Raw genomic sequence first — 72089 nt, 5'->3', positions numbered from 1 at the left:
TTGTTTGTTGCTTGTAATGATTATGTTTGACAAAGGCTCATAGTAGCCGAAACGCGTCACTTACCACTTGTATGTGACCATTAAAATTACTTGAAAATCATAACTAAAGCGAGTGCCAGTCCTCTCTATACAAGTATCTGCGGACCTTCCCTCGACACGCGCACCGCATCGCTGACAGCGGAGTGCCGCCTGTATCTTCTTTGGAGCAAACGGTTGTATTATCTGAACGGATCCATCTGTGCAGATCCATGACGGATCACACGAGCATTGTTTGAATCTGGCGTTCAATTCCAACACCGGAACTGCCCACTGAATCCGGAAAAACGTGTGAAGACATTTGAATCCTGATCAGGATTTTGATCACAATGAAAAAATGCATTGGAAAAAACGGATCCGCCGTTTATGGACTTTAACTTTTTTTTCACATTTTTTTCACATTTTTCGGGTTTAACATGCAAAAGCCGGATCCGGTTTGACTGAACACACGGCGCTGGATCCGGCGTTAATGCAAGTCAATGGGAAAAAGACCAGATCCGGCGTTCAGTCAAAGTGTTCAGGATTTTTAGCCGGAGGTGCTACGGTTTTCTGAAAAGCCTGATCAGTCAAAAAGACTGAACTGAAGACATCCTGATGCATCCTGAACAGATTGCTCTCCATTCAGAATGCATTAGGATAAAACTGATCAGTTCTTTTCCGGATTTGAGCCCCTAGGACGGAACTCAGCACCGGAAAAGAAAAACGCTAGTGTGAAAATGACGTTTTTACTGCCAGCCTCTCCATTTTTTGAAAGGGGTGGGCTTGGACATCAGCCCCAGAAGATTTACTTGATGTATGCCAGTTTTCTGCTCTAAATGATCGAAGTGCATCAGAGGATGCACTTAATTTTTAATCAGGCATGACCTTCATGATAAATCCCTCCTGCTCTTGATAAATCTCCCCTGAGATGTTTGGTGAGTGGAAAACAACTCCAAACATGTTCTGACAGTTGCAGGCTATTATGGGATGATGGGAGTTGTATTACTACAGCAGCACTTGCTGAGCCAGAGGTTGGAGACCATTGTTCTAGAAGTTGAAATAATTTCTTGCATCAATCGTTTTGGTTTTGGTTTATTTCTATTTTATATCAAGTTTTATAGTTCTCCTCTATTGCCTCCACAATTGCCTGAAAATGATTTATATGTTGTATTCTTCCTTGCAGGTGTGCACATGTCCATTTTGTAGGAAGGATGACATCACAGCTACAGAGTTGACCGTCTGATAGCCCAGCTCGACTGCCCACCTCTCCTGAAGACCCCTCAGCTTTTTGAGAGTTGGGTGGAGGACATCATCTCTGAAAGAGGGTTCCACAGATGCACCCTAGCAGTTTGAGCACCACTCTTACAAGAAGAGTCAATGCCCTAAAAGCGTGATTTCACCGGGGATTACTCCGGGGTGGTCCTTGTGTTGGGATGCACCTCTGGCTGGCTGTCGTCATCCTTTTAGGTAGATAATGATGTGTGTGTTGTCAACAACTCCATAAAGATGTGTGAATGTTCAGATGAAATGGCTACTATGAGGTGGTCAGGAAGGGATATCTAACATCCCATGATGTATACAGCTTACCTAAATACTTCATGCAGTACATCCAGCTTAAGGGCCTTTTCTAGACAGCTAGGACAGACAGTTAGCTAACAAATCAATGAGAAATGCATATAAGAGTTATAATGTAATGATCAAAAGAGAAAATGTGAAAGGAAAGATTTAACTCTGATTTCTTGTATCAATCATTATCAGGGTTTTTGGTTCATGTCTGGTTTCTTTGCACTTTCCTTCTTCTCCTCTATTGATATAACATTCAATTATTGCCTGGAAATGATTAATATGTTATATTCCTAGTTGAGGGCGTGGATATGTCCATTTTGTAGGAAGGATGACATCACAGCTACAGAGTTGACCGTCTGATAGCCCAGCTCGACTGCCCACCTCTCCTGAAGACCCCTCAGCTTTTTGAGAGTTGAGTGGAGGACATCATCTCTGAAAGAGGGTCCCACAGATGCACCCTAGCAGTTTGAGCACCACTCTTACAAGAAGAGTCAATGCCCTAAAAGCGTGATTTCACCGGGGATTACTCCGGGGTGGTCCTTGTGTTGGGATGCACCTCTGGCTGGCTGTCGTCATCCTTTTAGGTAGATAATGATGTGTGTGTGTGTGTGTGTGTGTGTGTGTTGTCAACAACTCCATAAAGATATGTGAATGTTCAGATGAAATGGCTACTATGAGGCGGCCAGGAATGGATGTCTAACATCCCATGATCTATACAGCTTATCTGTATACTTCATGCAGTACAGGCAGTCTAAGGGGCCTTTTCTAGATAGGTAGGATAGATAGTTAGCTAATAAATCAATGAGAAATACATATGTGTGATAATGTAATGATCAAAATGGTGAAAAACGTTAAAGAAATAAATTATTTCTGATACCCTGCCTGCCTGTAATCTAATTTTATTCATATTAATAATATATTCTGTTGTGCTTGAGAAAATTATACATATATACGCATAAAACCTTTTTTAACAAGAAGACCTCATATCTTGAGGACCCGTCGAGCCTACCATCAACACCCCCACATTCCAAGAAGACAGAAGACAAGGACACATATCTCTGGAATATGACTGCTCGCATTCTAATTAGTTGTTTACCATGTTCAATACTACATGCTCTTTGCATGCTGTATGTGACTATATTGTAATCTTACAATATATTGTCATATAACTTTATTGTAATCCCCTGCGGGGACCCTTAAAATGAGTGGAGAGGCAATTCTACTTGAACTAGATGATCGCGTTAATTATCTTATGAAGAATGCCTTCATTAAAGTGGGCAATGTTAACCAGTTGTTGACTGCCCATTTATATACATCTGGGGGGGTGTTGCATTTAACTCCACAAGGACATTTCTGAGTGTCCTTGCAGAGTTAGGATACTTTCACATCTGCGCTTTCACTTTAAGCTATTGATATCCGTCATAGGATCTCAAAAGTGGGGAAAACGCTTCAGTTTTGTCCCCATTTTTTTTGTCAACGGGGACAAAACTGAACTGAAGGGAACAGAGTGCACCAAAATGCATTCCGTTCCATTTCATTGTGTTCCAATGACGCACACAAAAACGCTGCAAGCAGAGCTTTTGAGTGCGTCCTGGGATGCAGAGCAAAACGGATCCGTCATGACTCGCTTTCTCTGACACAAAAAAAAATATTCTGTCATGGCTAGTTTAGAGATAATACAATAGGATCCGTTCGTAATGGATGCAGAAGGTTGTATTATCATGACGGAAGCGTTTTTTCCTGATCCATGACGGATCCAGCAAAAATGCAGATGTGAAAGTAGCCTTAGCAGTTGCAAGGACATCATGCAGCTGCAGAAGCAGTATTCCCCCTTAGCTGGGGCTAATAGGTTGGCCTCTGTTACAGGAGAAATCAGCAATTAAAATAAATGTTAAAAAATAAATGTAAAAATGTATAAGAATTATAAAACACCACCAATCAGGGCCATTGCAGGGGTCCCAAAAGATCCAGGGCCCAAGCCCCAATTCATATGGCTCCAGTCGACCCCCTACCGCTCGCACTTTTAGGCTACTTTCACACTTGCGGTAGCAGGGTCCAGCAGGCATTATAGTGATTGGGGCTGGAGCAGACTTCCGGTGGCATGGTGGGCTAGCGTTAGCACGGATCCAGCAGGCTGTTCCCCCGCTGGAACAGCCTGCTGGACCCTGCTACCGCAAATGTGAAAGTAGCCTTAATTGCTTTACTTGCTGCATAGACACTATCAAACATACAGGACTATACAGCAGCACATACTTCTCATATCCAGAGCCTCCCAGGTGACGTCTTCTCTGATGTAGATGTTTTCTTTCATCTTCTCCTAGACAACTTATTTCAGCCATGCGTCATCTCTGCAGAGATTAACACAGACATCTTAGGTTCCTCACTTTTCTATCATTCTCCCCATCCTCAAGTCCCACAAGTATTATACTGCTGCTCTCTGTGCTCCCCAATACCCCCAAATACTATCCAGAAAAAATAATAGTGCCAAAGAGATAGTTCCCCCCATAGTAATTGTGCTCCTCAAAGCCCCACCAATAACAATTCCCTTCATTAGTAATAGAGCCCCCTACAGTGCCCCTGTTATAGGACACATCAATTATTAATATTTGGAATTTAATATTAATAATTAATATTAATAAATAGGCAATTACTACTGACTCCGCCTACTTCCTATCTCTATGTCTCTGTTCCTTTACCTTTCTGAACTGCGTGTCTGTACTAAACTATAGTGGTATTTTGATTACCGTATTTTTCGCCCTATAAGACGCACCTAGGTTTTTGAGGGGGAAAATAAGAAAAAAAATGTTTTAACCAAAAGGTGTGCTTTTGGTGGGTTTTGAACTAATGGTGGTCTGTGCATGACACTACTATGGGGGATCTGTGGATGGCACTGTTATGAGGGGATCTGTGGGTGGCACTGTTATGGCGGTATCTGTGGATGGCACTGTTATGGGGGATCTGAGGGGGGCACTGTTATGGGGGGATCTGTGGATGGCACTGTTATGGGGGGGTGATCTGTGGATGGCACTGTTATGGGGGTGATCTGTGGATGGCACTGTTATGGGGGGTGATCTGTGGATGGCACTGTTATGGGGGGGGGATCTGTGGATGGCACTGTTATGAGGGGGGTGATCTGTGGATGGCACTGTTATGTGGGGGTGATCTGTGGATGGCACTGTTATGGAGGGGATCTGTGGATGGCACTGTTATGGGGGGTGGATCTGTAAATGGCACTGCTATATATGTGTCACCCACAGATCCCCCACCCCATAACAGTGCCATCCACATATCCCCCACCCCATAATAGTGGCATCCACAGATGCCCTAATATACCGGAGCTAAACCTGTGGGAGGGGCCGGTTGAATGCAAATGCGGCGGGACCGGTGCGGTCACTGTACTCCGGCCCCACCGCTCACTCACTGCTTTATTGCCTAAACCTTTTATAATAATAACTTGAATTGAAGTTCCGATTCCCAGCCCCATCTGTACTACTTACTAAATGTCATGTAGCAGGCAGAGCAGGGCGGATGGCCGGCCGTAACTCACTGATGTCACGTGCCTGCGCCGCCTACTTTATGAATGAAGTAGGCGGTGTAGGCACGTGACATCAGTGAGTTACGGCCACCCGCCCTGCTCTGCCTGCTAGAGGACATTTAGTAAGTAGTACAGATGGGGCTGGGGATCGGAACTTCAATTAAAGTTATTATAAAAGGTTTAGGCAATAAAGCAGTGAGTGAGCGGCGGGGCCAGAGTACAGTGACCGCATCGGCCCCACCGCATTTGCGTGACACCGGCCCCTCCTCCCTCCCCCTCCAGCTGATACATCGCAGTCTGCGATGCTGCAGCATCGCAGACTGCGATGTAAAATGGCAGCATTCTCCCCATAAGACGCAGGGGCATTTCCCCCGGGAAAAAGTGTGTCTTATGGGGCGAAAAATATGGTAAATACATTTATTAAAACAATACAAAGTTTACAGTCCATTATTTTCTACTACGTATATATTTATATACATGAACTATAAATATACAGTATATATTTATACATATATATATACGGGGGGCGTGGCCTAGACTGGGAGCGCAATGGCTCACCAAAAACTTGGCAACCATCAACCCCTGTAAGACCCCACTCCACAAAAGATGCCTAAGAGGGGTAAGAAAGAAACTCCTAAACTTCTTACAGCTTTTTTTCCGACGGCGAACAATGGTGCTCGCGATCCCGCCACCGCGAGAGAGTCCGCTCCCGATGGAGACGAGCCGCAACAAGAGAGGACGGAGAAAACACAGCTCAGTCCCACAGAACAATGCGGTACCTCTTCTCCCATAAGGTCAGATCATAGTTAAGGGGAACAAAGCCCGGGATCCTCTCCTTGCTCTTCATCCGTGAGGGCCCCTGCTACGGGGCATAAAAGGAGCAGCAGACGTGCCAACAGTCCGCCATATTCTCAGCTAGAGTCACAGGAGTCCAGATTTGCTGTATTGCAAGACTCGCCTACCCCTGCCTCGGCCACCGCCAGCCCTATCAAACAGAAAGCACGATGGGAGACTACATTATCCTTCTCTGCTGTGACAGATAATCAGGAGGGGGCCTCTGTTGAAACGCAGGAGGATGAACTCACCTTCACTACTACTAATCAGGCTGCCACCGAGGCCTTCCCGATAAACGCCATGAGAGCGTTAAGGCAATCTATCAAAAAAGACATTACACAAGCACTCACCAACATCTCAGCCACTGTAGATGGCTTGGGAGAACGTATTGACCATATACTGTAGAAACAAAATTGGGGGAATTCTCCTCGGCACACAAACTAGTTGATGCTCACAATACCCTATCAGGGGAAATGGAGGTCATGAAATCCAAAATGGCGGACCTAAACGACCGCAACAGCTGCAACAATGTAAAATTCTGCAGCATTCCAAAATCCGTATCAGCAGACAACTTGGCAAAATTCCTCCAGAAACTGATCATCACTACACTCCTCCATGCTACATATACGGATGTACAGGTGAAACTTGAAAAATTAGAATATTGTGCAAAAGTCCATTTATTTCAGTAATGCAAATTAAAAGGAATTGCATTAATGCAGCTTAAATCACAAATGCTTAGCCTAATCATTCTATCTACAGTCAAAAGTGAAATCTCGTCTAATACTCAATTCCCCTGGGCTGAACACTCCGTCACATATGCAGCGTCCCACTAGCTTATGTGGGAACTGCAAAAGCTTGTTTCTGTCATCTGTAATTTCATGCTGCATTGTATTATCATGTGAAATCCCTTTTTACCAGGCTGTCAGGTGCACCACATGCATCTCACCACTAGATGGGGGTAGCACCACCGTATATATAGTGCAGTTCAGGCCTAGTTAGGAAGTTGAGTCAGTTGAGAGAAGAAGTAGGAGATGAAGGAGTGAGAGTGCAGCTGCTAGCTGTGTTTAATGCAAGGCAATTCAAGGGAAACAGAGTGGATATAACTACAAAGGACAACAGCCATTTATTCAGGCTTTATGGATCTTTGGATCCAAGGTGAAGGACTTACTAGCTTCTGGCAGCCTCACCATTAAAGAGCTGGAGAAACAGAACCAGATTAAGGAGCTGTGAGGCAGTGACAGGCCTCACGGCTGCTAGGGGAGAGATATGGCAGGAGTTTCCATTTCTTCGCTGTCAATCAGCAGGTCAGAGGCCGCACTAGGTGGAACAATCAGTCTGGGATAAGAGCCCAGTCCAGACTGTTAGGAGGAGGAAGAGTCTGTGTTCAGCAGAGGTCTGGGAAGGCTCTGTACAAGTGGGCTCAGCCGAGCTGGCTGAGGGGCCACGGGGCTAGGTGTTAGCCTGAACTTTGGGGGACTCTACGAGGTCTTGGAATCGACGGTCGCTAGGCCAGAGTCAGGAGGACTTCTGGGCCACAATCCCCCAAAAGGTACTGGACTTTGTTACAGCCTGGAAGTGCTGGATTGCTAGGCTGGGAAAAGCCGCATGTTCTTCCTGTGTGTGAACGGGGCTTTCAGTGAAGTAGGGAGTCCTCATGTTTAGTTAGAGCCCAGCCGGGCAGGTGTTTTATTTGTATTGTTTGTTTTGGTTTTGCTAAGGTGCCAAATAAAAACAATGCCCCTAACCCTGTGGTCGATGAAGATCATTGTGAGAATAACCCCCGAATAAGAGACGATCCTTTACATATGGTGGAGGATGCGGGCAATAACAACAGCAGGTTGCTAGGGGCAACGACCTGACGGAAAAGAGCAGGTGCTGCTGAATGTTGCCAAGGAATTGCTGTGTTACTGTGCAGTGATTTAAAGGGCCGGAAGCCTGCTTGTTCGCTGGAGCAGGTGCTGCTGGAAAACTGCTGGTTAATCTGGACCTTTTTTTTCTGAGGTGAAAGCTGTGCAGGGATTTAAAGGGCACAGTAAAAGAAACTGACCTGTCAAAATGGCTGCCAAATGGTGGAGCGTGTGGGAAAAGTCCTGTATGATGATGATCGGGGGGATCCCGCTGGGGGTTATACTAGACTCCCACCAACAAATGTCTCAGGTCCTGCCCGAAATTCTGGACTTTGTAACAAGAGGGCCAGAGACAACAACTAAGGTGTTACTTACCTTTATAACAGACTATGGCCCTGTGCAATGGGAGCTCTTAAAATGTGAGACCCTGGAAGTGAAGTTTGTGCTTGGCAAAGACTTCCCATTATTTTGGCAGCTGTGGAGCGGAGAAAATGCTACAAATTGTGTACCTGGAGAATCCGATGAACAGCAGATATGTGCCGTTGCCAAGGGCAACCGTCGGGAAGACAAAGAGGTGGAGAGTGGTGCGGTTCTCAGGAGTGCATATCTTCCCTGCGACTGTGTCCGGGGTCCTAGAGAGGAAGTGCGGAGGTGCAGTAAAGCTGTTGCTAGGAGCAACCACAACCTTGATGAGTCCGCGGGAGAGAATGTCACTGCTTTACCAGAATGGTTGATTACAAGGGGTAAGATCATTCCAGCAATTACTTGTATAGCTGACAAAGTGACAGTGAGCTCAGCTTTGGAGGGTGGGCATGTTAATGACCCGTTCCCTGGTACCTCAGAAGCCGTGAACTGGGGTGTGAGCCGGCAGCAATTGCTACCTGCCGAGTCGGGAGGTGTTGAGACACCGGAAATAAAGACTGCTAAACAAATGTGTGACATTATGGTAAAGGACAGTGCAGTCCAAGTGTTGGTGGACACCGAAAGCCAGGTGAGCCTGGTACATGCCAGCTTGGTAGCTGGGGACTATGCGAGGAAGCTGCACAATGGTTTAAGTGATATGACCATTGAAAACAATGGTGCCAAGTTTGCAGATAGGCATCATGGCAATGTGAACAAAATATATATAAAATATATAAAACAGCCTTTTGTACGTTGCCTTTTTGGTGCGTCGCGAGTTCCAATAGTGAAGTGGGCAATGTTCACATCTATAGATGCGTTTTCTTTAAGTGGACCGCGCTGCACCAGGACAGAGCTGAAAATATCCTCCCTTCCAGATCTCACAGGAATTTCCTGGACATGGGTAAGCAGTCAGTTCACTCGAATTCACCTTTTCTCCAGGAGGATCTGGAAGGGAGGATATTTTCAGCTCTGTCCTGGTGCAGCGCGGTCCACTTAAAGATAATGGCAATGTGGATACTAGTGAAAAATATATGCGGTATAAAAACGCTGATTGATGTTGAGAGCTCACAGCTGAGTAAACCCACTGTAGTGAATGTGCAGGAAGCTGTGGCAATGCTGAGGGGTGTACCACACTTACCAGAGGTGGATGTGCAGTCTCCACAGGTTTCTATGATTAATAAAATGTCCCAGGTGGGGATTGACTCATGGGTGCCCCTAGAGGTCAGGGTTAATAATGACACAAGCAGTATAAGTGGCGTATGTGCCGTGACAGTTAGCAACTCCGAGAGTGAGGCTACCATGTCAAGACCCAGCAAAACTAAAGTGGTTACTAGTAGCGACCAGATGACAGTTATATCTGACGAGACGACAGCCTAGTGACTGAAGCTCATATCCAGACAGTTGTAGATGACCTGACAGGACAGTACAGCTACATACTTAAAGATGTTTTCGCTCGCTCTGCACAGTCCCTAGATACACTTGAGATGGGGCTAGCGGTTCTCGCAGATCAACTGCAGGAATCTCCAGAGGAGTCACAGAATGAACTGAAGGAACTAGAGTCACTAATAGAAGTGGAAATTCTCCAACTTCAAGAGGAACTTGCAGCTTTCTGAGCGATCCAGACTTCATGCAGAGCAAGAAATAGATGTGCTGGCTCATGAGGTTCTAAACAGCGCCTCAGAAAAATCTGCTCTCTTGGAGGAGAAAATACATTTGGAAGCCAGGATGGCTCAACTTGATCAAGAGTTGCGTGATTGGATGGTAGACCTGGACCACCAGAAACAAATTGTGTCTAAATTGGAGAAGAAACAGAAGATGTTGGACAAGATCCTGGCTGAAGAGAAAACCACCTCGGCCAGATATGCCGAAGAACGTGACCAAGCGGAGACTGATGCTCGAGAGAAGGCGACCAAGGCCCTCTCTTTGGCCAGAGCTCTTGAAGAAGTACTTGAGGAGCGAGATGAATTTGAAGTCCTCAGGTGCTCCGTGAGGTCTTGGAATCTATGGTCGCTAGGCCAGAGTCAGGAGGACTTCTGGGCCACAATCCCCCAAAAGGTACTGGACTTTGTTACAGCCTGGAAGTGCTGGTTTGTTAGGCTGGGAAAAGCCGCATTTTCTTCCCGTGTGTGAACGGGGCTTTCAGTGAAGTAGGGAGTCCTCATGTTTAGTTAGAGCCCAGCCGGGCAGGTGTTTTATTTGTATTGTTTGTTTTGGTTTTAGTGAGGTGCCAAATAAAAGCAATGTTTGGCCCCTAACCCTGTGGTCGATGAAGATCATTGTGAGAATGACCCCCGATTAAGAGACGATTAGAGTTGAGCGAACACCTGGATGTTCGGGTTCGAGAAATTCGGCCGAACTTCCCGGAAATGTTCGGGTTCGGGATCCGAACTCGACCCGAACTTCGCCCCGAACCCGAACTAAAAAGGCTGTAAAATAGCCTAGGAAAGGGCTAGAGGGCTGCAAAAGGCAGCAAAATGTAGGTAAATCCCCTACAAACAAATGTGGATAGGGAAATTAATTAAAATAAAAATAAAATAAATTAAAATTAACCAATATCAATTGGAGAGAGGTCTCATGGCAGAGAATCAGGCTTCATGTCATAGCAGAGAATCAGGCTTCACGTCACCCACCACTGGAACAGGCCATTGTCAGATATTTAGGCCCCGTCACCCAGACAGAGGAGAGAGGTCCCATAGCAGAGAATCAGGCTTCATGTCATAGCAGAGAATCAGGCTTCAAGTCATAGCAGAGAATCAGGCTTCATGTCATAGCAGAGAATCAGGCTTCACGTCACCCACCACTGGAACAGGCCATTGTCAGATATTTAGGTCCCGGCACCCAGACAGAGGAGAGAGGTCCCATAGCAGAGAATCAGGCTTCATGTCACCCACCACTGGAACAGGCCACTGTCAGATATTTTTAGGCCCTGGCACCCAGACAGAGGAGAGAGGTCCCATAACAGAGATTCAGGCTTCATGTCAGCGACTCAGCAGAGAATCAGTCTTCATGTCATAGCAGAGAATCAGGCTTCATGTCACCCACCACTGGAACAGGCCACTGTCACATATTTTTAGGCCCCGGCACCCAGACAGAGGAGAGGTTCATTCAACTTTGGGTTGCCCCGCAATATAATGGTAAAATGAAAATAAAAAAAGGATTGAATGAGGAAGTGCCCTGGAGTACAATAATATATGGTTAAGGGGAGGTAGTTATAAATGTCTAATCTGCACAAGGGATGGACAGGTCCTGTGGGATCCATGCCTGGTTCATTTTTATGAACGTCAGCTTGTCCACATTGGCTGTAGACAGGCGGCTGCGTTTGTCTGTAATGACGCCCCCTGCCGTGCTGAATACACGTTCAGACAAAACGCTGGCCGCCGGGCAGGCCAGCACCTCCAAGGCATAAAAGGCTAGCTCTGGCCACAATTTGGAGACCCAGAAGTTGAATGGGGCTGAACCATCAGTTAGTACGTGGAGGGGTGTGCACAGGTACTGTTCCACCATGTTAGTGAAATGTTGCCTCCTGCTAACACGTTCCGTATCAGGTGGTGGTGCAGTTAGCTGTGGCGTGGTGACAAAACTTTTCCACATCTCTGCCATGCTAACCCTGCCCTCAGAGGAGCTGGCCGTGACACAGCTGCGTTGGCGACCTCTTGCTCCTCCTCTGCCTTCGCCTTGGGCTTCCACTTGTTCCCCTGTGACATTTGGGAATGCTCTCAGTAGACGTCTACCAATGTGCGCTTGTTCTCCCGCATCTTCCTATCACGCTCCAGTGCAGGAAGTAAGGTGGGCACATTGTCTTTGTACCGGGGATCCAGCAGGGTGGCAACCCAGTAGTCCGCACACGTTAAAATGTGGGCAACTCTGCTGTCGTTGCGCAGGCACTGCAGCATGTAGTCGCTCATGTGTCCCAGGCTGCCCAGAGGTAAGGACAAGCTGTCCTCTGTGGGAGGCGTATCGTCATCGTCCTCCGTTTCCACCCAGCCACGCACCAGTGATGGGCCCAAGCTGCGTTGGGTGCCACCCCACTGTGAACATGCTTCATCCTCCTCCACCTCCTCCTCGTCCTCCAGTAGTGGGCCCTGGCTGGCCACATTTGTACCTGGCCTCTGCTGTTGCAAAAAACCTCCCTCTGAGTCACTTCGAAGAGACTGGCCTGAAAGTGCTAAAAATGACCCCTCTTCCTCCTCCTCCTCTTGGGCCACCTCCTCTTCCATCATCGCCCTAAGTGTTTTCTCAAGAAAACATAGAAGTGGTATTGTAACGCTGATAACAGCGTCATCGCCACTGGCCATGTTGGTGGAGTACTCGAAACAGCGCAACAGGGCACACAGGTCTCGCATGGAGGCCCAGTCATTGGTGGTGAAGTGGTGCTGTTCCGCAGTGCGACTGACCCGTGCGTGCTGCAGCTGAAACTCCACTATGGCCTGTTGCTGCTCGCACAGTCTGTCCAGCATGTTCAAGGTGGAGTTCCACCTGGTGGGCACGTCGCATATGAGGCGGTGAGCGGGAAGGTCGAAGTTACGCTGTAGCGCAGACAGGCGAGCAGCGGCAGGATGTGAACGCCGGAAGCGCGAACAGACGGCCCGCACTTTATGCAGCAGCTCTGACATGTCGGGCTAGTTGCGAATGAACTTCTGCACCACCAAATTCAGCACATGCGCCAGGCAAGGGATGTGCGTCAAATCGGCTAGTCCCAGAGCTGCAACGAGATTTCGCCCATTATCGCACACCACCAGGCCGGGCTTGAGGCTCACCGGCAGCAACCACTCGTCGGTCTGTTGTTCTATACCCCGCCACAACTCCTGTGCGGTGTGGGGCCTGTCCCCCAAACATATGAGTTTCAGAATGGCCTGCTGACGTTTACCCCGGGCTGTGCTGAAGTTGGTGGTGAAGGTGTGTGGCTGACTGGATGAGCAGGTGGAAGAAGAGGAGGAGGAAGCTGAGTAGGAGGAGGAGGAGACAGGAGGCAAAGAATGTTGCCCTGCGATCCTTGGCGGCGGAAGGACGTGCGCCAAACAGCTCTCCGCCTGGGGCCCAGCCGCCACTACATTTACCCAGTGTGCAGTTAGGGAGATATAGCGTCCCTGGCCGTGCTTACTGGTCCACGTATCTGTGGTTAGGTGGACCTTGCCACAGATGGCGTTGCGCAGTGCACACTTGATTTTATCGGATACTTGGTTGTGCAGGGAAGGCACGGCTCTCTTGGAGAAGTAGTGGCGGCTGGGAACAACATACTGTGGGACAGCAAGCGACATGAGCTGTTTGAAGCTGTCTGTGTCCACCAGCCTGAATGACAGCATTTCATAGGCCAGTAGTTTAGAAATGCTGGCATTCAGGGCCAGGGATCGAGGATGGCTAGGTGGAAATTTACGCTTTCTCTCAAATGTTTGTGAGATGGAGAGCTGAACGCTGCTGTGTGACATGGTTGAGATGCTTGGTGACGGAGCTGGTGGTGTTGGTGGTACATCCTCTGTTTGCTGGGCGGCAGGTGCCAACGTTCCTCCAGAGGCGGAGGAAGAGGCCGAGTCGGCAGCAGCAGAAGAGGTAGCAGGGGGAGCCTGAGTGACTTCCTTGTTTTTAAGGTGTTTACTCCACTGCAGTTCATGCTTTGCATGTGTAGTGTACGGGGACTGTAATGCCCGTCACTACAAAAGTGTCACTTGGTGTGCTGTCGTCCCTCCTTAATTATGGGGAAGTTGGTGTATGTCAGTTTTATAAAATGTCATGTAATGTAATGCTATGTATTTCCCTGTTACTGTAAAAACTTGCATGTACAGGCCTGCTAGGGGTGTCATTCCAGCTCTTGGTCACTAGAGGGAGCTAGGGAGCCCAGTCAGAAAAAGGAAAGTCAGTCTATGGGAGTCTAGTCTAAGTGTCTGTCTTAAGCTGCAGCCTGTAGTCTGAAGCTGGAGCTTAGACTATGTCAGAGACAAGTCCAGGCCTGAAGCCTGCGGACCAGGAGAGGGTTTTGCAGTCCCTGTAACCGGGTTCCAAATCTAAAGAGAAGGTTCCCCTCCTGAATTTATATATGCAGAAGCGGGAAGACCACTGTTAAACAGCCTGGGAGTTCAGTGCAGAAACTTCTAGAGTCTGAGGAAGCAGAGTGAGAGACAGAGGCAAAGCTCAGGAAAGCAAGAGGTACTCAAGATAACAGAGGAGGTACTTAATAATCATAAAGCCAAGGATATACGCCAGAGTTAAGGTATTGGGCCTTGGAGAAGATTTGCTATGTTCCAGGATCAGTCAGAGATAGAGTGCAAGCTCCTGTACTGTAAGTCCTGTGTGTCACCCTCTGAAGTCACCTTGCCTAATCTGTATTGCCTGCATCAACCGTATTGAAAAATCAACTGTATGCAAAGGAACTGCGCTTCCGTTATTGTCTCTACATGAAAACTACTAAAGTTGGAGTTCTGTTTTAACATCCCGGTGTTCCTCAGTTATTCCTGCTATCAGCAAACGGCGTGCCACCGTTTAATTGGCACTGGCGTCACGAACATTTTCTACAATCACCTGCCTTTGCAGAGAGTCAGCCGTCTCAGGTTAGTGTATATTGCACTACAACACCCAGGAACACTATTACACACAACTTGAGTACGCTGCACATGCAGGTGCCTGGTCATGCAGGTTGTGCTAAGGTTCAGAACGTTAATGCCTCGCTTCAGGCTCTGATGGCACAGCGTGCAAACCACTCGGGTCTTGTCGTCAGCACATTGTTTCAAGAACTGCCACGCCAGGGAACTCCTTGAAGCTGCCTTTGGGGTGCTCGGTCCCAGATGGCGGTGGCCAGTAGCAGACGGAGTCTCTTGGCGGCGGGTGTTCTGCTTTTGCCCACTGCTCCCTCTTTTGCTACGCTGTTGGCTCGGTCTCACCACTGCCTCTTCCCACCCGTTCCCCCTCGACTCGAGCCCTGAGGTGGCCCGACCCACCGGGCAAATGCCCGGTCTGCCCTGTGGCCAGTCCGCCCCTGCTAACGGACCCCATTATAGTCTATAGGAGCAGGAGAACGGAAAGGCTGAACGCTGATGTGAACTCAGCCTTACACACCTTCTGATGGTTTGTGTAGACAGTATTTGCCACGTCGACTTGTGATGTGACGTCCAATTTCACTTGCAGTACAGAATACATCACTACAAGGCATTCTTCTAACCAGATGATCCATCCATGCAGACGTTCACCTCTGTGCACCACTTGCTGTCATTTCAGTTCGTCTTTGCTCTTCCAAACACTGGGACACGTAGCGTTGAACAGTGCATCTCAGCCTAGGCCCACAGTGATCTGCCAGAGTGATAAACCAAGGTCTCTCAGTTCAAGGATTCTGCCCAAGTGGCAATAACTGGAACCTCGACGAACTGTAGGCATCACACAATTATGCTACACGACTTGATCAGATTTTTCAGGTTTCATGTGGCTAAACAATATTTGTTTTGAGTCTTTTATGTCCTTCCCACATACCACAGATTGGAGCTAGGTGCTTAAAAATCTGATCATGTGCAGATTATGTGGCTTGTCATTCTTGGAGCTCTAATTTGAACCCACTAACCATTAACTTCCATGCTCCTGCATAATCCCTCTACACTCTACACTGGATTCCATGCCCTTTCTCTACTTCTCTCCTCAGCCCATCGCCTCTGTATAAAGCTTCCAGACTCCAGCCATGAAGCCCTTCACCATCATTAACTACTTCCATTCCGCAGCGCTGTGGAACGATGCTTCGGATCACAGTGAATTCGGCGAGAGGGCGTGGCCTTCGTGACTGAGGCCGGAGGTTGGCCAATGACATCTTTGGGGCGTGCCAAATGATACCTATGAGCGGTGTTAGACGCTAGTGACGTAATGTGGGCGGGCTTTAGTGTTGGCAGGCGGCTCCCGGACTTGGGCATTAGACGAGGTGATAGTGGGCACGATGTGGCACGTCTTGGCCGCCGGATTTCTCTTCTTCCCCGGACTTTACCAGCTATGTAACCGCTGTGCCCGCAGGGTCCTGCCGGGGTGGGTAGAGGCGGAATACTCGCTCTTCAGCTCCAGGTAAGGGACTGTGACGAAACATCTGTCTCCCCAGTGGCTACACATCTGGAGCTTGTAATGTTATTCAGCTGGGACTTGGAAGAGATGGAGGAGGGCCTGTCACACTGCTGCTCATCACCCCCAGCATCCTGCTTCATTTCCCAGGACACAGCGCTGCACACATACCCACATAACTCAGAATGTTCATCCGTGTACACCACCTGTACGTCAAGTTCATTCATGTATGCCGCCTGTATGTCACCTTCATTCATATACACCGCCTGTACGTTACGTTCATTCATATACACCGCCTGTACGTTACGTTCATTCATATACACCGCCTGTACGTTACGTTCATTCATATACACCGCCTGTATGTTACGTTCATTCATATACACCGCCTGTACGTTACGTTCATTCATATACACCGCCTGTACGTTACGTTCATTCATATACACCGCCTGTACGTCACGTTCATTCATATACACTATCTGTATGTCACATTCATTCATATACACTGCCTGTACGTCACGTTCATTCATATACACCGCCTGTACGTCACGTTCATTCATGTATGCCGCCTGTATGTCACATTCATTCATATACACCGCCTGTACGTTACGTTCATTCATATACACCGCCTGTACGTTACGTTCATTCATATACACCACCTGTACGTCACGTTCATTCATATACACTATCTGTATGTCACATTCATTCATATACACTATCTGTATGTCACATTCATTCATATACACTGCCTGTACGTCACGTTCATTCATATACACCGCCTGTACGTCACGTTCATTCATATACACCGCCTGTATGTCAAGTTCATTCATGTATGCCGCCTGTATGTCACATTCATTCATATACACCGCCTGTACGTTACGTTCATTCATATACACCGCCTGTACGTTACGTTCTTTCATATACACCGCCTGTACGTCATGTTCATTCATATGCACCGCCTGTACGTCACGTTCATTCATATGCACCGCCTGTACGTCACGTTCATTCATATACACCGCCTGTACGTCACGTTCATTCATATACACCGCCTGTACGTCACGTTCATTCATATACACCGCCTGTACGTCACGTTCATTCAGATACACCGCCTGTACGTTACGTTCATTCATATACACCGCCTGTACGTTACGTTCATTCATATACACCGCCTGTACATCACGTTCATTCATATACACCGCCTGAACGTCACCTTCATTCATATACACTGCCTGTACGTCACGTTCATTTATATACACCATCTATACGTTACGTTCATTCATATACACCGCCTGTACGTTAAGTTCATTCATATACACCGCCTGTAGGTCACGTTGATTCATATACACTGCCTGTATGTTACGTTTAGGGATGTCCCGATACCATTTTTTTAAGACTGAGTACGAATACCGATACTTTTATTTAAGTACTCACCGATGCCAATTACCGATACTAATTTTAACAATAAAATACACACACATGTATTTTCTGACCACTGACCAACCAAAAGGCCCAAAAACAGAACTATAACATTCCAAGGAGACATTATACTGTATGGGGGCCACAAAGAGACGTTATACTGTATGGGGGCAGCCACAAGGAGACGTTATACTGTATGGGGGCAGCCACAAGGAGACGTTATACTGTATGGGGTCAGCCACAAGGAGACATTATACTGTATGGGGCAGCCACAAGGAGACGTTATACTGTATGGGGTCAGCCACAAAGAGACGTTATACTGTATAGGGGCAGCCACAAGGAGACGTTATACTGTATGGGGTCAGCCACAAAGAGACGTTATAATGTATGGGGGCAGCCACAAGGAGACGTTATACTGTATGGGGGCAGCCACAAGGAGACGTTACACTGTATGGGGGCAGCCACAAGGAGACGTTATACTGTATGGGGTCAGCCACAAAGAGATGTTATACTGTATGGGGGCAGCCACAAGGAGACGTTACACTGTATGGGGGCAGCCACAAGGAGACGTTATACTGTATGGGATCAGCCACAAGGAGACATTATACTGTATAGGGGCAGCCACAAGGAGACGTTATACTGTATGGGGCAGCCACAAGGAGACGTTATACTGTATGGGGTCAGCCACAAAGAGACGTTATACTGTATAGGGGCAGCCACAAGGAGACGTTATACTGTATGGGGTCAGCCACAAAGAGACGTTATACTGTATGGGGGCAGCCACAAGGAGACGTTATACTGTATGGGGGCAGCCACAAGGAGATGTTATACTGTATGGGGGCAGCCACAAGGAGACGTTACACTGTATGGGGGCAGCCACAAGGAGACGTTATACTGTATGGGGTCCGCCACAAAGAGACGTTATACTGTATGGGGGCAGCGACAAGGAGACGTTATACTGTATGGGGGCAACCACAAGGAGACGTTATACTGTATGGGGGCAGCCACAAGGAGACGTTACACTGTATGGGGTCAGCCACAAGGAGACATTATACTGTATGGGGGGCAGCTACAAGGAGATGTTATACTGTATGGGGCGGCCACAAGGAGACGTTACACTGTATGGGGGCAGCCACAAGGAGACGTTACACTGTATGGGGGGCAGCTACAAGGAGACATTATACTGTATGGGGGGCAGCTACAAGGAGATGTTATACTGTATGGGGCGGCCACAAGGAGACGTTATACTGTATGGGGCGGCCACAAGGAGACGTTACACTGTATGGGGGCAGCCACAAGGAGACGTTACACTGTATGGGGGCAGCCACAAGGAGACGTTACACTGTATGGGGGCAGCCACAAGGAGACGTTATACTGTATGGGGGCAGCCACAAGGAGACGTTATACTGTATGGGGGCAGCCACAAGGAGACGTTCCACTGTATGGGGTCAGCCACAAGGAGACATTATACTGTATGGGTGGCAGCTACAAGGAGACATTATACTGTATGGGGGGCAGCTACAAGGAGATGTTATACTGTATGGGGGCAGCCACAAGGAGACGTTACACTGTATGGGGGCAGCCACAAGGAGACGTTCCACTGTATGGGGTCAGCCACAAGGAGACATTATACTGTATGGGGGGCAGCTACAAGGAGACATTATACTGTATGGGGGGCAGCTACAAGGAGATGTTATACTGTATGGGGCGGCCACAAGGAGACGTTATACTGTATGGGGCGGCCACAAGGAGACGTTACACTGTATGGGGGCAGCCACAAGGAGACGTTACACTGTATGGGGGCAGCCACAAGGAGACGTTATACTGTATGGGGGCAGCCACAAGGAGACGTTACACTGTATGGGGGCAGCCACAAGGAGACGTTATACTGTATGGGGTCAGCCACAAGGAGACATTATACTGTATGGGGCAGCCACAAGGAGACGTTATACTGTATGGGGTCAGCCACAAAGAGACGTTATACTGTATAGGGGCAGCCACAAGGAGACGTTATACTGTATGGGGTCAGCCACAAAGAGACGTTATACTGTATGGGGGCAGCCACAAGGAGACGTTATACTGTATGGGGCAGCCACAAGGAGACGTTATACTGTATGGGGTCAGCCACAAGGAGACGTTACACTGTATGGGGGCAGCCACAAGGAGACGTTATACTGTATGGGGTCAGCCACAAGGAGACGTTACACTGTATGGGGGCAGCCACAAGGAGACGTTACACTGTATGGGGGCAGCCACAAGGAGACGTTATACTGTATGGGGGCAGCCACAAGGAGACGTTATACTGTATGGGGTCAGCCACAAGGAGACATTATACTGTATGGGGGGCAGCTACAAGGAGACATTATACTGTATGGGGGGCAGCTACAAGGAGATGTTATACTGTATGGGGCGGCCACAAGGAGACGTTATACTGTATGGGGCGGCCACAAGGAGACGTTACACTGTATGGGGGCAGCCACAAGGAGACGTTATACTGTATGGGGCGGCCACAAGGAGACGTTACACTGTATGGGGGCAGCCACAAGGAGACGTTACACTGTATGGGGGCAGCCACAAGGAGACGTTATACTGTATGGGGGCAGCCACAAGGAGACGTTACACTGTATGGGGGCAGCCACAAGGAGACGTTATACTGTATGGGGTCAGCCACAAGGAGACATTATACTGTATGGGGCAGCCACAAGGAGACGTTATACTGTATGGGGTCAGCCACAAGGAGACGTTATACTGTATAGGGGCAGCCACAAGGAGACGTTATACTGTATGGGGTCAGCCACAAAGAGACGTTATACTGTATGGGGGCAGCCACAAGGAGACGTTATACTGTATGGGGCAGCCACAAGGAGACGTTATACTGTATGGGGTCAGCCACAAGGAGACGTTACACTGTATGGGGGCAGCCACAAGGAGACGTTATACTGTATGGGGTCAGCCACAAGGAGACGTTACACTGTATGGGGGCAGCCACAAGGAGACGTTACACTGTATGGGGGCAGCCACAAGGAGACGTTATACTGTATGGGGGCAGCCACAAGGAGACGTTATACTGTATGGGGGCAGCCACAAGGAGACGTTATACTGTATGGGGGCAGCCACAAGGAGACGTTATACTGTATGGGGGCAGCCACAAGGAGACGTTACACTGTATGGGGGCAGCCACAAGGAGACGTTACACTGTATGGGGGCAGCCACAAGGAGACGTTATACTGTATGGGGGCAGCCACAAGGAGACGTTATACTGTATGGGGGCAGCCACAAGGAGACGTTACACTTTATGGGGCGGCCACAAGGAGACGTTATACTGTATGGGGTCAGCCACAAAGAGACGTTATACTGTATGGGGGCAGCGACAAGGAGACGTTACACTGTATGGGGGCAGCCACAAGGAGACGTTATACTGTATGGGGGCAGCCACAAGGAGACGTTATACTGTATGGGGGCAGCCACAAGGAGACGTTACACTGTATGGGGGCAGCCACAAGGAGACGTTCCACTGTATGGGGTCAGCCACAAGGAGACATTATACTGTATGGGGGGCAGCTACAAGGAGACATTATACTGTATGGGGGGCAGCTACAAGGAGATGTTATACTGTATGGGGCGGCCACAAGGAGACGTTATACTGTATGGGGCGGCCACAAGGAGACGTTATACTGTATGGGGTCAGCCACAAAGAGACGTTATACTGTATAGGGGCAGCCACAAGGAGACGTTATACTGTATGGGGTCAGCCACAAAGAGACGTTATACTGTATGGGGGCAGCCACAAGGAGACGTTATACTGTATGGGGGCAGCCACAAGGAGACGTTACACTGTATGGGGGCAGCCACAAGGAGACGTTATACTGTATGGGGTCAGCCACAAAGAGACGTTATACTGTATAGGGGCAGCGACAAGGAGACGTTATACTGTATGGGGGCAGCCACAAGGAGACGTTATACTGTATGGGGGCAGCCACAAGGAGACGTTACACTGTATGGGGTCAGCCACAAGGAGATATTATACTGTATGGGGGGCAGCTACAAGGAGATGTTATACTGTATGGGGCGGCCACAAGGAGACGTTACACTGTATGGGGGCAGCCACAAGGAGACGTTATACTGTATGGGGGCAGCCACAAGGAGACGTTATACTGTATGGGGGCAGCCACAAGGAGACGTTACACTGTATGGGGGGCAGCTACAAGGAGACATTATACTGTATGGGGGGCAGCTACAAGGAGATGTTATACTGTATGGGGCGGCCACAAGGAGACGTTATACTGTATGGGGCGGCCACAAGGAGACGTTATACTGTATGGGGGCAGCCACAAGGAGACGTTCCACTGTATGGGGTCAGCCACAAGGAGACATTATACTGTATGGGGGGCAGCTACAAGGAGACATTATACTGTATGGGGGGCAGCTACAAGGAAATGTTATACTGTATGGGGGCAGCCACAAGGAGACGTTACACTGTATGGGGGCAGCCACAAGGAGACGTTACACTGTATGGGGTCAGCCACAAGGAGACATTATACTGTATGGGGGGCAGCTACAAGGAGACATTATACTGTATGGGGGGCAGCTACAAGGAGATGTTATACTGTATGGGGGCAGCCACAAGGAGACGTTATACTGTATGGGGGCAGCTACAAGGAGACGTTACACTGTATGGGGGCAGCCACAAGGAGACGTTATACTGTATGGGGGCAGCCACAAGGAGACGTTATACTGTATGGGGCGGCCACAAGGAGACGTTACACTGTATGGGGGCAGCCACAAGGAGACGTTACACTGTATGGGGGCAGCCACAAGGAGACGTTATACTGTATGGGGGCAGCCACAAGGAGACGTTATACTGTATGGGGGCAGCCACAAGGAGACGTTATACTGTATGAGGGCAGCCACAAGGAGACGTTATACTGTATGGGGGCAGCCACAAGGAGACATTGTACTATATGGGGGCAGCCACAAGGAGACATTATACTGTATGGGGGCAACCACAAGGAGACGTTATACTGTATGGGGGCAGCCACAAGGAGACGTTATACTGTATGGGGCAGCCACAAGGAGACATTATACTGTATGGGGGCAGCCACAAGGAGACGTTATACTGTATGGAGGCAGCTACAAGGAGACGTTACAATGTATGGGGGCAGCCACAAGGAGACGTTATACTGTATGGGGGCAGCCACAAGGAGACGTTATACTGTATGGGGGCAGCCACAAGGAGACGTTACACTTTATGGGGCGGCCACAAGGAGACGTTATACTGTATGGGGTCAGCCACAAAGAGACGTTATACTGTATGGGGGCAGCGACAAGGAGACGTTATACTGTATGGGGGCAGCCACAAGGAGACGTTATACTGTATGGGGGCAGCCACAAGGAGACGTTACACTGTATGGGGTCAGCCACAAGGAGACATTATACTGTATGGGGGCCACAAGGAGACATTATACTGTATGGGGGCAGCCACAAGGAGACGTTATACTGTATGTGGCAGCCACAAGAAGACGTTACACTGTATGGGGGCAGCCACAAGGAGACGTTATACTGTATGGGGGCAGCCACAAGGAGACGTTATACTGTATGGGGGCAGCCACAAGGAGACGTTACACTGTATGGGGGCAGCCACAAGGAGACGTTACACTGTATGGGGTCAGCCACAAGGAGACATTATACTGTATGGGGGGCAGCTACAAGGAGACATTATACTGTATGGGGGGCAGCTACAAGGAGATGTTATACTGTATGGGGCGGCCACAAGGAGACGTCAACTGTATGGGGCGGCCACAAGGAGACGTTACACTGTATGGGGCGGCAACAAGGAGACGCTATACTGTATGGGGTCAGCCACAAGGAGACGTTATACTGTATGGGGGCAGCCACAAGGAGACGTTATACTGTATGGGGTCAGCCACAAGGAGACGTTATACTGTATGGGGGCAGCCACAAGGAGACGTTATACTGTATGGGGGCAGCCACAAGGAGACGTTATACTGTATGGGGGGCAGCCACAAGGAGACGTTATACTGTATGGGGGCAGCCACAAGGAGACGTTACACTTTATGGGGCGGCCACAAGGAGACGCTACTGTAAGGAGTCAGGACAGCAATTTTTGAAGCCCCTCCCCTCCTCAGTATAATAGTCTTGTGGCCATCATACAGTAATGTATATTTCTTCTTGCCCTAATGCCTGCTTTTAGAGATCAATGTGCAGCTTGCAGGCAGGAAGGGAAGGACCAGGGCCGTAGAAGACAGACACTATCACCTTTAGAGGGACTCGCTCCTGGCAAACACAGCTCTGCTGCAGTGAATGCAGTGGAGCAGACTGATGTAATTACAATGTATAGTTATTGCAGGGACTCAGAGAATCGTCTGAGAGTTTATTAGTTAAAAGAATCGAATGAGTCAGAGACTGTCACCGAGTCCCTGCCAGACTTCCTGCTCTGCTACATGCACCCTGTACACACACAGCTCCACTACATGCTATGCTAATAATGCCCCCCCTTCCCCCGGACGGACTTACAGGGAGCCACAGAGCAGGAAGTCTGGCACGGACTCGGTGACACGGTCTGTGACTCATAACTAATAAACTCTCAGACGATTCTCTGAGTCCCTGCACTACGCTCCCTGTGCTGTGAGTCAGTGCTGGTTGCCTGATTGCTTGGAGGGCGGGGAGGGGCGGGGCTAGCTTCCACTGTAGGCTCCTATTACACTGCCTGCTGCTGCCTCTGAAGCTGTATTTGCTGTGCGAGATGCAGGGGCAGGCCGCGGACGGACACAGACACATAGAAGCGGCACAGGTATCGGCAGTGGTATCGGGGACATTTGCACGAGTACATGTACTCGTGCAAATGCCCGGTATCGGGACATCCCTAGTTACGTTCATTCATATACACCGCCTGTACTTTACGTTCATTCATATACACCGCCTATACGCTACGTTCATTCATATACACCGCCTGTACGTTACGTTCATTCATATACACCGCCTGTACGTTACATTCATTCATATACACCATCTATACGTTACGTTCATTCATATACACCGCCTGTACGTTAAGTTCATTTATATACACCGCCTGAACGTCACCTTCATTCATATACACCGCCTGTATGTCACCTTCATTCATATACACCACCTGTACATTACGTTCATTCATATACACCATCTATACGTTACGTTCATTCATATACACCGCCTGTATGTTACGTTCCTTTATACACACCGCCTGTACATTACGTTCATTCATATATACCGCCTATACATTACGTTCATTCATATACACCGCCTGTACGTTACGTTCATTCATATACACCATCTATACGTTACGTTCATTCATATACACCGCCTGTACGTTAAGTTAATTCATATACACTGCCTGTACGTCACTTTCTTTCATATACACCGTCTGTATGTTATGTTAATTCATATACACCGCCTGTACGTCATGTTCATTCATATACATCGCCTGTACATCACGTTCATTCATATACACCGCCTGTACATCACGTTCATTTATATACACCGCCTGTACGTCACCTTCATTCATATACACCGCCTGTATGTCACCTTCATTCATATACACTGCCTGTATGTCACCTTCATTCATATACACCACCTGTATGTCACCTTCATTCATATACACCGCCTGTACGTCACGTTCATTCATATACACCACCTGTACGTCACATTAATTCATATACACCGGTGTATATGAATGAAGGTAACATACAGGAGGTGTATATGAATGAAGGTAACATACAGGCAGTGTATATGAATGAAGATGACGTAACAGGCAGTGTATATGAATGAATGTGATGTACAGGCGGCATACATGAATAAACTTGGCGTACAGGCGGTGTATATGAATGAATGTGCCTGTACAAGTTCATTCATGTATGCCACCTGTATGTCACATTCATTCATATACACTGCCTGTATGTCACATTCATTCATGTATGCCGCCTGTACATCACATTCATTCATGTACACCGCCTGTACGTCAAGTTCATTCATATACGCCGCCTGTTCGTCACGTTCATTCATATACGCCGCCTGTACATCACGTTCATTCATATACACTACACTGCCTGTACATCATGTTCATTCATATACACCTCCTGTATGTCATAGTCATTCATAGACATCGCCTGTACATCATGTTCATTTACTGTATATACACTGCCTGTATGTCATGGTCATTCATAGACATCGCCTGTACATCATGTTCATTTATATACACTGCCTGTATGTCATGGTCATTCATAGACATCGCCTGTACATCATGTTCATTTATATACACTGTCTGTATGTCATGGTCATTCATAGACATCGCCTGTACATCAGGTTCATTTATATACACTGCCTGTACGTCATGTTCATTCATATACACCGCCTGTACGTAATGGTCATTCATATACACCACCTGTATATCTTAGTTATTCATTCTAGACTGTTACAAAAATCCCCCTTCCCCTCAAATTAAACATAGCCCTTTTATTAAAGGGTGACATCATTAGATCTCCGAGAGAGGGTGTCATCCAGCGTTGCTCCCTTATTGAATGGAGATGTTGCTTAGTTAAAATAAAAAGATCTTCTTCCCCAACACCAGATACAACTGTATAGACAACTTGAAAAGGGTGAGCGGTTTTATTTTTCCACCGCTGAAGCTGTGTGACGTTTTTCTTTTGTGTAGGATGAGTTGATGTTTTCATTGGTACCAACCACTGTGTCAAACCTCTTAGATGTCATGGTCTCTCCTCGCTGTGATATCTAAGGGTTTAAACAATCAGGATTGGCTTCCTCTCTGATCCCAGCTGGTCAGGCACCAGCGGTGATTGCACAGACATGGCTGTCACAGTGATGTAGGTGATTCTGTGGTAGGTGGTGTACATGTATGTCATTTCTCATTAGGGGTGAGATCCAATAAGCATATAGTACACTGACGGCAATGCTCTGTTAATGACATTAAGAACATTATATACAAAAATGCGACAGGAATGCCAACTGTCACGGACGTTTCCGTGGCAGGTACCAAGAGATCGGAGAGACTGGCAACTCGTGGGTTAAATTGACAAGTTCCCTGTGGATCTTATTGTGTCTGTGTTTTGGTGGATGCCACACCCCTTGCTTCAAGTGTTGCTTGTTGGTGATTTGCCTTTCCCATAAGTAGCAGCTTCTCACTCTTGGAGGTGCGGTTTATAGATTTTCTTCCTGCCTTCTAACTAGCTGGTTGGTTGTACTCTGTGGTGCTTCTGGAGTTGCCAGTTTTCTACTTTCAGATAAGTCTTGTCTTTTCTTATTGTTTTGTGTTTGTTATATTCCCTGTTGTTTGTATCTGGGCCTGAGACAGAGACTGCCATTCGTCCATCTGGGGAGGAATGGGTTGTCTCTGGTCCTAACCTCATTCCAGGGCCTTATAGGGATATAAGGGCCTAGGTATCCAGCATATGAATATTCCTACCTTCAAGGTCTATTTATATTGATAGGTAGTCAGGGCCCGGATTAGGGTTGTTTAGGAGGTGACCTGTTCCTTCCCTAGTTTCCAGGCCCAGTTACTGTTGCCCTTCCATCCTGTGTTTAGTGTGGAGTTTATCCCCCACACTGATCGTGACATTATAAACCGCCGAATAACCGTCATTTTGTTGTCTGTATCAGTTCAGCCATGGATGTTATCGCTGCACTGACCAGACAGCTACAGGGCCTGTCTCTGGAGGTGGATGACCTCCGCACGACCGTCTGACAGATGCAGACCACTGTTGGCTGATCCTAGTAGTGGTTACCTGACCTGTCCTGAACCTAAAGTTGCTCTCCCGGATGGGAGTGATAATTTTATTCGGTTTAGGTGAGCGTGCAAAAGGTACTTTAAGTTGCGTCCACACTCCTCTGGGGACAAGAGCGAGAGAGTGGGTGTGATTATTTAGTTGTCAATCTTATTCCCGGGGCTAAATTGACTAAATCTAGGTTGTATAATCTTTCTGAACCTGAAAGGCAGGCCATGAGAGAATATATTGCCGAGAGTTTGAAGAAAGGGCTCGGTTTTTAGGATTCACCAACTATTACCAAAAATTTATTAAGAATTATTTGACAATAGTAAAACCCTTAACGGACATGACTAAGAAAGGGACAGATGTCTCCGTATGGTCGGATTCGGCGTTGCAAGCCTTTTCTGCGATTAAGGAATGCTTCTCTTCGGCTCCCATATTGGTGCAGCCAGATGTGTCACAACCGTTTATTGTGGAAGTGGACGCATCCGAGGTGGAGGTAGGAGCAGTTTTGTCACAGGGCCCATTACCTGGTAAATGGTGACCATGTGCATTTTTCTTGAAAAAACTATTCTCTGCTGAGAAAAATTATGATGTGGGTAAGAGAGAGTTGCTGGCCATTAAATTGGCTTTTGAGGAATGGCGTCATTGGTTGGAAGGGGCGATTCATCCGATCACGGTATTCACTTATCACAAAAATCTGGCTTATCTGGAGTTATTGTTTTGTGTTTGTTATATTCCCTGTTGTTTGTATCTGGGCCTTAGACAGAGACTTCCATTCGTCCATCTGGGGAGGAATGGGTTGTCTCTGGTCCTAACCTCATTCCAGGGCCTTATAGGGATACAAGGGACTAGGTATCCAGCATATGAATATTCCTACCTTCAAGGCCTATTCATATTGATAGGTAGTCAGGGCCCGGATTAGGGTTGTTTAGGAGGTGACCTGTTCCTTCCCTAGTTTCCAGGCCCAGTTACTGTTCCCCTTCCATCCTGTGTTTAGTGTGGAGTTTTTCCCCCACACTGATTGTGACACCAACAGACGGCAGAACAATGCGACATACCTGTCCCCACATGTATAGCCACTTAGATAACTTTCGGATCCTTGTATTGAGGAGACTGATGTCGGAGAAAGTGAGCTGTTGTAGCAGCATAGAAGCAGTTACATCACATATACGCCTGAAATAGGTCATGTGATCTGCATGACTATTCCCTGTGTGGCATCACCATAATTAAATCAAAAAAAGAGGAATAAATTCCAGCTTCCTAATAAAAATGATGGCCTTTATTAAACAAGCGATAAAAACTCCCATAGAAAAAACACTTTTATCAACGCGTGACAATATACATAGCAATTTTCTGCTGATGCCTTCGTAACTTTATGGGCTGTCCTCTGCTGATGTCGCTCTAGTAGCTTATTTTCTAGCTCGTACAGTAATATTAAAGTGAACCCGGCAAACTGGTCATTCTAGGCTCAGGAGTCCAGTAGGCGGTCCTACTGAGTCCTATATCTGTGTGCGCAGTGATACTGGAAGGCTATCAGTCACTGAGCAGGACCACCCATATGACTGAAAAGAGCAGAGGTTTATGAATAAATGACAAGTTTTACTGATTCTTAAGGCTCATGCACACGACCGTTGCCCCACCGTGGCCGTATTGTAGCCTGCATACAGGGGTCCGCAATACACGGGCATCGGCCGTGTGCACCCCGCACCACGGATCGCGGACCCATTTACTTCAATGTGTCCGCAATCACGGAGTTGTGGAACGGAGGCATGGTTCGGAAGCACTACAGTGCTTCCGTAGTGTTTCTGGCCGTGCCTCCGCACCGCAAAAAAGTAGTTTATGCACTACTTTTTTGCGATTCGGACCGTCGGATGCGGATCGCGGACCCCATTCAAAAAAATGGGTCTGTGATCCGCATGCGGCTGCCCCACAATCGGTGCCCGTGCATTGCGGACCGCAAATTGCGGTCCGCAGCATGGGCACGGAGCCCTTACATTTGTGGGCATAAGCCCTTATTCTGTAAAACTATATCAGTCTGCTCAGCTTCTCCTGCTCTATAACATGCTGTCTACAGATTGCCATAATTTCATGGTAACAAGTCCTCTTTACACCTGCTCCTGGAGGGGTCTGACATTTGCCCATCATAATTCCTTTAAAGAGTCACTGTACTTTCACATGACTTTACGTAAATCAATAGTACAAGTGACCACAAGAAAATTTGCTATATGTTTTATCAGTGAGAAATGTCTAGTTCTCATGTTATCAGCTGTTTACCTCTCCCTCCTCCTTGCTAATTGCTTTTCACCTTGAAAAAAAAATGCTTTGAATTCAGTCTCAAGGCAGAGCAGCTCCTCAGGAGGATTGTATTACACATGTCAATACAAGTATATGGAGAGGGGAGGGGAGGAGTGAGCAGCAGAATGAGTAAGATGGGATGCAAAGAGAGACACTAAAGAGACTGCACAATTACATAGGAGCACAAGTGCTATAGTCACATATATACAGGTTGTGACCTCTCTGTAATGTCCTCCGTGATCTTGGGGCTGCTTCTTAGCGAGTAAAGCTACTTTCACACCTACAGTTTGGATTCCGGCAGGCTGTTCCAGCACAGAACAGCCTGCTGGAATTGTCTGGATCCGGCGTTGCTGGATGGGGACGGAATGTCCACCAGTCCTTTTAAGTATAATGGGGTCTGGCAAAATCTGTACGCATTCCGGCATACAAGCAGAGAACTGGCTGGACACAAACCACTGCATGCTGCAATTTTGTCAGGCCATTCCTCCGCTTGACTGCTGGAACGGCCATGCCGGAGTTTCACACCAGAGGTGTGAAAGTAGCCTAAGAGAAGCTTGGTAAGCAGATTCTCCTTTACTTTCTGTGTGCAATAGATGGCAGCTAGTCTCCTCCGCTTATCTCTGGGAGAACTTCAAACTAGTAATTCAGGATGCACAGAGGAAATCTGCAAAAAATGCCAGATACAAGTCATATAGTGGCAGAAATAGTGTTATTCCTCGTGTACACACACTGTAGTACTGGTTAATGCAGAGTTTGTTGAAAGATTAGGTAGACTTTAAATATAACTGTAGTAGATGTATGTATACCAGACACTTATGGGATTCTGTTGAGGAATAGGGCCAGTTTACAGGTGAAACATTAATGCAACTTAAAATTAGAATATTGTGAAAAGGTTCAATATTCTAGGCTCAAAGTGTCCCACTCTAGTCAGCTAATAATCCATACCCCCTGAGCAAAGGGTACCTCAAAATTGTGACTTTGGGGTTTTCATAAGCTGTAAGCCATAATCATCCAAATTATAACAAATAAAGGCTTGAAATATCTCGCTTTGCATGTAATGAGTCTATCTCATATGTTAGTTTCACCTTTTAAGTTGCATTACTAAAATAAATGAACTTTGCACGATATTCTAATTTTTCAAGTTTCAGCTGTATGTTACAATTATTAATTCAGAATCCCAAAATATAATTTTTAATTTACACAGTTTGCTGAATGCTATCTGCTTAGCAGAAGCCACTTTGATAAATGAGCGACAACCTCTGATTTCCACACTCTTATGGGGACCGTCAGTCGCACTGGCCAGTCAGTAGAAGACAGGTGGTATGCTTCCACCAGCTCGGCACCAGACCCTAGTCGTGAATTTTGAAGGAGGGAAGATGGAGGATTGACCGTAATTATCTGGGACTCATTACCCATCTGAACGTTTTTTTTTTTAAAATGATTAAATGTACAGGACTGTGATGTGTACTGTGATATGGACTGTGATATGGGACTGTGATATGGACCTGTGATATGGGGCTGTGATATGTAGCTGTGATATGGGGCTGTGATATGGGGCTGTGATATGGAGCTGTGATATGGAGCTGTGATATGGAGCTGTGATATGTAGCTGTGATATGGGGCTGTGATATGGAGCTGTGATATGGGGCTGTGATATGGAGCTGTGATATGGGGCTGTGATATGGAGCTGTGATATGGGGCTGTGATATGGAGCTGTGATATGGAGCTGTCTTATGGTGCTGTGATATGGGGCTGTGATATGTAGCTGTGATATGTAGCTGTGATATGTAGCTGTGATATGTGGCTGTGATATGGGGCTGTGATATGGAGCTGTGATATGGGGCTGTGATATGGAGCTGTGATATGGAGCTGTGATATGGGGCTGTGATATGTAGCTGTGATATGGAGCTGTGATATGGGGCTGTGATATGGAGCTGTGATATGGGGCTGTGATATGGGGCTGTGATATGGGGCTGTGATATGGAGCTGTGATATGGGGCTGTGATATGGAGCTGTGATATGGGGCTGTGATATGGAGCTGTGATATGGAGCTGTGATATGGGGCTGTGATATGGGGCTGTGATATGGAGCTGTGATATGTAGCTGTGATATGTAGCTGTGATATGGAGCTGTGATATGGGGCTGTGATATGGAGCTGTGATATGGGGCTGTGATATGGGGCTGTGATATGGAGCTGTGATATGGAGCTGTGATATGGAGCTGTGATATGGGGCTGTGATATGGAGCTGTGATATGGAGCTGTGATATGGAGCTGTCTTATGGTGCTGTGATATGGGGCTGTGATATGTAGCTGTGATATGTAGCTGTGATATGTGGCTGTGATATGTGGCTGTGATATGGGGCTGTGATATGGAGCTGTGATATGGGGCTGTGATATGGAGCTGTGATATGGAGCTGTGATATGGGGCTGTGATATGGAGCTGTGATATGGAGCTGTGATATGGGGCTGTGATATGGAGCTGTGATATGGGGCTGTGATATGGAGCTGTGATATGGAGCTGTGATATGGAGCTGTGATATGGAGCTGTGATATGGGGCTGTGATATGGAGCTGTGATATGGGGCTGTGATATGGAGCTGTGATATGGGGCTGTGATATGGAGCTGTGATATGGGGCTGTGATATGGGGCTGTGATATGGAGCTGTGATATGGAGCTGTGATATGGGGCTGTGATATGGGGCTGTGATATGGGGCTGTGATGTGGAGCTGTGATGTGGGGCTGTGATGTGGGGCTGTGATGTGGGGCTGTGATATGGAGCTGTGATATGGAGCTGTGATATGGGGCTGTGATATGGAGCTGTGATATGGAGCTGTGATATTTAGCTGTGATATGGAGCTGTGATATGGAGCTGTGATATGGGGCTGTGATATGGGGCTGTGATATGGAGCTGTGATATGGAGCTGTGATATGGAGCTGTGATATGGGGCTGTGATGATAAGAATATCATCGCACAGCACACCTCTTTATACAACTGTGTCATATACAGAAGTTATGTTGGTCAATGCTGTTGATCACACGCAGTATTGCGGTGTACACTTGTACTGTATTTTCTCTATTGAAGACAGTGGAGCCTGAAGAAACGTGACCACATTTCATTCGTAGTTGTAATATGTAGACGTATATAGATACATAACACAAAAATCATAATGGATATGATACAGACTTACATATGAGGGCAAGTATGCCTCCATCTTTATTAAATGTGTACTTTCCCCATCCGTCTGTCTGTTCTGCAAATAGATAGAATATGTCTGCAAAATACAGACCACAGACTCATTGAAGTCAATGGTTCTGCTAAAAAAAATGCAGACGGCACATGGACCGCATCCATATTTTGCAGATCCACGATTTGCAGACCACAAAACAAATACAGCCATGTGTATTAGTTCTAAGTAACGTGCAGCTTTTAAGATCTGTTGTCCGTATGCCATGCTGCTGGGCAAAAATAGTTAGAAAAGGAAGTATATGCATGCACTTTGTAAGCGGGGTCTTGTTATCTGTAGCCTCATGCTGGCGGCACTGATAGATAAAACACATTGGGGGAGATTTATCAAACTGGTGTGAATCAGAGCTGGCTTAGTTGCCCTAAGCAACCAATCAATCAATTGGTTCAATCTGATTGGTTGCTATGGGCAACTAAGGCAGTTTTCATATAGGGTGCCCGGCTGCAGCCATCTCCGTCTGGTGCCCAGCGCTGCCTTTCCACTAGAAATCGCCGCCCTCCCTTTCTATAGAGCCGCCTCCCTCACCTCAGCAGCGCCTCTGAAATCGTCTGCTCCCTCAGCCAGATCCTGCGCGTGCGCACTAGGTATAACCTGATGCGCCCGTGCGGACTCCTGGCAGCGGCCTCGTTGAGCGTAGTGCGCATGTGCCGTCCGGCGCACTTTGCTCAAACCTGCCTTGACCGCCCTATTGCAGCCATCCTCTTAAAGCCGCACGGGAACTGGCTGAGGGAGTGGACGATTTCGGAGGCTGTGCTGAGGTGAGGGAGGCGGCTCTATAGAAAGGGAGGGCGGCGATTTCTAGTGGGAAGGCGGCGCTGGGCCCCAGACGGAGATGGCTGCAGCCGGGCACCCTATATGAAGCGACGTCCCCTTGGGCACCTTAGGTAGGTTTTATGTGCTAATAGAGCCACAGGCAGATTTAATAAGGACAGTTTCGGATTCATGTTATTAGTACGGACCTGGCCATATGTTTAGGTTATAGGCCTCAAATGTCATGACAGAATCCCTTTAAGGGATTGTCTGTGATGAGACGTCACATAGATGGAGATATATAGATTTTAATTCCTGCCAATGCACAAGACTGGCAGGAGTGAGATGAGGAGGAACTAGAATAAAAGGAAGTGTGTCTGTATACTTGTCTGCAGCCTGGCACTGGGTGACTAACCAATGTGATGACAATAGATGTCCCAAACATTTAGACAAAAGCAGCCTCACACCGTGGAGGCCAGTGGTTGGCTTCAGCGGTCACATGTGTAGACTGACACGTCGTCACTGCTGCCAGGTAAACAAAGACGAGGCATTTTCACACAGGGAATACTGTCAGTCATTGAGTGAGACCGCCCAATAGATTCATAAGCCCCGAGGGAGCAGAGATATAACTCATAGAATTTGAAGATTTTCCCACCAGACTATGAATCTGATCAGCAGGGTTACTGTTACACAAAGGCTGCCATGTAAATGAGCCATGCAGTAGAAGAAGCCAGAGCAGCAGTTTTCATTCGCTTCCTTTGTTCACGATGCAGGTATGACTCGACCATTGTGTTACCTCTGTGGAGAAGATAATCTGAAAACATAAGAAGCCTAAAACTATGGAAATGAGTCCTTAGTATTTTACTATAGACTTTATTAGACGGATCCGGAAGGGGTTGTGCAGTGTCCTGATATTGTAGTGGTGATGCAGGGTAAATACATCCCATTCAAGCGGTAATCACTCTGCACCGCCGCCAAGCAAACATCGAAGAGGATGCAGCGCTTGCACAGCCCCTTCAAACAGCTGTTTGGTGAGGGTACCAATAGTTGGATCCCTGCAGATCTGATATTGATGACCCTTTAAGTAGCCAGGTAATAATGTTCATCAATAGAAAACAACCCGAAAAGCAGTCGCCATGGTGGGATTTCTGAAGTAAGTATTTGGGTTTTAGTCACACAGTGTTTGATAAGTTTGGTGCATCTTTAACTCTTAAAACCTGAAAGGTGGAATCTGATTGGTTGCTATGAGCTACTAAGCCAATTTTCTTTTACACTAGTTTTGATAAATCTCCCCAAATACATTTTTAGCAAACAGAAGATTCATACTGATCTGCTCCCCACCGCGCCGCCCCTGCTGTGTCCAGCATGGGTATGGTCACCTGCTCCGCTGCAGCCAATAACTGGCTCCATCGGTGACATGGAGCCGGTCATTGACCCATAGACTAGAAAAGAATTCTTCTGCAGTCTGTGGGATTCAGACAGTCTGCCTGAGAAGCCGTACTCTCACAAGGCCCAAGGCTGAGAACTGCTTTGTGTGCTCACTCCCTCCCCAACTGGAGTGATTTGGGGATTTCATTTTTTCGAAAAGGCAAAGTGATAAATCTGGTGTGAAATAATACAGCTATCTACACCCACTTTTCAAAAGATGTGAGGCTGGTGTAAAACAGAGACAAGTTGCTAATTATGATTTATGAAGCAAAACAGCAGTTTTATCAGAATTTACAACTTTTGTGCCAGATTTATAGCGTACAAACTTGATACATTCCACCCATGATTGCCTGGCTATCAGCTAGCCCAGACATGCTCAACCTGCGGCCCCCCAGCTGTTGTAAAACTACAACTCCCACCTGCCCTGCTGTAGGCTGATAGCTGTAGGCTGTCCAGGCATGCAGGGAGTTGTAGTTTTGCAACAGCTGGAGGGCCGCAAGTTGAGCATGCCTGAGCTGCTAGATTAATTAATTCTGGGATCCGCATTCTGTTAGGCTGGGTATACACCTAGACTTTTTGTCGCACTTTTCATTGATTGGCCAAGTATAGGACATGTTCTCTATCTTTTTGTGGAACGGACATATGGATGCAGAAAGCACACGGATTATCCGTGTACTTTCTGCATCCATATGTCCGTTCCACAAAAAGATTGAACATGTCCTATTCTGGGGCGAAAAATGCAGATCATGAAGTTGATGAGTCCGCAAAAATTGATGATGCAACTCAGACCGCATCCGTATTTTGCAGATCCACAATTTGCGGTCTGTAAAACAGATACGCTAGAGCTACATTTTGGAAGGTAAAGGGGTTGTCCAACCCCATGAGTTTTTTATTTTTTTACAAAAAGCTTCTAATGTAAAATAAAAGTATTACTGCTCGCCTTATTAATCCTCTGCTGTTGTCGTGCATTCCTGATTACAGCGCTGGCATGTTTTATTAGACCACTGTACTTTGTCATTACATTACGCTGGCCTCCAAACCAGCAGTGAAATGCATTTTACTGGCAGATCGTCAGTGGACAGAATCGGAATGGAAGTGAGTATGAAGATAAGAATTACACTTACACTATATACCGCTTACTCTAGTTTGTGGGGTGTTCTGGAGCTCAAAGACTCCCTTTATTAAAACAATATAAATCACCCCTTCTTTGTGTAGATGAATATTTGCCTTTAATCACCCTATTTCAAATCCACTTAATGCCAGTTTTCACTTCAAAATTAAAGTGACGTGAAGTTTTACCATCACAGCAATAGAAGGTTATTACGCCTACTTTCAAATCTGCGCTTCCCCTTCCCGCTATTGAGATCCGTCATAGGATAGGATAAGTGAAACTCACACCATTTTGCAAGCAAGTTCAGTCAGTTTTGTCTGCGATTGCGTTTAGTTGTTCAGTTTTTTCCGCGCGGGTGCAATGTGTTTTAGCAACCATCAGTGAAAAATGCATCGCACCCTGGACTTGCTTGCAGATGCAATGCGTTTTTCACTGAAGCCCCATTCACTTCTATGGGGCCAGGACTGCGTGAAAAATAGAATATAGAACATGCTGCGTTTTTCACACAACGCAGAAATGATGCGTGAAAATAAACGCTCATGTGCACCGACATATTGAAATAAATGGGTCAGGATTCAGTGCGGGTGCTATGCGTTCACGTCACATATTGCACTCGCGCGGAAAACTTGCTCGTGTGAAAGGGGCCTAAGACATGTGTGACCTTCCTGGGAAATTCATCAGCTCCAGTGATACCTAAAGGAACACAATCCAGTGTAGACTGTAATTGACAATAAGGGTGCCACTTTAATATGCCTATATGACGCATGACCCGTGTGCTAGTCACCCTCATACTAAAGGAATAGCCATAGATGAATTGCTGGCTGAGGCCCAAAATCACCATATAAATATTTATAGAAATTCTTACAGCAGTTTTGGCACTGTTATTAGGCTACTTTGTGTCTGGTGATAATATTTAAGCATCTGTGTAGTATATAGTGGTGGGGCACTGTATAGCACTGTTATTAGGCTACTTTGTGTCTGGTGATAATATTTAAGCATCTGTGTAGTATATAGTGGTGGGGCACTGTATAGCACTGTTATTAGGCTACTTTGTGTCTGGTGATAATATTTAAGCATCTGTGTAGTATATAGTGGTGGGGCACTGTATAGCACTGTTATTAGGCTACTTTGTGTCTGGTGATAATATTTAAGCATCTGTGTAGTATATAGTGGTGGGGCATTGTATAGCACTGTTATTAGGCTACTTTGTGTCTGGTGATAATATTTAAGCATCTGTGTAGTATATAGTGGTGGGGCACTGTATAGCACTGTTATTAGGCTACTTTGTGTCTGGTGATAATATTTAAGCATCTGTGTAGTATATAGTGGTGGGGCATTGTATAGCACTGTTATTAGGCTACTTTGTGTCTGGTGATAATATTTAAGCATCTGTGTAGTATATAGTGGTGGGGCACTGTATAGCACTGTTATTAGGCTACTTTGTGTCTGGTGATAATATTTAAGCATCTGTGTAGTATATAGTGGTGGGGCACTGTATAGCACTGTTATTAGGCTACTTTGTGTCTGGTGATAATATTTAAGCATCTGTGTAGTATATAGTGGTGGGGCACTGTATAGCACTGTTATTTGACCAATGTATGGTACTCTTATTTGGGCAGCAGGCTGTATGGCTTGATAGTACACTATAAGGAAGGCACCAACGGGAGATCAGCCACACACCATCTATAGCTATCAGTCAGAAGCTTATTTGGCCAAAAACTAGCTTTTCTGACTCCCCCATACACACACACGCTTGGCCAATGGTTATGTGTTTTCAGTGGGGAGAGAGTCTCGGTCAGACCCCTCAAGCGGCTACTTATCTACACTGAAAAAGTACTGAGTGTTGAAATTGAGAACACCTATGTAATTTGCAGTCCCAGAGAACCCTTTTAAAATAAATTCCCTTCTCAGAAACCCATGAAAGTTGTTTATAGCAATAAGCAATGTTCTGTACGTTTCATACTTGGCTCTGCTGGCCAGAAAACTCTCCAGTTCTACAGCTGTCCTCTTCTGCCAATCTGGTAAAGATTGTATTCTGTTATGTCTGGGTCTTGGCAGTAGTACTGATGATGATCGCCCCGCTTTTCTGAAAATGACCAAATATCATTTCTTTACTTGAAGCTGAATACTCGTTTTTACATTTTTTTTAAGAGGAGGTTTTCACGGGAGTACAGTTGTCAGGAAAAATGTGCCTAGAAATGTACTTTCTCGCAGAACAGTGCCTGAATAGTATCGCCCTCCGCATAGCAGGAAATTATTCTACAATAATAAAATGGGGGGGGGGGGGGGGGTCCGGGATTTTGATATCGATGGCCTATCCTCAGGAGGGGGTCCGACTCCTGGCACACCCTGCCATTCAGCTGTGTGGAGAGGCCTGCGGATAGGTCATCAATATAAAACCCCTGCACAACCTCTTTAAAACAAAAATCACCTAAAAAAAACAAAAAAAAAACATTAACATAAAAATGTGATTTAAACAATATTTTCTGGTGACACTTCCCTTTAAAGGGAACCTGTCACTATCAAAATGCAGTGCAATCTGCAGGCATATTATAACCCACTGCCCTTTCTTTGCTTAAGGCCTCTTTCACACTACCGTATGGCTATTTCAGTGTTTTGCGGTCCGTTTTTCACGAATCCGTTGTTCTGTTTTTCCATATGGCATATACAGTATACCATAATTACATAGAAAAATTGGGCTGGGCATAACATTTTCAATAGATGGTTCTGAAAAAACTGAACGGATACGGAAGACATACGGATGCAGTTTTTTTTTGCTGACCCATTGACTTGAATGGAGTCACGGAACGTGATTTGCGGGCAATAATAGGACATGTTCTATCTTTCAACTGAACGGAAATACGGAAACGGAATGCATACGGAGTACATTCCGTTTTTTTTGCAGAACCATTGAAATGAATGGTTCCGTATACAGAACGCAAAAAACAATCCCAAAACGGAAAAAAAAGGTAGTGTGAAAGAGGCCTAAGAGTAATGTGGCCAGTCCTACTCAGTGACAACTAACTGAAGGAAAGAGAGATAGCTGCCGTCAGTGTGTAAGACTGCCCACATGACTCCTAAGCGTGGAAAGAACAGAGGTTTTACCCCTTAGTGACCACAAATACACCTTTTTTACGGATGTATACAAAGGGGGTTTAGGCTAGACAGTTCGCTTTAATCAATGATTATATGTACCCCAAATGGTGCACATGGTATACATTTATTAAAGGAGTTGTCCGGGTTCAGAGCAGTTCATGCTCCGATGCTCTCCTTTGCCCTGCTCTAAATCTCGCAGGGCAAAGAAATTTTTAGGAGTTCCGGTGACGAAACGGGCTCTCCATGGGGCTGCCAGGAAGCCCAGTAAAATGGTTAGGGCAGCGGTACAGCCCGTCCATCAGAGCGCAGGGCAAGGGAGCACATCGAAGCATGAGATGCTCCGATGCCAACTTCAGGGGGGCTGCCTGGCTGAAAATAAGGGTATGTCCGGGTTCAGCTCTGAACCCGGACAACCCCTTTAAGACCGGCATTTTAGACTTCGGTCTTAATAAAGCCCCATCGCTGGCGGTGAATCTGCCGAAGTTATGAAGGGGCGCAGGCCTCTCCATAACTTTGGCGCATCCAGCGCCAGTTCTAAATGTAAGACAGCTTCCAAGCTTTCTTACATTTAGTCCATTTTCTACACCTAAAACAGGCCTGCCCCGCCCACGCCACTCCCACACTTTTAGACCTGGTGTGAGCGGGGAAAAGTCGCAGATAGCGGCACAACTAACCGTTGCGCCGCCATCTGTGCCTGAAATACACCTAACTTAGGAGTATTTCAGCATAGTAAATGACCCCTCTGCAAAAATTTACATTTGTGAAAAACAAAGTTATAGCTCTTGGAAAGCGATGATGAAAAAATTTGCGTGGTCACTAAAGTTGTTTTGTAGCTTTTCCCACATTACTATGGGTGTCATTTTTTAATACTGGCGTTTTAGAAGCCCCTATAGCTGGCGGTGGATCTGCCAGAGTTATGTAGAGGCGCCGGCCTCTCCATAGCTTCAGTGGATCCACCACTGCTTCTAAATGTAAGACAGCTTCCTTGCTCTCTTACATTACATAGAAAATGGTAAAACAGACGGGCCTGCCGGCCAATCCCCTTCCCCACCCACGCGCACTTTTTTAGACCTGGCGTGAGCGGGGAGAAGTCGCAGATTGCGACGCAAAGGACCTTTGTACTACAATCTGGGCCAAAAATACGCCTAATGTAGTCGTATTTCTGGTTAGTAAATGACCCCCATACAGTATATCAATCTGCTCAGCTCCTCCTGCTCTATAACATGCTGCCTGCAGATTGCACTCTATTTCATGGTGACAGGTTCTGTTAAACACTAGACACCTCTGGCACTACATTCCGATGGGTATTCCTATCCTAGACTTGAATTAGGAAAATCTCATTACTAAAATTGCTTATAAAATGGAAATCAAATTGCTCATTGCAACCAAATAAAAGCATGAGCTGCACAAAAAGGAAGCATTGTCAATGTGCTTGTGCAGGCTAGAAGTTATATGTTCTGTAATCAGTGCATTTGCAAGGCAAAAATATCTGCAAGCCTAGCCGCTATAGCTGCTCCATGGATTCAGACCTCATTCTACTGTATGTTTTTAGATTTTCCTATCCTGCGTAAGTAGCTTTGAAACCTAGAGAACTCTTTATTTGGAGATGCCCCTGCATGCTGTGTATGGGTGGTCTCAGCTGTGATTTGTAGTGTAGTAGATCATGCACTTTTATTCCAAGTTGCTAAAGAATTTCTTTTCTCCTGGACTGTTATCTGGTCTTTCAGGCAGTTGCTGCCATGATAACGCACAGATATGGGTAGTCATTGTAAGGTCAAACTATATTTGAATTGCATTGGTCTTGAGCCTTGTTAGAAGGGCAGTAGGAACTTGTGACTGTGAGTAGGACTTTCTTGACTTTACATGCTAACTCACTGTTCATTCATTCACCGTATATAAACATGTTATCAATATGACCTTGTAAGGCTACTTTCACACTAGCGTTAATATTTTCCTGTATTGAGATCGTCATAGGGTCTCAATACCGGAAAAAAACGCTTCCGTTTTGTCCCCATTCATTGTCAATGGGGACAAAACGTAACTGAACAGAACGGAATGCTCCAAAATGCATTCTGTTCTGTTCTCATACCGGAGAGCAAACCGCAGCATGCAAATGACACTAAACTGTGTAAAGTAATTAACACTGAAGAGGACACTATACAGCTACAGAGGGATCTGGATAGATTGGAGGCTTGGGCAGATAAGTGGCAGATGAGGTTTAAGGGCTCTTTCACACTTGCGTTGTCCGGATCCGTCGTGTACTCCATTTGCCGGAAGTGCCCGCCGGATCCGTAACACCGCAAGTGAACTGAAAGCATTTGAAGACTGATCCGTCTTCAAAATGCGTTCAGTGTTACTATGGCAGCCAGGACGCTATTAAAGTCCTGGCTGCCATAGTAGTAGTGGGGAGCGGGGGAGCAGTATACTTACCGTCCGTGTGGCTCCCGGGGCGCTCCAGAATGATGTCAGAGCGTCCCATGCGCATGGATGATGTGATCCATGCGACACGTCTTCCATGCGCGTGGGGCGCCCTGACGTCACTCTGAAGCGCCCCGGGAGCCGCACGGATGGTAAGTATACTGCTCCCCCGCTCCCCACTACACTTTACCATGGCAAACAGGACTTTAGCGTCCTGGCAGCCATGGTAACCATTCAGAAAAAGCTAAACGTCGGATCCGGTAATGCGCCGAAACTACGTTTAGCCTAAGGCCGGATCTGGATTAATGCCTTTCAATGGGCATTAATTCCGGATCCGGCCTTGCGGCAAGTGTTCAGGATTTTTGGCCGGAGCAAAAAGCACAGCATGCTGCGGTATTTTCTCAGGTCAAAAAACTTTCTGGTCCGGATTTGAAGGCATCCTGATGCATCCTGAACGGATTTCTCTCCATTCAGAATGCATTGGGATAATCCTGATCAGGATTTTTCCGGCATAGAGCCCCGACGACGGAACTCTATGCCGGAAAAGAACAACGCAAGTGTGAAAGAGCCCTTACACTGACAAATGAAAGGTTATGCACATGGGTAGGAATAATGCAAGTCACCCGTACATACTAAATGGTAAAACACTCGGTAACACTGACATGGAAAAGGACCTAAGAATTTAGTAAACAGCAAACTAAGGCTACTTTCACACTCGAGTTTTGGGCGGATCTGTCATGGATCTGCAAAAACGGATCCGTTACAATAATACAATCGCATGCATCCATCATGAACGGATCCGTTTGTATTATCTGTAACATAGCCAAGACGTATCCGTCATGAACTCCATTAAAAGTCAATGGGAGACGGATCCGTTTTCTATTGTGCCAGATTGTGTCAGAGAAAACGGATCCATTGACTTACATTGTATGTTAGTACGGATCAGTTTGCTCAGTTTCGTCAAGCGGACAGCAAAATGCTGCAGGCAGCGTTTTGGTGTCCGCCTCCAGAGCGGAATGGAGACGGAACAATGCATTCAGAATGCATTAGGGCAAAACTGATCCGTTTTGGACCGCTTGTGAGAGCCCTAGACGGATCTCACAGATGGAAAGCCAAAACGCCAGTGTGAAAGTATGCTCAGCTGTAGAAACCAGTGTCAGGCAGCTGCTGCCAAGGCCAATAAGATAATGGGTTGCATCAAAAGGGGCATAGAAGCCCGTGATGAGAACATAGTCCTACCACTTTACGAATCACTAGTCAGACCACACATGGCGTACTGTGTACAGTTCTGGGCTCCTGTGAACAAGGCAGACATAGCAGAGCTGGAGAGGGTTCAGAGGAGGGCAACTAATGTAATAACTGGAATAGTTGGACTACTGTACCCTGAAAGATTATCAACATTAGGGTTATTCACTTTAGAAAAAAGACAACTAGTCTCGCGCATGTGCGGTGTGTTCTGTAGTAATGCACTACCCCATCTCCTGCTGCGGCTGTTAGCCGGGTTTCAGTGGCACAGTGCGCATGCGCGAGACTTGGGGAAACACGGCCGCACTGCAGGCTGTCACTCTCAGGCAAGAGGGTACGGTTAGGGGGCGTGGTTACCTTAACTTCAAGCTGGCCGGCACTATAGAGCTGATGGAGAATAAAACTGTGTTTTCTTGAACTTACGCAGCATCGGACAACAGGATGAAACATATGATTATTAACAGGCTGCGGGCTACTATGAGGTACTGCTGGCGGGTGTAGATGCATTTTTGAGGTGACAGGATCCCTTTAATAGCTTTGCTCTCTCCTCTTCGCTCTCTGCAACTCCCCCCTCATCACTCTGTAGAGGGCAGACACCTTCAGATTTATACTTTTTACCATTTATATAATTGAAGAACATTTTAGTGTTAGTTTTGCTCTCTTTGGCAATTAATCTCTCGGTCTCTAGTTTGGCTGCTTTTATTAGTTTTTTACATATCTTTTTTTTTTTCCTTACAGTTTTTCAGTGCTTCCGTGCTACCCTCCTGTTTTAGTGATTGAAATGCTTTTTTTTTGGTCATTTATTGCTTTCTTTACAGTTCTATTTATCCACATTGGTTTCTTCCTGTTCCTTAACCTTTTATTCCCATACGGTATGTACCTCTCACAATTAGATTTTATGATGCTTTTAAATATATCCCATTTTGTGGCTGTATTTTTATTTTTGAGGACTTTGTCCCAGTTAGTTAGGCCTATGGCCTCTCTTAGCTACATTTAGATTTTTTGAAGTTTGGTATTTTTTGTTCCTCCCTGAAGAAACACTCTTTTGAATGACAATTGAAAGGTTATTACTTTCTGGTCACTATTTCCCAGGTGTCCCCCGACCTGCACGTCTGTTGTTCTGTCAGGCCTATTGGTTAATACTAAGTCCAGTATGGCCGTCCCTCTTGTCGGGTCCTGAACCAGTTGGGAGAGGTAATTGTCTTTGGTTATTGCCAAGAACCTGTTTCCTTTATGAGATATACAAGTTTCAGTTTCCCAGTTTATAACTGGGTAGTTGAAGTCCCCCATAATAACCACCTCATTATGATTTGCCGCCTCCTCTATCTCATTTAGTAGGAGATTTTCTGTGGACTCTGGTATATTAGGTGGTTTATAGTAAACTCCTATTAATCATTTATTATTGTTTTTGCCTCCATGTATTTCTACCCACAGTGACCCCACATGTTCATGTCCCTCACTTATATCTTCCCGGAGTGTGGGCTTTAGACAAGACTTTACTTAAAGGCAAACCCCTCCCCCCTCTCCGGTTTTGACGATCCTTTCTAAACAGACTGTAACCTTGTACATCCAGCCATGTCTCAGTTATTCCCACTATGTCATAGTCCTCCTCACACATCACTAATTCCAGTTCACCAGTTTTATTAGTCAGGCTTCTGGCATTAGTATACATGCATTTAGGAGGTTTATGTATATTTTTTACGCTACACTTTTCCTTCTGAACTGTTCTAATCCCTCCTTCCATTCCTCCCCCAGTCCCATTACTTTGGCCCCGGTCTCTATCTCTATCCGGTTCATACAGCAGGGGTCCGGCTATCAGTGACTGCCGGACCCCGCCGCTGATCGGGCAGGGGCAGCTCCTGCACCCGCTCGATCAGAGCGCCGTAATAGTACGGCGCTGGGTGGCAAGTCACGTCCCGCTGCGCTGTACTATTACGGTGCTGGGCGGGAAGGGGTTGGTCTATCTCATACATATCGCAACAATATCTGATAGGTGTGGGTCCCGGAGGTGTAGAAGGTGGAATACAGAGCCCACAAAGAGAAGGACTGCACATGCCACAGCCGCCCTCCATTAATTTCTATGGGACTGCTGAAAATAACCGAGCTGACTTGGCCATTTCCATCAACCCCATAGAAGTTAATAGAGCGCTGGCTGCTCTTCGCATTCATTTCTATGGGACTTCTGAAAAAAACTGAGTTTGCTGCCTATCCTAGCGATATGCCACCAATGTATAAGATGGGCGAACCCCTTTAACTTCAGAATAAGTCTTAGACTCTACACAGCCGGTAATTTTATAGCCAGGGAATGAAATCCAACAGTAACCATATAGTAATACCGCTAATACACTGGTAGGCACAGGGACCGCTAAAGCAGCTCTACAGCATGGGGACCCCACTAAACAATTTCCCATACCATATCATGGCTTTCTGGACTCTTGTCTTTTTTTTTGTTGGCAGCGGGGTACAGAGTGTATTGATGTTATCGGCACAGCTGAATTTGTAGGTTTCAAGTAGAACAATGTAGTTGTAGAGTGTACTAGGAATGATCTGAGCTTGTCCTGACACTTCTGTGCCAAGGAGCCACAGGTACACTGGCACTGTATGGCAACCACATTAAGGTGTCATTCTGATTTATGAAATCAGCATGATCCCATAGGCTGTGACCCCTTAGAACCTAGTACAACTTAGCCACAGGATAGACATATTTCAGCATTTCTTTTATTTTTTTGTTTTCAGAATTGTTTCCTCTATTCATGGAGTTATTGCTGCTGTGTCTGGGATAATTGTTATAACCTCCTGCAAAGATGTGAAGTATGGCAGGTAAGTGCAAGAGAACAGGGGCACGTAACCTTTCATGTGTGCAGATTAATTTATCATTTTAATATTTATATCAAATTCAAGGGGTTGTCCACGTTCGGAGGCCTTACTTTTACCCCACAGCTGGGCTTCATCTCCTTCGGTCTCCCACTGCCACTACCACACTCTTTTCCTGCGTGTCAACATCCAGTTTGATAGGGGTCATAGATTATCCCGCAGCCAGTGCTGGCTGCGTCGCATCAATGGTTCACATGATGCACGGGGGACACATCACTACTGCTACCAGTCATTGGCTGCAGTAGCACATATGACCTCTGTCAAACCAGATGTTGACACGTGGAACTGGAATGCATCAGTGGCAGAGAGGGACCGAAGGAGGTGGCACCCAGCAGTGGGGGGGAAGGTATGTATGCTTACTTCAGCAAGTATATGGACATTGGGGGACTGGCTGAAAGGCCCCTGAACATGGACAACCCCTTTAAGACAGAAAATACCTCTTAAGTATGTACTGCGGAAGGATAGTCACTGATTACACATTTAAATGAAAGATAATTACTTTTATTTGTATCCCTACTGTAATCATTAATTAATCTTTTTAATTGTCTTCAATAAAAAGCGTATTTTTTTAAGGAATTTTTTGGTACTCATTTGTTTGTGAATTAGTATTTAAATTAAAGATTTATTTGTTTTAGCGCCCTACGTGAATATCCATGTTCTATGTTGATTGAGTTTTCTATAAATGTTTTATCATGCTTTACTATCAAATAATGATATTTATGCTATGACCTATAGAGTCACTTTGCTCTCACTCAATTTCATTTAATAGAGAATGGTGTAACTATCAAATTTGTAAATCTCTTAATTTAAAGAATATGTCTGCATCCAACTGAAAAAAGCTGTAAAGTCATGGGCACTAGGGGTCTCACTTCCACCTAATTTGCAGTCCACTGTGTCCCTAGTAACAGAGATACAGAAGATGGCAGATTTCACAAAACGGATACACCCCTGCTTCTGAGAGAAATTAATCTAGCTATGCAGCTGAAGCATGGAATAATATGGCTGAAAGAAACATTAGGGAAGCCAGAAAAAACCTTCTCCTTCACAGTTATGATAGTACAAAAGAAGCATAGCCATTATGCAAACTTTTTTTAAAACTCAGGTACACTTTAAGCCCTCATAGGGTAAACAAAGTTGAAAAAGATTACGCCTGTTCATAACCAGTTTTCAGCTCGGGAATATTTCTCAGATTTTTATTAGTGGTTTTCAGGAGTTGTTCAATCTAATTTTTTATATACAAAAGGTCCCTGAAAATAGTCTGTAATCTGTGGAGAAACTTGCCAGCAAGTACACAAGTGTTATGTACAGGTGAAAATTAAGCAGTAAATGTTTGCTGTTGAAATCAATGACTGGAGTGATAATCTGTTGATGTTCCAAAAAGAACTGTAGCTCTAAAGGCCCCCATACACATTAGTGTATTGTGGGCTGAACCCACTGTGCTGACAGTCTAATTTGTATGGGGAGCGCCTGATGATGTCAGGGGGGAGAAGGATTGGGTGAAGTGAATATTTCCATCCGATCCTTTTGTTCTTCCAGGATAGAAGCCGCCATGAGAAGTGTCTGGCAGCGTCTTTCTCCTGTCTCCCCATTGAATACACACAGACGTTTGGCCGATCTTAAATTCAAACAAAAAAGGAAAAACCGTGCTGCTTAGAATAAGTCTAGGTTCACATTAGAAGTAAAAAAGGAGTGTCTTTGCGATGTTATTCCTCAGTATTTTGCGTGGATTATCACAAAGCTCGATGCTCTAATCTCTAAACCTGACATAGTGAAGTAACGCCAACTGAGTTTAAATAAAAATAATTATTCTACTCACAAGATCCATAAAACAACAATCATATAAAATGTTCAAACAGTCAAAATCCACTCTGATACGTTGCCTGTATTTGTAGTGCTGCAGGTCCCAGATGTGATGTGGGCAAAGTTCACAAAGTCAATCTAGCGTTTTTGTGTAGGACCGCACTGCTGAAAGCTTTTAAAGATCTTTTCACCTAACATGAAGCCAATCGCAATTCTGGATATAGGTAACACATCAACCTCCACATGTGAGCTCTCCTCTTCCAACAGGCGCTCCTGTGAGATATCAAGAGGCTGTAGCAATAGTGAAGCACTGATTTTTCACGTCAAACAAAGTGAATATTTCCATCCGATCCTTTTGTTCTTCCAGGATAGAAGCCGCCATGAGAAGTGTCTGGCAGCGTCTTTCTCCTGTTTGAATCATTGTTAATGGGCTCTTTTATCTTTGCTTTAAATTGTCATTTGTTTTTGCGAAATCCCGAAGGAAAGAAAACCGATCAGTTAAATCATTGAAACTACAAAAACAAATTAACGATACATATAGTTGCATGTTGCTTGAATATTAAGCATTCACGGTACTCGATTGGACTGGAGTATATAGTCAGAGATCATGTAGTAATTCTTCAAAGATAATATACCAAATATACCAAAAGTGGGACATTGTGTCTTATAGTCCAAATGCTAGTGACGGCTTCCATTATGGAAGCGGTCATTAGTATACGGGAGGCACGGGGAGGTGAAGGCAGCGCTGCGCTGGCTGTACTCACCCTTCCTGGTCTTCTGGGTCCTGCTGTGCAACTTCAGGTCATAATGCAGCGTGGGCCAGAAGAAGCGTTGAGGCTAGCAGTGAGTCCTGGACCTGCAGTGCCATCCGGAGCAAGTGGCGTAAGTAAAAAAAAATTTAATGTCTGATCTGAGGTCTGATTGGGGTCTGATCTGGGGCTGATTGGGGGTCTGATCTTAGGCTTATGGAGGCTGGGGGGGTCCAATCTGAGGCTGATGGGGTCTGATCTGAGGCTGATTGCGGTTCTGATCCGAGTTTGATGGGGGCTGGAGGGGCTGATCTGAGGCTGGGGGGCTGATCTGAGGCTGATGGGGAGGCGGGGCTGTCTGATATTGGTCTGATCGAAGGTTTATGGAGGCTGGGGGGGTTTGATGGGAGGCTGATGGAGGTTGGGGTCTTAGGCTGATGGAGCTTCAGGGTTTGAATTTGGGGTCTGATCTGAGGTCTGATGAACAATGGTTGTCTGATTTGGGGGTCTGATGAGGTTTCGGGGTCTGATGAGGGTCTGATCTGAGGTCTGATGAAGAATACGGGTCTGATTTGGGGGTCTGGTCTGAGTGCTGGCAGAAAATATTTTTTTTCTTATTTTCCTCCTCCAAATCCTAGGTGTGTTTTATAGTCTGACAAATACGGTATGTATAAATCAAATAGAGTAAAGAGTGTGTAAATCTAGTTATTTGTTCCAGAGGTCCTGTCACACATGGCTCATGATACAGGGACAGACACCAATAGCAGAGGACCCCTGTGCAAAAACAATATATGCATTCCTTGATTTCCAGCTGTGAATTTGATAGTACCTATAGTATGTTTATCATTGAACTTACCTGATAATAGTTATGAGATCAGGGCAGGCTTCCTGATAAAAATCAGCTTGTGATATCACATCTCACCTCACAAAAGCCATTGAAAAAGTCAATTAACATTTTCTTGCCATTGTTTACTTAAAGGGGTTCTCCAGGAATAATTAAAAATGGCTGACAGCAACGTGTTCTAGAACGTGAGCAGGACAGGGTTACCTCCACTTGCAGAGCTCCCTAGGGTGGTGAGGGGCAGGGCCTCACTACATACTACACTCTGGCACTTGCATATACAGATGTAGCAGGGTAAACACTCAAACCCTTAACTCAAATTTCTTAACTTATCGGGTTATCTTGAAAAAAAAAAAGCCATTGAAAAGCAATTGAAGGTGTTTGCTTAACGCATTTAGTTTAGATAACATCTCATAAAGCATGTGTGTTAACTCTACTACATCTGTACTACATATGAGTGAGTGTTTCTGTCAGGCTGCTCAGCAATGATGGCATATCATAGGCAGGATCACATTATTACCATATATTGTAGAGCTGTGTAGTGTGTAGTGAGGATTTGCCCCCTCACCCCCTAGACTGCTCTGCTGTTGCTCATATTCTAGGACAGATTGCTGGTGGTCTTTTTAAATGATTCCTGGAGAACCCCTTAAAAGGTCTTCTACCAGCAGATTTATAGCAGTAAAACAGGCTGACCTGAGACATGTGCGCTGTTCAGTAGAAGCTATCAATCTTCTTCCCATCCCCATATGTGCTCGCATTTCAGAGAAAAATGTACTTTTAATGTATGCAAATGAGCCTCTAGGAGCAACGTGGGTCTTGCTGTTACACCGAGAGGCTCCGTTCTCCCTGCAACTGCAGTGCCCTCTGCACTTTGATTGGCAGCGCCAGGCAGTTTAAACGTCCATAGCCTAGGCAAAGGATTTGACGTTGGTAGAAGCTGGGTTTTCAGAAGAGGAGCGTTGCTGGACTGGGTTTACGAAGAGGCTGTTGCAAGTAACTTTAGAGAGGTAAGTAAAATTCAAGCTTTCTACTACAGGTTAGTTATGTGTAATTAAGGTGGGTTTGTAGGACCCGCTTTTTCCTGGAATATGCCTTAATGCTACAATTAGGTTACTATAGGCTTAGAGTGCATTTGAGGCACCTGGGCTGGTGCCAACTATACTTATGAGACATTCAAAATCTACAATAAAAAGTGACATTTTCTGGAGGTTTTTTTTTTCCCAGTTTTAAAAGGGTTGCCCAGGATTAGGAACACATGGCTGCTTTCTTCCAAAAACAGCACCACCCCTGTCCATAGGTTGTATGTGTTATTATAGCTCTGGCTCATTAACTCGAATAGAGCAGAGCTGCAATACCAGACACAACCCCATGGACAGGGGTGACATTGTTTGTGGAAGGTAGCAGACATGTTTTTTTTAGTCCTGGACAACCCCTTTAATATGACTATTAGATGAATACGCACAATGGAATAGATACCTGGCCAAGGTGTCTCCTGAGATGGAATGTACTGTAACTAAATAGTGTATGTGTCATAGTCAGCTTTAAAAAAATGTAGGCCACAAAATCATGCAGAGGCGCCTTGTTTTAGGTAGAGAGGGTAGAGGGTTATTATCATGTCTCATTTTGGATGTTAGAATTGTTTTCTAACCAGCATCTTATGACAATTACAGACATCATTGGACCTGTATTATTCCTGGTAGTGCCAACACTGCCATAACCAAACAGTGGCCTGGAGAAATTAAGAAAAGAGTAGAGAGAACAAATGTTCTACGATGTGTCTGTTTCAAACATGAAGCAAGCCATCTTTGTTCAAATTTTATTGCATTATTTTGTACAGTAAAAAACACTTAACTCCTTAAGGACCGGGCTCATTTTCACCTTAAGGACCAGGCCATTTTTTGCAAATCTGACCAGTGTCACTTTATGTGGTGATAACTTTAAAACGCTATGACTTATCCAGGCCATTCTGAGATTTATTTTTCTGTCATATATGGTACTTCATGACACTGGTAAAATGGAGTCAAAAAAATTCATTTTTATTTATTAAAAAATACAAAATTTATCAAAAATTTGGAAAAATTAGCAAATTTCCAAGTTTCAATTTCTCTACTTCTATAATACATAGTAATACCTACAAAAATAGTTATTACTTTACATTCCCCATATGTCTACTTCATGTTTGGATCATTTTGGGAATTAAATTTCATTTTTTGGGGACGTTAGAAGGCAAGGCTTAGAAGTTTAGAAGCAAATCTCAAAAACCCACTTTTTAAGGACCAGTTCAGGTCTGAAGTCACTTTGTGAGGCTTACGTAACAGAAACCACCCAAAAATTACCCCATTCTAGAAACTACACCTCTCAAGGTATTCAAAACGGATTTTACAAACGTCGTTAACCCTTTAGGTGTTCCACAAGAGTTAATAGCATATGGAGATAAAATTTCAGAATTTCGATTTTTTGGCAAATTTTCCATTTTAATAAATTTTTTCCAGTAACAAAGCAAGGGTTAACAGCCAAACAAAACTCAATATTTATTGCCCTGATTCTGTAGTTTGCAGAAATACCCCATATGTGGCCGTAAACTACTGTACGGGCACACGGCAGGGCGCAGAAGGAACGGGCGCCGTGTGGTTTTTGGAAGGCAGATTTTGCTGGACTGGTTTATTTACACCATGTCCCATTTGATGCACCCCTAGAGTAGAAACTCCATAAAAGTGACCCCATCTAAGAAACTACACCCCTCAAGGTATTCAAAACTGATTTTACAAACTTTGTTAACCCTTTAGGTGTTCCACAAGAGTTAATGGCATATGGAGATAAAATTTCAGAATTTCGATTTTTTGGCAAATTTTCCATTTTAATAAATTTTTTCCAGTAACAAAGCAAGGGTTAACAGCCAAACAAAACTCAATATTTATTGCCCTGATTCTGTAGTTTGCAGAAACACCCCATATGTGGCCGTAAACTACTGTACGGGCACACGGTAGGGCGTAGAGGGAAAGGTGCGCTGTGTGGTTTTTTGAAGGCAGATTTTGCTGGACTGGTTTATTTACACCATGTCCCATTTAAAGCCTCCCTGATGCACCCCTAGAGTAGAAACTCCATAAAAGTGACCCCATTTTGGAAACTACAGGATAAGGTGGCAGTTTTGTTTGGACTATTTTTAGGGTACATATGATTTTTGGTTGCTCTATATTACATTTTTGTGAGGCAAGGTTACCAAAAATAGAAATTCTGAAATTTCATCTCCATTTGCCATAAACTGTTGAGGAACACCTAAAGGGTTAATAAAGTTTGTAAAATCAGTTTTGAATACCTTGAGGGGTGTAGTTTCTTAGATGGGGTCACTTTTAGTTTCTACTCTAGGGGTGCATCAGGGGTTCTTCAAGTGGGACATGGTGCCAAAAAAAAGGCCATCAAAATCTGCCTTCCAGAAACCATACAGCGTTCCTTTCCTTCTGCGCCCTGCCGTTTGGTCATACAGCAGTTTACGACCACATATGGGGTGTTTCTGTAAACTGCAGAATCAGGGTAATAAATATTAAGTTTTGTTTGGCTGTTAACCCTTGCTTTGTTACTGGAAAAAACAGTTTAAAATGGAAAATTTGCCATAAAATAGCTGTTTTGGCACCATTTATTTTATTTTTTTTACCTTGTTCATCTGAGCGATTAGGTCATGGGGTATTTTTATAGAGCAGATTCTTATGGACGCGGCGATACCTAAAATGTCTACTTTTTATTTATTTAGGTAGGGGCTCATTTTTTGCGGGATGAGAGGACTGTTTTATTGGCACTATTTTGGGGGGCATATGACTTTTTGATCGCTTGCTATTATACTATTTGTGATGTAAGGTGACAAAAAATACCTTTTTTGCAGTGTTTTTATTTTATTTTTTTGACCGTGTTCATCTGAGGGGTTAGGTCATGGGGTATTTTTATAGAGCAGATTCTTCCGGACGCGGCGATACCTAATATGTCTATTATTTTAGTTTTACATTCTGGGAACCATAGTTTTTTTTTCGATCGTCAGTGGCTAAATGGAATTAAAATTGGGGAAGGGGATTATAAATTTAGTACTCCATGGAAGTGTGGTACTCCCTGAAGCAACCGTCAATGCAGAGGCCCGGATGATCGGGGCATGTGTCACACTGAGTGGGGGTGTCCTTCCATATACCCCTCCTGTGACACACTCTGCACTTTTTTTGGGACCGTCCCTTCTTTCACCACACCTGAAAAGTGTTGGCCAGGGACAATCCGGGCGCCTCCAGTTCCCGAGGTACTCCGGCCTGCTCTTTCCCGGTCAGAAAAGATCTGGGCCTTCAGGACTGCCTCATAGAACTGCAGGAATTTCCCTGTGTTGCCAGCACTCCGGGACAGCACATAAGAGTTGTACAAGGCAACCAGTACCAAGTAGACCGCAACTTTTTTGTACCATGCACGGATTTTGCGCATGGCATTATATGGCTTGAGGACTTGATCAGAGAGATCAACTCCTCCCATATACCGAATGTAGTCGACGATACAATCTGGCTTGAGGACCGTTGCCGCGGTACCTCGCACAGGGACAGGGGTGATGCCGTTACCGTGAATTGTGGACAGTACAAGGTTTCCACTGGTAAGGGCACGGGTCTCACCCCTGGGGATAGGTACCTGGAGGGGGTGGGTAGGGAGGCCGCGTTGATTTTTCCGCACGGTCCCACAAGCGGACGTGGATCTGGCGGCGAGGGACTGGAACAAGGGGATACTAGTATAAAAGTTATCCACGTACAGGTGGTAAACTTCATCTAGCAGTGGGTGCATAAGGTCCCACACAAGTTTCCCGCTAGCACCCAGAGTGGGTGGACATTCTGGGGGTTGAATACGGGAATCTCGCCCCTCGTACACACAAAACTTGTAAGTGTACCCTGAGGTACTCTCACAAAGTTTGTACAGCTTAACGCCATACCTCGCCCGCTTAGAGGGAACATACTGGCGGAAAATGAGTTTCCCCTTGAAAGCAATGAGAGACTCATCAACAGCGACCTCCCTTCCAGGTACATAGGCCTCCAAAAATTTCCCCCCTAACTCTCCCTGCCTAATCTACCTCTCCCTACCTCTCCAAAATACTCCAATGTGTGCCTGATGGAACAAAAAAACTTACAATCCAGCCGAGCTCCTCTCTCTCCCGCTTCACGGACCTGTATAAGCGGGGAGAGGAGCTCCGGCAATTCAAAACTGACGCTTTGCCCGCCCACGTGCCCAGCCGACCAATCAGAAGCGATCCTGAGAGGTGGCGTAACTGCCACCTCTCAGGATCGCAGGACGGTGATTGGTGGTGTATTATCACACCACCGATCACCGTCCTATTCCGGGTTATCGGGTCACCAGAGACCCAAATAACCCGGAAACGCAGCAAACCGCAGGTCTGAATTGGACAATGTCACAGGACAATGATTTGAGCAGGCATCTTGTTCCGATCACCGCCCGCCGCGCGGCGGTGATTGGAAATACACAGGGCGTACAGGTACGCCCTGTGTCCTTAAGTACCAGGACATCAGGGCGTACCTGTGTCCGTAACAAGTTAAACGGGTATTCCCATCTCAGACATTGGGGGCATATCGCTAGGATATGCCCCCATTGTATGATAGGTGTGGTTACCAATGCCCGCAAAGTCCTGGAGGGCGCACTGTGCATGTCCATTTATTCCTATGAGAGCGCTGAAAATAGCTAAGCACTGGCTCGGTTATTTCCTTCAGCCCCATAGAAATGAATGGAGTGGTGGCTGCTCATGCGTGGTGTGCCTCCCAATCATTTCAACGGAAATTCTGAAAATAGCTGAGCATGCCGCTAGGCTATTTTCAGCGCTCCCCTAGTAATGAATGGAGGGCGGCCACGCTTGCGTGGGGCGCCCTTGGCACTTTGTGGACTCTGTTAAAAATATAGGTGCAGGTCCCAGAGGTGGGACATCAGACATGTCCTAGCGATATGCCCCCAATGTCTGAGATGGGGAAAAAGCCTTTAACTGCCATTTTGTTTTTTGTTAAATTTGTAGGGCAATTGAATATATGAGGGAGACAGTGAAGGGAGGGCAGTGCAGCGAGTGTGGCACATCTTCACTATTCAGTACTGCTCTGAACAATGAAGACATGCATCACACTGCCAAAACTCAACTTTGGGGTCAGTTTTTTCATTAAAACATGTCAAATCAATAAATAAATTGTATTGAAATTTTTTTATTATCAATTGTCTTACACATTCAATAAAAAAATGGCAGTTACACTTTAAAAGAAAGGGGTTTTCTGGTTTGAGAAGTTAAAGCTTTTTCGTTACATATATGTATTATACTACTTATTTTTTAATATACTTTGCAAATCAATACTTAATAGTTTTCAAGTCTCCTCTTGCAGTCATTGAATATGTAAATATATCAAAGGTCAATACAGAGGTTTGTTTATACGCTGGACTGTAACAAGGGGACATCCTCTACATCTACATCAACATAGAAGAGGATTCTTTACTGTAAGAGCAGTGAGACTATGGGAGGTGGTGATTGTGAATTCACTAAGAGTTCAAGAGGGGCCTGGATGTATTTCTGGAGAGTAATAATATTACAGGCTATAGCTACTAGATTTCTTGAGATATTGGGGGTCATTTATCAAACTGGTGTAAAGTAGAACTGGCTTAGGTGCCCATAGACACCAATAAGATTCCTCCTTTTATTTTCCAAAGGAGCTGTCCAAAATGAAAGGTGGAATCTGATTGGTTGCTATGGGCGACTAAGCCAGGTCTACTTTACACCAGTTTGATAAGTGACCCCCTTTGTTCCAGGGAGTTATTTTACTGCAAGAAGAAATACATAATGAAAATGTATCAATAAATGTGGAATATTAGACATCACACCAAGAAGTTACGCGACCCTGTAAGACACAAGGGTGCAGGAAATGGAATGCCATTAAAATGATAAAGTACAGTGCCTTTATTCAAAATATCAAGAAATTCTGATAATCCAGCAATTAGATTTTGTTCAGAAAACTGCAAGATATTATAATATGGTATAATAATAATATAATATTCATTTATAAGAAAGCAAAGTGGTAATGACATACAATATGCGGCAAATCATTAAACTAGGTATACTAATGCTATATCTTTCCCCACAGACACTGGCTGGCTACAGCGTATTTATGGTTAATAATCCCATACATGGTGTATGACATGTACGCTATGTATCTTCGCCATTGGTATAAGTGTAGAGACAGCAAAGTCTTAAATGGGAAAGATCACTTCTCCGCTGCAATGAACAGCCTTCTGCAGAAAGAGTTTCTAATGCTTGTTCATCACATATCCATCCTGACCATCCTTGTGCCAATTGGACTGGTAAGTGGGCCAGCAGTGGAGCTGAATGTTTTATATACTGTACAGTAGGAAGTACACTGCTTTCAGGATATACATATATAGGTTTTGGGGTGGACTTACTTTTCCAGGACTATAATCCCTGTATTTTATGGGTTGTTACTTTTTTTACATTTCCATCTTAAATCCAGATTTTTGGTCTTTTCAGTTCTGGTGATTTTATGAAGATATGTGCATGTAAAATTTGGCCTAAGTTGTATGTGTGAACTCTCCAATGGTGTGCAGTGGTATCTGGCTATGCTGGATACGATAAGCTCCAGTAGTCTCTTCCTCTGCTGGAGTTTGTCCAACAAATGTGAACCTACCCTATGCTTTATTTTAATCACTGTATTTGGGGCCCTTCGCAAACCTTTTTTTTTTTCTTTGCTGGAATACCCCTTTAAGGCCCAAAATAGACTGGTCATTAAAGGGTTAATCATGCTTGTTACACTACATGCTAGTGAGATTAGTGTACATGGGTGTAGCTATTCTTGGATACGTAATGTTTTATATAATAAGGACACTGCTGTATATACAGTGGATATAAAAAGTCTACACACCCCTGTTTAAATGTCAGGTTTCTGTGCTGTAAAAAAATGAGACAAAGATAAATCATTTCAGAACTTTTTCCACCTTTAATGTGACCTATAAACTGTAAAACTCAATTGAAAAACAAGCTGAAATCTTTTAGGTGAAAACAAAACAAAAAAAACTAAAATAATGTGGTCGCATAAGTGTGCACACCCTTTTATAACTGGGGATGTAGCTGTGTTCAGAATTAAGCAATTACATTCAAAATCATGTTAATGTCACGGATGAAGTTAGCAGATAGCTGGAACATATAAATAAACGAGCGACTGGCTTGATCCCAAACTAAGGAGCTTATAGGTGAGCCCTATAAAACCCTAAGAGCTCTCCCTGACTGTTATGCCCATGCAAGGGTCTGTATGGTAGACGATTGCATGCCCGCATACCTAATACTATGTGACACCTGAAAACCCTATAATAGTGAGGGGACACGACCACCGGCTCCCTGCACTTAATACGGATGGAGTCAGGGTCACCTAGAATCAAGCCAGCAAGGAAACAAAATAAAGTAAATGACTTATCTGAACAAACAGCAGAAGCAGCCTCCAGCAGTGAACACCTCATCCAGGAAGTAGTATAAACCGCAAAGTGAGGCAGGGAGGGATTATAAAGGAAGACGATTAGTCGAAATAAGTAACACCTGGCAGAAGGAAAGGAGATGAGAAAGTGAAACCAAAACAAAGAACATCATACAAGAGGTAGAGAAGAACGTCTGCCAGATCTTCTCACAGAACTGGCGGTGACAGTTAAATAGGAGTCAGCATACACCTGCCATCATTTAAAGTGCCTCTGATTAACCCCAAATAAAGTTCAGCTGCTCTAGTTGGTCTTTCCTGAAATTTTCTTAGTCGCATCCCACAGCAAAAGCCATGGTCTACAGAGAGCTTCCAAAGCATCAGAGGGATCTCATTGTTAAAAGGTATCAGTCAGGAGAAGGGTACAAAAGAATTTCCAAGGCATTAGATATACCATGGAACACAGTGAAGTCATCAAGTGGAGAAAATATGGCACAAAATCCCTCCAAAATTGATGAAAAGACAAGATGAAAACTGGTCTGGAAGGCTACCAAGAGGCCTACAGCAACATTAAAGGAGCTGCAGGAATATCTTGCAAGTACTGGCTGTGTGGTACATGTGACAACAATCTCCCGTATTCTTCATATGTCTGGGCTATGGGGTAGAGTGGCAAGACGAAAGCCTTTTCTTACGAAGAAAAACATCCAAGCCTCCCAAAAGCATGTGGGAAAAGGTGTTATGGTCTGATGAAACCAAGGTTGAACTTTTTGGCCATAATTCCAAAAGATATGTTTGGCCCAAAAACAACACTGCAAATCCCCAAAAGAACACCATACACACAGTGAAGCATGGTGGTGGCAGCATCATGCTTTGGGGCTGTTTTTCTTCAGCTGGAACTGGGGCCTTAGTTAAGCTAGAGTGAATTATGAACAGTTCCAAATACCAGTCAATATTGGCACAAAACCTTCAGGCTTCTGCTAGAAAGCTGAACATGAAGAGGAACTTCATCTTTCAGCATGACAACAACCCAAAGCATTCATCCAAATCAACAAAGGAATGGCTTCACCAGAAGAAGAGTAAAGTTTTGGAATGGCCCAGCCAGAGCCCAGACCTGAATCTGATTGAAAATCTGTGGGGTGATCTGAAGAGGGCTGTGCACAGGAGATGCCCTCGCAATCTGACAGATTTGGAGTGTTTTTGCAAAGAAGAGTGGGCAAATCTTGCCAAGTCAAAATGTGCCATACTGATAGACTCATACCCAAAAAGACTGAGTGCTGGAATAAAATCAAAAGGTGCTTCAACAAAGTATTAGTTTAAGGGTGTTTTTTCTTCCCTCTACCTAAAAGATTTCAGTTTTTGTTTTTCAATTGAGTTGTACAGTTTATAGGTCACATTAAAGGTGGAAAAAGTTCTGAAATGATTTATCTTGGTCTCATTTTTTTTACATCACAGAAACCTGACATTTTAACAGGGGTGTGTAGACTTTCTTATATCCACTGTAGTCAGTAGTAGTAATGGTAGCGTTTACACCTGAATACATCTGATGTAATAACAGGTTTTCAGCTCACCATGTACATGTCAGCTGCATTAATTACGGTACACCAAGTACAGCATATTACTTGTATCAGCATGTGCCGTCATACCATGCACTTCTTCCTGCAAGGTCTTCTTGCTAGGATATGCTGATTTTAACATTCTTAGGGCTCATTCACACGTGCTGTCCGTTGCCATATTGCGGACCGGATTTGCGGATCCGCAATACACGGGCACCGTTCCGTGTGCATTCCGCACACGGTGCTTCCTGGGGTTCCGTTCCGTGCCTCCGCAGCGCAAAAAGATAGAACTTGCTCTATCTTTTTGCAGAAAGGACGGATCGCGGACCCATTCAAGTGAATGGGTCCGCGTTCTCCATGCGGCTGGGCCACAGTCGGTGCCCGTGCATTGCGGACCGCAATTTGCGGTCCACAGCACGGGCTTTACACAGTCGTGTGAACAAGTCCTTACTCTTTTCCTTCTATTTTGCAGTTTATAAGAGGCGATATTGGAGATTTTTATGTCGGCTGTCTCTTAGTAGCAGAAATGAGCACTCCATTTGTATCACTGGGCAAAATTTTTATACAGGTATGTGTCAGGGTTCAGTGAGTTATTTATATAAAAGCATTGCTATAAAGTTTACACTGAAAATAAAGTATTAGGCACATAATTTTGTCTCTTTGCAGTGATCTACAGTAATGCATATACTGCATGACCTCCTCTTAGAATCAATATGACTGCATTTCCTCTTGTCACTTTTTTAAAAACTGGAAAGACAATTAAACAGGTTGTCCAGGATATTAAAGGGGTTGGCCACCTTTTGGGGAGTTTTGCCAATCCCCTTCCCCGGCCAGACTTGCAAAAGGAAAGCATACTTATCTGGCCGTCCCCCGATAGGTCTTGGCTACCTTCACTGGTCCCCCGCTGTCCACATCTGCTTTGACACCGCTGCAGCCAATCACTGGTTGCAGCGGTAACCTGCCCTTGTGTCAGGTCAATTCTTCACATTACTGCGGCCAGTGATTTGCAGCGGTGTCAAAGAGAATGTTGACAGCTGTAGAGATGAACAAGACAGCCAAGGATGGTTAGCGAAGGAGCCAGACCCAGTGGTGGGGAGAAGATAAGTATGCTTCCTTTTAGCAGGTCTGGCCAAGGAGGGGTGGTTGTAAAAAAAGAATCCAAAAGGTGCCTAACCCCTTTAAGAAACTTTGCTAAAATCAGGAAATGGTACAGCAAAAAATAAATAAAAAATCACTTGTTAAATCTCCCGCTGCTCTTATGCCCCCCCCCCCCCCAGTCTTGCAGCAGTCACCTACATTATTCATGTGACTGTTGCAGCCAATCACTGGCCTCAGCAGTTACATGCACTATATCAAAACTTCACCATTGAGGCCACTGATTGGCTGCAGAGGTCATGTTAATTATGTGCATGACTTCATTGTTGCAGAATTGGCAAGGACCAGGAGCTGGAACGCTGGAGGATTTTTGTTTTACCATTTCCTGCTCTTAGGCAAGTTTAAACTCTTGGAAAACACTTTTAACAAAGTTTGGCTATTACGCTAACTTTTTATTTACTAAGGCCACTTTCACACTTGCCTGCCGGATCTGGCACGGTGTTAGCATGGATCCGGCAGGCTGTTCTCCCCCCGGACCCTGCTACTGCAAGTGTGAAAGTAGCTTAGTTCTTACTCTTGAAGTATCTGTTGAAGGTTCACATTCAATCAATAAAAGTGAAGTGAAAACTATGTTGTAATTGGTTGTTGTGAGCCAAAAAAGACACACAGCAAACCCCCCTTTCCCCCCCCCGTAAAGGAGTTGCGCCATGATTAAATATAAACGCAAAGCTCCTGTGTCCAGATATTACAGATACTGTATTTGATTGTCATGGCGCCCCCTGATTTGATTCACAGTCATGCTTGTCCTTCAGCGCTGGACACATTGGTTGGCCTTCTGAGAGGGAATCAAAAGATCGCCAGGGGCACTATTAACCACCTCAGCCCCCAGTGCTTAAACACCCTGAAAGACCAGGCCACTTTTTACACTTCTGACCTACACTACTTTCACCGTTTATTGCTCGGTCATGCAACTTACCACCCAAATGAATTTTACCTCCTTTTCTTCTCACTAATAGAGCTTTCATTTGGTGGTATTTCATTGCTGCTGACATTTTTACTTTTTTTGTTATTAATCGAAATTTAACGATTTTTTTGCAAAAAAATGACATTTTTCACTTTCAGTTGCAAAATTTTGCAAAAAAAACGACATCCATATAGAAATTTTGCTCTAAATTTATAGTTCTACATGTCTTTGATAAAAAAAAAATGTTTGGGTAAAAAAAAAATGGTTTGGGTAAAAGTTATAGCGTTTACAAACTATGGTACAAAAATGTGAATTTCCGCTTTTTGAAGCAGCTCTGACTTTCTGAGCACCTGTCATGTTTCCTGAGGTTCTACAATGCCCAGACAGTACAAACACCCCACAAATGACCCCATTTCTGAAAGTACACACCCTAAGGTATTCGCTGATGGGCATAGTGAGTTCATAGAACTTTTTATTTTTTGTCACAAGTTAGCGGAAAATTATGATTTTTTTTTTTTTTTTTTTTTTCTTACAAAGTCTCATATTCCACTAACTTGTGACAAAAAATAAAAAGTTCTATGAACTCACTATGCCCATCAGCGAATACCTTGGGGTCTCTTCTTTCCAAAATGGGGTCACTTGTGGGGTAGTTATACTGCCCTGGCATTCTAGGGGCCCAAATGTGTGGTAAGGAGTTTGAAATCAAATTCTGTAAAAAATGACCTGTGAAATCCGAAAGGTGCTCTTTGGAATATGGGCCCCTTTGCCCACCTAGGCTGCAAAAAAGTGTCACACATCTGGTATCTCCGTACTCAGGAGAAGGTGGGGAATGTGTTTTGGGGTGTCATTTTATATATACCCATGCTGGGTGAGAGAAATATCTTGGCAAAAGACAACTTTTCCCATTTTTTTATACAAAGTTGTCATTTGACCAAGATATTTATCTCACCCAGCATGGGTATATGTAAAAAGACACCCCAAAACACATTCCTCAACTTCTCCTGAGTACGGGGATACCAGATGTGTGACACTTTTTTGCAGCCTAGGTGGGCAAAGGGGCCCATATTCCAAAGAGCACCTTTCGGATTTCACTCCTCATTTTTTCCTGAATTTGATTTCAAACTCCTTACCACACATTTGGGCCCCTAGAATACCAGGGCAGTATAACTACCCCACAAGTGACCCCATTTTGGAAAGAAGACACCCCAAGGTATTCCGTGAGGGGCATGGCGAGTTCCTAGAATTTTTAATTTTTTGTCACAAGTTAGTGGAAAATGATGATTTTTTTTTTTTTTTTTCATACAAAGTCTCATATTCCACAAACTTGTGACAAAAAATAAAAACTTCCATGAACTCACTATGCCCATCAGCGAATACCTTGGGGTCTCTTCTTTCCAAAATGGGGTCACTTGTGGGGTAGTTATACTGCCCTGGCATTCTAGGGGCCCAAATGTGTGGTAAGTAGGTAAATGACCTGTGAAATCCGAAAGGTGCTCTTTGGAATGTGGGCCCCTTTGCCCACCTAGGCTGCAAAAAAGTGTCACACATCTGGTATCTCTGTATTCAGGAGAAGTTGAGGAATGTGTTTTGGGGTGTCTTTTTACATATACCCATGCTGGGTGAGATAAATATCTTGGTCAAATGCCAACTTTGTATAAAAAAATGGGAAAAGTTGTCTTTTGCCAAGATATTTCTCTCACCCAGCATGGGTATATGTAAAATGACACCCCAAAACACATTCCCCAACTTCTCCCGATTACGGAGATACCAGATGTGTGACACTTTTTTGCAGCCTAGGTGGGCAAAGGGGCCCATATTCAAAAGAGCACCTTTCGGATTTCACAGGTCATTTTTTACAGAATTTGATTTCAAACTCCTTACCACACATTTGGGCCCCTAGAATGCCAGGGCAGTATAACTACCCCACAAGTGACCCCATTTTGGAAAGAAGAGACCCCAAGGTAATCGCTGATGGGCATAGTGAGTTCATGGAACTTTTTATTTTTTGTCACAAGTTAGTGGAATATGAGACTTTGTATGAAAAAAAAAATAAAAAAAAAAATAAGCATTTTCCACTAACTTGTGACAAAAAATAAAAAATTCTAGGAACTCGCCATGCCCCTCACGGAATACCTTGGGGTGTCTTCTTTCCAAAATGGGGTCACTTGTGGGGTAGTTATACTGCCCTGGCATTTTCCAGGGGCCCTAATGTGTGGTAAGTAGGTAAATGACCTGTGAAATCCTAAAGGTGCTCTTTGGAATATGGGCCCCTTTGCCCACCTAGGCTGCAAAAAAGTGTCACACATGTGGTATCGCCGTATTCAGGAGAAGTTGGGGAATGTGTTTTGGGGTGTCATTTTACATATACCCATGCTGGGTGAGAGAAATATCTTGGCAAAAGACAACTTTTCCCATTTTTTTATACAAAGTTGGCATTTGACCAAGATATTTCTCTCACCCAGCATGGGTATATGTAAAATGACACCCCAAAACACATTCCCCAACTTCTCCTGAGTACGGCGATACCAGATGTGTGACACTTTTTTGCAGCCTAGATGCGCAAAGGTGCCCAAATTCCTTTTAGGAGGGCATTTTTAGACATTTGGATACCAGACTTCTTCTCACGCTTTGGGGCCCCTAGAATGCCAGGGCAGTATAAATACCCCACATGTGACCCCATTTTGGAAAGAAGACACCCCAAGGTATTCAATGAGGGGCATGGCGAGTTCATAGAAATTTTTTTTTTTTGGCACAAGTTAGCGGAAATTGATATTTTTAATTTTTTTCTCACAAAGTCTCCCGTTCCGCTAACTTGGGACAAAAATTTCAGTCTTTCATGGACTCAATATGCCCCTCACGGAATACCTGGGGGTGTCTTCTTTCCGAAATGGGGTCACATGTGGGGTATTTATACTGCCCTGGCATTCTAGGGGCCCTAAAGCGTGAGAAGAAGTCTGGAATATAAATGTCTAAAAAATTTTACGCATTTGGATTCCGTGAGGGGTATGGTGACTTCATGTGAGATTTTATTTTTTGACACAAGTTAGTGGAATATGAGACTTTGTAAGAAAAAAAAAAAAAAATTCTGCTAACTTGGGCCAAAAAAATATCTGAATGGAGCCTTACAGAGGGGTGATCAATGACAGGGGGGTGATCAATGACAGGGGGGTTGATCAATGACAGGGGGGTTGATCAATGACAGGGGGGGTGATCAGGGAGTCTATATGGGGTGATCACCACAGTCATTGATCACGCCCCTGTAAGGCTTCATTCAGACGTCCGGATGCGTTTTGCGGATCCGATCCATCTATCAGTGCATCCGTAAAAATCATGCGGACATCTGAATGGAGCTTTACAGGGGGGTAATCAATGACAGGGGGGTGATCAGGGAGTCTATATGGGGTGATCACCACAGTCATTGATCATGCCCCTGTAAGGCTTCATTCAGACGTCCGGATGCGTTTTGCGGATCGGATCCATCTATCAGTGCATCCGTAAAAATCATGCGGACATCTGAATGGAGCTTTACAGGGGGGTAATCAATGACAGGGGGGTGATCAGGGAGTCTATATGGGGTGATCACCACAGTCATTGATCATGCCCCTGTAAGGCTTCATTCAGACGTCCGGATGCGTTTTGCGGATCGGATCCATCTATCAGTGCATCCGTAAAAATCATGCGGACATCTGAATGGAGCTTTACAGGGGGGTGATCAGGGAGTCTATATGGGGTGATCACCACAGTCATTGATCATGCCCCTGTAAGGCTTCATTCAGACGTCCGGATGCGTTTTGCGGATCGGATCCATCTATCAGTGCATCCGTAAAAATCATGCGGACATCTGAATGGAGCTTTACAGGGGGGTGATCAGGGAGTCTATATGGGGTGATCACCACAGTCATTGATCATGCCCCTGTAAGGCTTCATTCAGACGTCCGGATGCGTTTTGCGGATCGGATCCATCTATCAGTGCATCCGTAAAAATCATGCGGACATCTGAATGGAGCTTTACAGGGGGGTGATCAGGGAGTCTATATGGGGTGATCACCACAGTCATTGATCATGTCCCTGTAAGGCTTCATTCAGACGTCCGGATGCGTTTTGCGGATCGGATCCATCTATCAGTGCATCCGTAAAAATCATGCGGACATCTGAATGGAGCTTTACAGGGGGGTGATCAGGGAGTCTATATGGGGTGATCACCACAGTCATTGATCATGCCCCTGTAAGGCTTCATTCAGACGTCCGGATGCGTTTTGCGGATCGGATCCATCTATCAGTGCATCCGTAAAAATCATGCGGACATCTGAATGGAGCTTTACAGGGGGGTGATCAGGGAGTCTATATGGGGTGATCACCACAGTCATTGATCATGCCCCTGTAAGGCTTCATTCAGACGTCCGGATGCGTTTTGCGGATCGGATCCTTCTATCAGTGCATCCGTAAAAATCATGCGGACGTCTGAATGGAGCTTTACAGGGGGTTGATCAATGACAGGGGTGTAATCAATGACAGGGGGGGTGATCAGGGAGTCTATATGGGGTGATAACCACAGTCATTGATCATGCCCGTGTAAGGCTTCATTCAGACGTCCGGATGCGTTTTGCGGAACCGATCCATCTATCAGTGGATCCGTAAAAATCATGCGGACATCTGAATGGAGCTTTACAGGGGGGTATTCAATGACAGGGGGGTGATCAATGACAGGGGGGTGATCAGGGAGTCTATATGGGGTGATCAGGGGTGATCAGGGGCTAATAAGGGGTTAATAAGTGACGGGGGGGGGTGTAGTGTAGTGTAGTGGTGCTTGGTGCTACTTTACTGAGCTACCTGTGTCCTCTGGTGGTCGATCCAAACAAAGGGGACCACCAGAGGACCAGGTAGCAGGTATATTAGACGCTGTTATCAAAACAGCGTCTAATATACCTGTTAGGGGTTAAAAAAAACACATCTCCAGCCTGCCAGCGAACGATCGCCGCTGGCAGGCTGGAGATCAACTCTCTTACCTTCCGTTCCTGTGAGCGCGCGCGCCTGTGTGCGCGCGTTCACAGGAAATCTCGGCCATCGCGAGATGACGCATATATGCGTGACTCTGCGCAGGGCTGCCACCTCCGGAACGCGATCCTGCGTTAGGCGGTCCGGAGGTGGAAAGAAGAATACATATAACAAACGTAGGAAGCTCACCAGAATAGTGCTCGGCCGGCTATAACCACTTAGCTAAAATTGCAAATTATTTAAACAAATGGCCGGCTCTCAAGTAATCAATATACAGTTAATATGACATTAAAAATAATTCATATAAAAACATAAAACAATTAATAATCGCAAACGTTTTCACAGTCACGGTCCCTCTTATATTTCTAATTGCGGAGCTCACGCAAATTCAAGTTAAGTTCAGTTCACAAGGTGCGGTATATATAGTTAATTCCTCATATATATCTTTGATTTATATCTGATGTCAAAATAATGTCACTCCAAGCTGATATTTTATATTTGGTCTGATGTAATTGCCGTGGTACAGTTAGCTGTAATAGTAGAAGAGAGGCTCTATATTTAGTCATGCAGGGTGAATCGCGCTATCGTGCTTCTTACCGATACCCAAGTTTTTTCGCGTGGCCCACGGTCAGTATTGGGTAGGTGGATGCGTTCCTACCTTGGCTGGAGGCACTGTGTTATACCTAGTGCAGGTCCTGAGCAAATGGTCCATGACACAGGGATTTAAAGCGCACCAATGATAATACCAGTCATGGGCTGCATAGACATAAGTGAAAATTTTATCTAGGTTGCTTCCTTAAAAGGGTTGTTCCAAGATTTAAAATATGAGTGATTGGTGGGGATCCCACCACTTAGACCCCTAGTGACCATGAGAATGGCGGTTCTGTGTCCTCCTAAATCATTGGAGTACTGCTGGAGCATGCATGCTGACCCTACATTCTTCTTTTATGGACTGTCTTGTGGAGCACAGGTCCCCAGTTCATGTGACCGTTGCGGATCCCAGCAGTCGGATAGGTATAAGCTCTTGGGATAACCCCTTTAAGTTGCTTAGAATAGAAAACTAAGGCTTCTTTCACATCTCACATAGAATGCCGGGAATCGGCTGGACAGAAACTGTTGGATGTACCGTTTTTGACCGCCAAATCCCTGCATATTTGCCAATTGCGGCCGTATGTCTGCTGGACCCCTTATAATCAATGGGGTCCGGCGGGCAGGCAGCAGTATCTGGCAGTGCCAGACCCAAAGAACTCCAATAGATTGTTCTCTGCCGGAACAGCCTGCCAGAGAGCTAGCGGTACAGCCTCACAGTTTCCCCATAACACTGACAGTCACACCCTGCCTCCATAACACTGACAGCCATGCACTGTCCTCCATAACAGTACCATTTACACAGAGCATAATTAGTAAATACTTGCCTCTGGTGTGGTAAAATGTGACGCTCCTCTCTACTCCAGTGACATGAAAGATATACATATGAGCTCACTACGGCATGTGGTCAGTCATTAGTGGGTGATCACATTAATTGTCCAAGTCCTTTGATATCCGTGACCAGTGCAGGGAAGAAAATGACTTCACTCCATGTCAGTCTCATAGGACTGAATAGAGAAACTGACTGTGGGATCCAGAGAGTGTGATCAAAGGGCCCATTCCCACCACCATATTTTACTGTCTGCGTCAGTTCCGCAATTTTGCGGATTGGATGCAAACCTATTCATTTCAATGGGGCCGCAAAAGATGCGGGCAGCACACTGTGTGCTGTCTGCATCCACGCTTCTGTTCCGTGGCCCAGCAAAAAAGATAGATCATGTCCTATTCTTGTCCGTATTTGCGGACAAGAATAGAAATTTCTATCATGGAGAAGGACGTTCCGATTATTATCAATAAATTGATCATTTAAGTTTTAAATAGAGAGCATGAGTAAATCTGTCCAAATTTTATCAGTTTACAGAATGTATGGTTTTAACTAGTAAGAAATATAGATACATTCCCTTTAACACTGCCGATTTAACAATACAAATGGTTCTGTCAGTGTATTCATCAATGTCTTAAGTTGTGCAATAGAGACATAGATACACATGAAAATGTACTGTAGAATTTTAGTATTGATGGCATATACTTAGGATTGGTCATCAACAGCAGATTGGTGTGGGTTCGAGGCCTCTTCATTGTGTACCAAGCACAGCACCATACGTGGTGTTGTGACTGCCTGGGATTGCAGCTCATATGAATGGGACTGAGCTGCAATACCAGGCACAGCCACTGCGCAATGCACAGCGCTGTGCCTGCTAATCAGTGAAGAGGCTGCAGTGCTTGTGGCCGTGCTGCTGATTAGTGAGAGTGTCGGGAGTTGGGCTTCCACCAATTTGTTATAGGTGACCTAATAAAGTTCATCAGTAGCAAAGTCCCAGAATACTCCTTTATTTATGCCATAAAATGAATATGCTATAAACTTGTAGGAAGAGTGACCCCATAAACAAGTAGTTCATTGTGGCTGGTATCACATTGGCATCCATACTAATACAGTGCACTATTTTTCCCGACAGATGAATCTGCAGAACTCCTTATTGCACAAAGTGAACGGTGCTTTTGTCCTGCTAACATTTTTTGCCTGCCGTATCCTGCTGTTCCCTTTCATGTACCACGCCTACGGGAAGCAGTTTGGGATTCCACTCTACAAAGTGCCTTTCAACATTCCTCTGCATTGCAACATTACAATTGCCACCATTATGGCCCCACAGATATATTGGTTTTGGCTTATTTGCCGAAAGGCCATGAGACTATACAGCAACCCGTCCTCCTACAAAGACAGATAACATTTAGTAGGTGTAAGCTACAAGCATGCTATATAGCTGGGTTTTCTAGTAGGGACTGGACTCCTGTTCCTCCATGTTACAGCAGGGGAACTGTGGTCCTGTTCATGGACAGTGACTACCTAATCTGTATTGTAAACCTTTTGGAGTCTTGGTACAGGCTTCCAAGTCACACAAACACTACAGTTATATATTTTAGATACAAAAAGATGGTTTATAAATCACAATGTGATTTTCTACAGATTTGCACTATATTTGTTATGGGTAATCTGAAGAGTATTTGTTTTACATCTTTTTATTATAATGAAATAGCAAGAATGTACATTTTACAGATACGTATCATGCCCAGTAAGAATTGTGCTGCATGTTTCTGGATAAATAAGATGGTTCTTTCCATTTTCTGTAAAAGGGATTCTGTCACCAGATTCAACCCTATTAAGCTAGCTGACAGCGATGTGCTAATGTCAGCTGAACCTAACTAGCCTATTCCTACTTTTATCTATGCCCCCGTTACTCCAGAAATCTAACTTGTATAATATGCTAATTAGCCTCTAGGAGCAGGGGGGGCTTTGTTCCTGCTCCTCGAGGCTCCGTTCTCCCACCAATGTCGCCTTCCTCCAAGTCCTGAAATCTCGCGCCGTTCAGTATTCGGTGCAGGCGCGGTGAGGAAGCTGGCAGCCTGCGAGCATCTTTCCCTCACCACGCCTGCACCGAATACTGACCGAATACTGTATGATGAAATCATTCATGTCAATAACAAAGGTATATTGCGGACATGCTCTGGGAGAACTATCAGAACGTATAAAATGCCTCTATAGGCATAATCCTGGTTGGGTGTGAACCCAGAACTTTGGTCAGATACTAAAATGAACATATATTTACCATAGTGGTAACTACGTGTCGTAACGCACTAAAACTAGATGTATGAGAAAAAAAACTGTATACCGGTAAGTTACCATTTTTCATCAGAATCTTGTGATATTTCGTGATTCATATAAACAATCCAGCAGCTATTTAACCCCTTCCTGTATGATGAAAATGTTAGGTCATGGTTAGGTGCTGATTCCTGCACTGTGATATATATCTTCAGCATGGTGATCTCGCAGGGACTATAATTGCACCCGTGAGATCAGGAGCAGGGCTTTTGCTGCAACTGCTGAGATTGGAGATTACTTCAATCCTTCCGATTCTAGCATTTTAACCCCTTAGATGCCACGTTCAATAGCAACTGCGGCCTATAAGTGGCTAGAATGAGGGCTGGAGTCATGTCATTGGTTGAGGTGGGATTGTTGGGTGCTGATGGTTGCTGTGGCACTTGGGTGGTCTAAGGGCTCATGCACATAAACGTATTTTCTTTCCGTGTCCGTTCCGTTTTTTTGCTGACCGTATACAGAACCATTCATTTCAATAGGTCCGCAAAAAAAAAAAGAAGGAAGTTACTCAGTGTGCATTCCGTTTCCGTATGTCCATTCCACAAAGGGGTAGAACATGTCCTATTATTGTCTGCATTACAGACAAGGATCGTATTGTTCTATTAGGGTCCAGCTGGACGTGATCCGTGTTTTTTGCGGCCCACAAAATACATACGGTCGTGTGCATGAGCCCTAACAGTGACCCCCAGGTCTGCCATGTAAACATGCCTATTGAACTCTGCAGCAATTCTGTAATTGATCACCTCACCACCCAAAAAATGGAATAAAAAGCTATCAAAAAGTCATATGTACTCCAAACTGGTACCAATGAAAGGTCAACTCATCCTACAAAAATATAAACCCTCACACAGCTCCATTGATGGAAAATAAGAACATGTACAGCAAAAAAACAAATGACTCATTTTAAAGTGTTTCTATTGTGCAATAGTAGTAAAACATATTCGAGCCACTGTAATTGTACTAACCAGCATAATTAACTTAACATGTTAATTACACCACACAAAGCTGTGAAAGCTGTAAAATGAAACACAAAAAATTACCCTCCCCACAAAATTTTTATAAATGATATATACCCCAAAATGCTGCCATTGAAAAATACAACTTTTCCTGAAAAAAAAAAAGCCATAATACAGCTGCATTGACAGAAAAAAAAAAGTTCAATAAAAAGTTAGGCAACCCTTGTGAATGGGACAAAAATAACAAAATAAGAGATACCCCTTTTTTCCCTGCTGTTTACAGCGATGAGCTGTGGTTCTGCCCACTGCTGTTTGTTTTCCTGGAAGCTGTGACGTTGTGCACACACAGGTAACCACTACAGCCAATCATTGACGTCAGCAGTCACATCCCTTGTAGTGGTGAGGCCAATGGTAGAGGGAAGTACTGGAGCTCATCGATGGAAGCAGCATGGAAAAATGGGTACATATCTCTTCTTTTGTTATTTTACACATTCACAAGGGCTGCCAGGCAGGTTGTTAACAGGTTAGAGGGGTTATCCAACCCCTATAATGACCCCTGTATACATTATAATTACCTGCTCCCCGACACCTGTGTCGCTTCAGATCCCTGCAAGGCTGCCGCTGCACCTCCTCGTCACGCAGATCAAAACATCCGGCAAAAGGGGGGAGAAGCCAATAGCAGTCCGTGACAAGGACGAGCATCCCTAGCATCGCTGGTGACGCTGGGGGGGGGGCCTCGTTCTGGTCGCAGACTGCTATTGGCTGCTACCCCTGTCTACGGATGGGATGTTTTGATCCGCACGACGGAAGATGTAGCGGTGGTCGTGCAGGGATCCGGAGCGATGCAGGTGCCGGGGAGCAGGTAAGTGTAATGTATACGAGGGGCATTGGGGGTTCAGTATAGGGGTTGGATAACCCCTTTAAGGCAAAACTGATACACACTGTTACACAGTATATCAGTTAACCTTGGTTCTTCCGTTAAAATGACTACTTCACAAACACTCTAATAATTTGTGTGTTTTCAAGTGCATGTGAAAAGAACCA

At 45.2% G+C, this 72089-nt stretch overlaps 1 protein-coding gene across 1 annotated transcript; it reads left to right on the top strand.

Annotated features, from left to right (window-relative positions):
• The first annotated feature begins 16075 nt into the window (after window positions 1-16075).
• Window positions 16076-69359, top strand: TLCD3A (TLC domain containing 3A). The gene is made up of 5 exons (XM_040421947.1): window positions 16076-16227; window positions 45739-45822; window positions 56406-56622; window positions 59766-59861; window positions 68891-69359. The coding sequence occupies exons 1-5, from the start codon at window positions 16106-16108 to the stop codon at window positions 69158-69160; spliced, it is 789 nt and encodes a 262-aa protein (XP_040277881.1). The 5' UTR covers window positions 16076-16105; the 3' UTR covers window positions 69161-69359.
• Window positions 69360-72089: the final 2730 nt, after the last annotated feature.

Source organism: Bufo bufo, chromosome 3, assembly GCF_905171765.1.
Source record: "Bufo bufo chromosome 3, aBufBuf1.1, whole genome shotgun sequence".
Taxonomy (NCBI): domain Eukaryota; kingdom Metazoa; phylum Chordata; class Amphibia; order Anura; family Bufonidae; genus Bufo; species Bufo bufo.
The sequence above is the reverse complement of the archived record's forward strand: the minus strand, read 5'-3'. Positions and strand labels throughout refer to the sequence as shown.

Excerpts from the sequence above, each read along its gene's own strand:
- TLCD3A (XM_040421947.1), top strand. The coding sequence starts at position 16,106 with ATGTGGCACGTCTTGGCCGCCGGATTTCTCTTCTTCCCCGGACTTTAC. Across the intron at positions 16,228-45,738 it reads TACTCGCTCTTCAGCTCCAG|AATTGTTTCCTCTATTCATG; the intron begins GTAAGGGACTGT and ends TTTTGTTTTCAG. Across the intron at positions 59,862-68,890 it reads TGGGCAAAATTTTTATACAG|ATGAATCTGCAGAACTCCTT; the intron begins GTATGTGTCAGG and ends TTTTCCCGACAG.